A 53,070-nucleotide genomic window follows, 5' to 3' on the forward strand; every position below is an offset into this window, starting at 1 on the left:
TACTTGGCTACCCTCTTTTTCCCCGTTTACTTAGAAATTCAAAAGCACCGTTGGGTTAATGATGATAGTACCATCCACCTATTTAGTGAATTTAATAGTAGTAAAATCATTCTCTTGTAAACTATAAACACTAATGTTAGAAATTTTAAAAATGAATAATTTTATACCGAGTTTGTTTTGCCTTAAAGATTTAATTAATCAATAATTTTATTTAAATATATTATCTATTTTGAATGAAATTTAAAGATAAAAATAGTTAAATTGTAAGTTTTTAATGTTTAATTTATATTTTTAAAAGAATTACCAAAAATTAATAATATTTATCTTTTTTTTAAATTAACATTTATCTTTTAAAGATAAATTAAAGATAATTAAAAGAGGTGTTTGAGTGTCTATAATCAATCATAAATACTACATCTAAAGCTAAGCTAACGGGTTACCTAATCGGCAAGGGAAGTCGTCGGAAATGCTACTTCCCAAAGAGAGACTTGAATCCTTGCGTGATATGAATAAGAATTAAGAATAAGGAAGAAGAGATAGGACCGGACACACGTAGCGGATAGAGAGCCAGGGAATGAATCGGTGAAGTTAGCATGAAATGTACCTTCTCCTTAGATTCTGACACAAGTTCCATGCGCCAGTAGAATGACAGGCACATACAAGTTCAATCGATATTTTAGTACTATAAATAAGATGGATGCACTTACTCGAAGTTGCATTTGAAATGAGAAGGCTTTTCCATCGCTTGCTCGGCCATTGAAATGAGAGATGCTGCTTTATAACAAAGCCTTGAATTGGAGTGAGGCTGAACAAATGGATATAGGATTGAAAGCTTTGAATTAAGTATGTTTAAATAAAATGGAAAGTTGGAGGGATTGTAACGGTCTTTGTTCAACGAAAATTACATATCTAAACCGTTTTCCTACTATCTGTTATTTTTGAATGATACATATTGAAAAGAAAATAAAGAAGATCATGCAAAAATTTTACAAATGAAGACAATAATCATAATATATAACAACATATCAAACCAAGATGACTTCCTGAACTATCACTCTATCAGTCATTTGAAATAACAGTAAACTAATTAAGAAAGCAAGCTTCCAGGATAGTAACGCAGTATAGAACATGATTCAATGAGCCAGTAGAATGACAGGCACAGACAAGTTCAATCGATATTTTAGTACTATAAATAAGATGGATGCACTTACTCGTTTTGATACTGTGCATAATATTTTTTAACTTACAAAGTTGCAATTGAAATGAGAAGGCTTTTCCATCGCTTGCTCGGCCACTGAAATGAGAGATGCTGCTTTGCACTATGAAATCAATAAAAAATGGTTTTTATAACAAGCCTTGAATTGGAGTGAGGCTGAACAAATGGATATATAGGATTGAAAGCTTTGAATTTATGTTTAAATAAAATGGAAAGTTGGAGGGATTGTAACGGTCTTTGTTCAACGAAAATTACATATTTCCTACTCTGTTATTTTTGAATGATACAATATTGAAAAGAAAAGAAAAGAAGATCATGCAAAAGTTTACAAATGAAGATAATAATCATAATATATTAACAACATATCAAACCAAGAGAAGACTTCCTGAACTATCGCTCTATCGGTCATTTGAAATAACAGTAAACTAATTAAGAAGCTTGGATAGTAACGCAGTAGAGAACATGATTCAATGAGCCAGTATAATGATAGGCACAGACAAGTTCAATCTATATTAACTTACAAAGTTGCATTTGAAATGAGAAGGCTTTTCCATCGCTTGCTCGGCCATTGAAATGAGAGATGCTGCTTTGCACTATGAAATCAATACAAATGGTTTTATAACAAAGCCTTGAATTGAAGTGAGGCTGAACAAATGGATATAGGATTGAAAGCTTTGAATTAAAGTATGTTTAAATAAATGGATAGTTGGAGGGATTGTAACGGTCTAATTTTGAGGGCCCCTACTAGCCGTTGAGATTTAAATAAAGTTGAATTTGGAGTTTTTGGTTAGAGATTATTTAGGTACTAAATAAAAAATTATTAATTACTTATTATATTAACTTCTGACACCAAAATGAATGAAAGGTTCCTCAACAGCAACAACAACTGGCCAGCACCCAGAGAACCCCGCATTTGTGGCTGAATATGCGATTGCAAATGCAAAGAAAAAGTTGCCGAATTACTGTATTTTGATTCTAGGATGAACAAGTTACAGTTCCAGGCAAAGATTGAGCAATGGTGAAAGCTTCGCAAGATGTTGAAATAGGTTACGTTTGTTCATCAAGCTTGAAATAAGTAACCATCTTCTCGACTTCATTTCTTTCGGTTTCACTTTTCGACTATCGCAACGAACTTGGAATAAATCGCAACGCGAACTTCGACTATCGCAACGAATTTGGAATAAATCTCAACGCGAACTTCGACTATCGCAACGAACTTTGAATAAATCGTAATCCGAACTACGACTATCGCAACGAATTTGAAAAATCACAACGCGAACTTTGACTATCGCAATGCGAACTTGGACTTTCGCAATGCGAATATGTAAATCGCAATGCGATAGTCGAAGTTCGCGTTGCGAATCTGGAAACTGATTTGCGATACCGGAGATCGCGTTGCGAATTATCGATCGCATTGCGATTTAGTTGGTCATTTTGGCAAATCCAAAAAAAGTTGGTTAAAATCATATATTATAAGACATTTTTGGTCACTAAGGTTATTTTCTCTTAATTTTATCCAGTAATGCACCTAATCTTGAACTCTCAATTACCCTAAACCTTAATATGACTATTTACATTTGAAAGTTTTTGTACAGAGCAAATACAAAAGTGTGAGATTTATCGTTTAATATAGAGTTGAAAAATGTTGATATAGTTTTGGAAATTGTATGATATTAAATTTAGAATTGTCTCCTTTTCAAATAAAAGATCATGATTCACATGGCATTCGCTTAGAACTGTTTGGCTGATTGTTGATCCAGGACTCGTGCCCCTGGAAATGAGACTATGGTGCAAACCTAAAGTAACACAATGATATTACTCTTTGGTATCCATGTACTTTGTTTTCTGTTACTCTGTATAATATATCCGAAAATGATTAAAGAGCTGCAGTTTGTTGTTTTTATTTAATAAGTAACGGACAATACTCACGAATTATAGACTCGTGCTCTTTTCACCATTCTTTTAGTAGGTCAATACTTCATTCCTTGGCCTCTTCATAAAGACTGTAAATTATCAATCTTTTTGAGAACCTAGAATTCCTCCATAGCCTCTAGTAAGTCATGTTCTTGTTTTCTGTTTGTAGATAGTGAACTGTGCAACAGATTTTGCTCTCTCGAATCTCTTCAGATAGAATGTAATGATATCCTCTGTCATTAAAAGTCTGCTTTTCCTGGTTCAGTCGTGTTAGTAGTTCAGCCAGTGATTATAGACACTGTTATTAGTGGTGTTGCAGTGATTATACATAATTTGCTTTAAAATTAGAGACATCCATTCCCTTTCAGGTCATTTGGAGACATTTTGTGAGTAAGATGTGTCGGTGTGATTATGTATTTGATGAAAGTGTATATTATTGTTATCCAATGAATTAAAAAAATAGAAATCAAACCCGAACCTTTGAAAATTGTAACGGCTAGTTCAATGGTGTGCGAGGGCCACTATAAGGCTTACCGTTGGAGAGTAGAAGTGGTGCACAGCAGTGGCACGCTCCTCGAAGCCTTAGACCATTTTTCACGTGCTCACACTATTTTTCATTCGTGTTTCCCATTCAAAGGGTTCTTCTTACCCGTCTGTTTGTTTGATTTTGAAGGGAAAAGCAGTTCAGTTGATATCATGCTGAAAATCTTCAAGAAGAAAGAATCTCCCAAAGGTATTTCAGATCCACCCATTCATTACTTTCTCTGCTAACTCTGAAAGTTCCATTTCTATGTTTACACTTACACCGAATATTTTACCTTTTCTTATAAAAAAATCCAGATGCTTTGCGGTCGAGCAAAAGAGAAATGGAGGTTGCAACTCCTGGTATGTGTTCATTTTCTGTACTTACATTGCCCGAACTCTTCATTTTTCTCTAATGAATGTAGAATCGGCATCTGCGTCTTTGAATTTTGACTGAGCCTCTCTTCAACTGGAGGAAAAGAAATTGGTGGCAGAGATCAAGAAGACCGCCAAAACCGGAAACGAGGCAAGTTTTAATTCTTGATTGGTTTCAAAAAAATTTGCTATTGATGTTTCTAAAGCCGAACAATACCTTTAAGAAATTTAATCCGACCCGACTCAAACTTGAATTTAAAAAAAAATTGATCCAATCGGGTCGAATTCGAACTCAAACCTAAATCCAAACCCCTCTAATTTGGCTCTCGTGCCCGAAATCAAAAGCATAAATGTGATCATCAACTCTAATTATAGACATTTTTTCTTCTTATAAAAATCCTTTTTTTAAGATTTTTTTTATAAGATCTTTTATGCCATTATTATGGATTTGACTTTTCCTAAAAATGACATTAGAACTCGTTGTGTCGGTATATGCACATTTAATATTATCTTTCTATTTCATCTCTCTCTAGATTTTTTTATTATAAAAAAATACTTTTTAAAATAAAAAAAATAATCTTCAAACTTAAAACATAAACAACCTATTTAATATTATTTTTTTATTTCACCACTTTCTAGATTTTTTTAAATCAATAAATAAACTTGAAACAGCTGAAAAACAACGCATAATAGATGATGAATCTTTTATTTATATTTTCAATAAATTTTACCAAATCTCACTTCTCTCTTATTCCTATATTGTTACAATCTTCACCAATCTTTCCCTGAAACAGTTGAAAATTAGTTTCCTATATTACCTTTACCTAAACCCTCTGTTTGAACATTGCACTTGGAACAAATTGCTTTCAATGGTCGGTTTCCTGCCCAGGCAAGTAATATTCCTCATTTAACTTAAAGTTTTATATGTTTAAGAACTAAGACTAAGATACGCAAGTGTTAACCACCTTCATATTTGGTATATGAAATCCATGCTTAGATACTTTCTTCTAGATGTCTATGTGTCATTGAACCGAATCCTAAAAAAAAAGAAATAAAATCAGTTTTGATTTAATATTTAATCAATATATAAATATTTATCACAAACCCAAACAATTAAAACTGATTTGATATTATAAATATTATAGTGAATAAATTTTACGTGGCTTTGAATAAATAATAAACTAATCAAAAACCTAAATCATAGCAAACCCTAGTAAATCTTAGTAACTAGCAAACCTTTACAAACCCTAGCAAATCCTAATAAACCCTAATAAACCCTCGTAAACCATAATAAACCCTTATAAACCCTAAGAAACCCTAGCAAACCCTAGTAAACTCTTGTAAACCCTAACAAACCCTAGTAAACCCTAGAAAACTATAACAAACCCTAATAAACCCTAGTAAACCCTCATAAAAACTAGTAAACCTTAGTAAATCCTTATAAACCCTAGGAAACCCTAGAAAAACTTAACAAACCCTTACAAACCCTAGTAATTCCTAGTAAATCATAGTAAACTCTTATAAACCCTAGAAAACCTTAGCAAACCCTAGGAAACTTATCAAATCCTAGCAAACCCTAATAAACCCCAAAAAACCCTAGCAAACCCTAATAAACCCTTGTAAACCCTTGTAAACCTTTGTAAACCCTCGTAAAACCTAGGAAATCCTAGGAAAACCTAGCAAACCCTTGTAAATCCTAGCAAACCCTAACAAACCCTAGTAAACCCTTATAAACCCTAGCAAACCCAAGTAAACCCTAGTAAACCCTTATAAACCCTAGCAAACCCAAGTAAACCCTAAGAACCTCTAACAAACCCTAGCAAACCCTAAGAAACCCTAACAAACCCTAGTAAACCGTAGAAAACCCTAGTAAACTCTAATAAATCCTAACAACCCCTATTAAACTCCTATAACCCCTAAAAACCCTAATAAACCCTAGCAAACCCTAGTAAACTTTAGGAAAAACTAGCAAATCCTAAGAAACCCTAGCAAGCTCTAGTAAACCCCTTTAAACCCTTATAAACCCTAACAAACCCTAGTAAACCCTTATAAACCTTAGCAAACCCTTGTAAACCCTAATAACCCCTAGCAAACCCTTGTAAACCCTAATAACCCCTAGTAAACCTTTATAAACCCTAAACCCTAATAAATCCTAGTAAACCTTAATAAAACTAGTAAACCCTTGTAAACCTCAGTAAACAAAGTAAATCCTATCAAACCCTAGTAAATACTTATAAACCCCATTAAACCCTAGTAAATCCTAGTAAACCCTTATAAACCCTAACAAACCTTGTAAACCCTAGTAAACCCTAACAAACCCTAGTAACCCCTTATAAACCCTTTTAAACCTAACTAAACCCTTTTAAACCCTTATAAACCTAGCAAATCCTAACAAACCCTAACAAACCCTACCAAACCCTAATAAACCCTTATAAACCTCAAAAAACCCTTATAAACACTAGTAAACCCTGGTAAACCTTATTAAACCCTAGTAAACCCTTATAAACTCTTATAAACCATAATAAACCCTAGCAAACCAAAGTAAACCATAATAAACCCATGTAAACCCTTATAATCCCTAACAAACCCTAATAAATCCTAATAAACCCTATTATCCTAGCAAACCCTAGTAACCCTAGCAAACCCTAGCAAACCCTAGTAAACCCTAGCAAACCCAAGTAAACCCTTGTAAACCCTTATAAACCCTAAGAAACCCTAGCAAACCCTTATAGCCCCTAAAAACCCTAATAAACCCTTAAAAACCCTAGAAAACCCTAACAAACCCTAAGAAACCCTAGAAAACCTTAACAAACCCTAACAAACCCTATGAAACCCTAATAAACCCTAAGAAACCCTAGTAAACCCTTATAAACCCTAGTAAACCATAATAAACCCTAGTAAATTTTAGTAAAAACTAGTAAGCCCTAAAAACCCTAATAAACCCTAGTAAACCCTTATAAACCCTAGAAACCCTAGTAAACCCTTATAAATACTTGTAAACCCTAGTAAACCCTTATAAATCCTTACAAGCCCTAGTAAACCCTAGTAAACCCTAGCAAACCTTAATAAACCCTAGCAAATTCTAGCAAACCCTAATAAACCTTTGTAACCCTTTATAAACCTTAATAAACCCTAGTAAACCCATATAAACCCTAACAAACCCTAGTAAACCCTAACAAACCCTAGTAAATCTTAATAAACCCTAGGAAACCCTAAACCTTAAACCCTAGCAAACCTTAATAAACCCTAGTAAACTCTAATAAACCCTTATAAACCCTAATAAAACTTTCTAAACCTTTATAAACCCTAGCAAACTCTTATAAACCCTTATAAACCATTATAAACCCTAGCAAACCCTAGAAAACCCTTGTAAATCTTAGTAAATTTTAGTAAAAACTAGTAAACCCTTATAAACCTATAAAACCCTACTAAACCTGCTTGTAACCCTAATAAACCCTAGTAAAACCAAGTAAACCCTAGCAAACCCTTATAAATACTTATAAACCCTTATAAACCATAGTAAATCTTAGTTAACATTTATAAACCCTTATAAACCCTTCCTGCGCACGTGGAAGATTCAAAGGCAGCCGCAAGCCCACCCAAACTTGCAGCTACTACAACACGTGGGCCAAAGGCCTACCCCTGCACAAAAGTGCACATGGCTTACAGCCCACACTAAGATCATGGGGGTTGGTATTTAAAAACCATTCCAGTTTTGTTTCCTTAAGGGATGTGGGATTTTGCTCTTCCCAGAAAAAACTAACGCAGGACAAAACTCAACCGTAACTCCCCCTGATTCACTTGTTTCTCAGAATTCATTTCCATCTACTGGGATTTCCATTTCTTCCATTTTCGATGCTTCATTTGCAATTCACTTGTAACTTTTAGTTCATTTCCATATTCTGTTTCGCAGCACCAGAACCACTCTAGTATCCACGATTGCATCTTCTTTTTCCGATTCCGAAGTCGGAATCATTTCAAGCAGGGTAACGCTACTTCATCTGAAATTACTGAAATTGATGATAATGAAACAACCTCAACACCAGGAGACGATAAATTGATTCGGAGAACAACAAGTATTCGGATATCTTTGTATTACTGGAGTAGCAAATATCTCCTTACTCTTCTGTTGATAAGTCTTAGATTTGGCAAAAGCTTCAGCACTACTCTCAGTTCCCTGATTTCAACAACCATCGTTTTTATACTTGCTCGAGCCGAGGTTTGCTTCTACTAGTTTAGTATAATTTTCTTTCCACGTTTATATTTTCGTGTTTCTTGATTAACTGGATTATGGGTATTAATTGGATTTATGCTTCTTCATCAAACCTATCCATTATGATATAGTTTTGCCCATATATTGGAGTCTAATATAAATTGATGTCCTTGCCTTCGGATATATTACAAACACTTGTTTACTTTCATGTGCTAATGGAGACGCTTTTTCATTCCTGAATTTTTTGGCAGGGAAATTCAGGAGAGATTCGACAAGCAGCTGGTCTGCTGCTGAAAAATAATCTCAGAATTGCATATAAGTAACTGGATTATGGGTATTGAATTTTTCAATATAAGTCAGATTGTTGCATCATTAGCTGTTCTAGCAGTTTCCAGGAATGAGAAGCCACAAGCTCCATTGTTCACTTGGATTGTGGGTTACGTCGCAGGGTGTGCTTTTAGTATTCCTATCCTTTTCCAGCATTGTTTTCTCCCGTATCCTACGTAAGAGCTCACCTTTTTTGTTCAACATTTTTCAATGTTAATCTTGATGCCTAATGTTCATAATTTGGTAGTTTGTACTTTAAGATGGTTTCTCAGTGTTATATTCTTCTTGGTGTGGAATCATTTGCTTGAATTATAGGTCTTCATCTACTTTACCTTTTGTCTATTCCATTCTCTCCATACATGTTGGATGATAGCTAGCTTAGAAGAACGGAAATTGAGAGTTTTCAAAATTGTGCCATTGCCTCTAATAGAAGTTACCAAGCCTTGAGATTGTTTAATTTTCTCCTCTTACCGTAAGCTCGTGCATCTTTGTTCTTTAACTTGAAGTTTCTGAATCATGTTGCATGATCTCCTTTACATGTCTCAGTTTCTGGATCATTCGACTTTAACTTGAAGTTTGGTTCTTGTTCTTGGAACCAGTTGGGTTTTCATATTGCAAAATGTGGTACTGAGTATATTTGGTTACAAGGAAAGTTCTTGTTGTTATCTTCTTATAATGACAAATTTTAACCGATAAATTAGGAACTCTGCATCTTGCTTGTGGAGGTTTGTCCTAGTACTAGCTATGTGTTTTGAGTATGCATTTGGGTCTACACTGCTTTGTGTTAGAACTTTGCATTAAGGTTTATATATATATCATTTGGGTCCGATCCACGTGTTGCCTCCTATTTCTAATGATATCACCTCAGAATTTGGCATTTACTGTTAGCAGTTGCACCTATTTCTTATGCATATGTTTATCATTTCACCATGATTGTACCATATCTTACTGACGGTAAGGTAGAGATCCTGACATCGTATCTCTTTAACCATATATTCTTCCTCTTTGCTAAAACAGTATAATAATTCAATCTGTGCGCTATTCTTAACATATTTCATTTTCTAGATGGCAGGTGCTTTTTATGCTGTTATCATCATGAACATATTTTACTGCTTTATTACTAATCCTGGCATTTTCGTAATGTGAGATTTATCTGTTTAAATAGGAGGGTCATGATGATGTTATATATTGATGGAATACCGATCTTGAATCTCGGTGATGAAATGGCTAAAAGAGGGATAAATCCTGGTGGTAAGATGGCAGCAGCATCAAAGAAGTAAGCATCTAGACTTCCCAGAAGACTGTAGCGTTGTCCTATTCCTTATCTCAAGGGATATTACTTTCCTGCTATTTATTCATCTTTTCCGTTTAAGGTTGAAATGAAGTAATAAGTTTCCACTTAACCAATATTGTATTTTCTCCAAAATCTTATATCAGACCAATCCCTTATTCTTTCCTTTATCACCCCTATGGTCTTATGGCTTAATACTTTCCTTTCTCCTTAGTGTTCTATTATGTTCTCCATTAATACTGAATCTTTATCACTTCGGTGTTTCCTAAGCTATGTTTACTTGAACTTAGGTATGAATTTTGGACACGGATATTGTGTCCAACATGGGTATTTTCCCTTTTTTCCAAGATTTTCATATATTGGGATGCTACTTAGACTATCTTTATTTGAATTCCTTGAATTAGGAGGTTGGAAGTTACCTAGGAGATTTAGTCTAACATTTGAATTCTTTTTCACTGATATTTAATTTCTTATTTGCTTTACTTTGTATCTGAATACTATACCCCGACCTACCAGTCACAACTAGCATCAGTTGAGCAGAGACAAGACGCATTACGAATCCATACACTCAATATATCCTCATTGAAGCGAATGCTCAGCACTGCACCACAAACATTATCTCCATAGTCAAGTTGATCACCAACCAGGGCAAGAAACTGCAAATGTAAGAAGATACTTCGCTGTTGGTTCCTGAAGATATTACCAGCATCAAACTTGGTGATATTATCCCTGTCGATGCTCGTTTACTCCAAGGACTGAAAATCGATCAGGTTCCAGGCTTTGCTTTCATTCTTGCCTTTTTAAAGCATAATTAGATGCTCATACAACTTTACATTTTTTTATCGTTGGTTGCAGTCATCTCTTACAGGAGAGTCACTCCCGGTTACTAAAAATCCCCCTGACTGAGTTTACTCGGGTTCAACATGCAAACAAGGTGAAATCGAATCAGTAGTTATCGCAACCGGCGTGCATACTTTCTTTGGGAAAGCAGCACATCTTGTGGAAACACAACACATGTTGGGCACTTTCAAAAGGTTCATCTTGCAGAGCTCTTACTATCCAAATAAAATAGATTCTAGCAGATGTTGAGGAATATCAAATTGTGTTAAATCAAATATTCTTTATTGTTAAGTAAACTGCATGAGAGAGCCGCCGATTATGCGATAACCAGGAACTGACTGATAGTTAATTTCAGGTCTTAACTTCAATCGGTAACTTCTGCATATGCTCCATTGCCATTGGGAAGCTGATTGAAATCATTGTTATATACAGACCTCAACGTATGGCTTATTGAACTGGTATCGATCACTTGCTGGTTATCCTTATCGGTGGTATCCCAATTGCTATGCCGACCGTGTTTTCTGTCACTATGGCGATTGGCTCTCATCGCTTATCACAGAAGGGTTTCATAACAAAGAGAATGACAGCCATTGTGGAAATGGCAGGGACGGATGTGCTCTGCAGTGATAAAACAGGCACATTGACACTTAACAAGCTTACAGTTTACAAATGTTTGATAAAGGTCAGAGATTTGATCACTTTATTTTATTCTTCAAAGAACTGTCTCTTTGAGATCTATCAACTTTCCATCTACAATGTTGAGACTTAAAATGTAACTCTTTTCATCATAGGTTTTTGTCAACAACGTCGATAAGTATATGGTTGTTTTGATGGCAGCAAGAGCTTCGAGATTGGAGAATCAAGATGCTATAGACACTGCAACTGTAACAATGTTGGCTGATCCTAAAGAGGTAAAACATTTTATTTAATGAAAAATACTGTCAACTTCAACTCTTCCTTTTATATGATGGTTATGGGAGTTTTATGATGACACTCTCAGTCTCCTTACAATATCTTATATTCTCCATACGTGTATATGTTGAATTGAATTGAGTTTATTCTGTTGACAATCGAAAGGCATGAGCCGAAATCATAGAGGTTCACTTCCTTCCCTTTAATCCAACCGACAAGAGAACAGCCAGGACTATCTTTTCATGGCTAAAGTGTGAGGAGAGGCTTGGAATTCTAGTGTTTGACTTTATGGACCCAGATGTGAGCATTGTTACTGATGGAGTCTATTTTTCTTGAGTTCCATCTATTGATAGGTGGAAATTATTGCCCCTGAAACTCAAATTTTGTGTTTGTACCACACTTATTGTGGTAACAAACTGCTCAATCAAAACAAAACCCTTTTCTTCACTCATACTTTGTTTGACCTTGTATTGCTTGGTCAAAACAACATTAGATTGTTTTCTTAAGTAAAAAGAAGCAACTATACTTAAGTTTCAGGATTTACCTATTGATTCAGAAGAAGCAGCCTTTTAATGTTGTTGTGGGAAAGAGTATGAGATGATGACTTATGCAAAATTCAGTGCATTTTAATGCAACTTAATTACCAATGTAGTTTTTTTTTTTAAAGTTAGTATCTTTGTGACCAAGATGTAGGAGGGCGGGGATAGAGATGGCAATTCATGTCTAAAAGTATGCCTTTCACAGGAAAGCTTTTCTAAGTTATGCCATGTCAGATGTCTAGGAGCTTGTCTAGCATTTTGCTACAGACATGTTATGCGAGTAGTGCTTTATATCAAGTAACTCCTGTGTTATCCGAACTTGTGAAAATTCAGTTACTTTTAAAACTTGGATACTGGATTGGATACTGGTTCTTCTCTTTTGGTAAGTTTCAATCACCCATTTTTTTAGATCCTTGATATTTTGCTAGTTCATTCCTTTTCTTTACTTTGTTTTTGATTCAATTATTTGTTTAGGATGCAATTATGACATTGAAACTAGCCCATTTTTTACAATTTAGTTGCTTTAGTCCCCCCTGATTTTGTTTATTAACGAAATTTGCAGGAAATTTTTTTCCGGTATAAACCTGAATAACCCTGCAGCTCATGATCTTTTCGGTGTTTTTGCGACGGGAGCAAGCAACGCCGTTTTTACACCTATGTTATTTCCCTGCTTTACTTACCAGGATTTTAAGGTGCATGAATATTCTCTGGTTGTGTTTTAATTTAGTGTATTTTTTTCTGGTTGACAGAATTATATGCTATATATGTCTTCGGAATCCAGTTTTAAGCTAGTACCTAAGTTTTAAGACATTCCAGTATATTAGCTTGCCGTCTACTGATTTTTTGGCAGTCTTATCTATGCATTGAATAGCTTACCTCCTTGTTCTGAGTTGTTCTAACTTCTAAGTTTTTTAAGTCATTAGGTGTTTGAATCTTTCAATATTCTACAGGTGGTAAACCTGATTATGGAATGGATTTGCACCAAAAAAGAACAACTTCATGACAATCCCATGTTAATGATGCAATCTCAGCATTTCTCTTTGAGTCTCTAGAGTGATTTATAGTATCTCTATATTTTATTGTCAATGATACTAGTTGTGTGTTATGTAACGAGACTAATGAATCTAGGGATCATTTATTTTCTGATTGCAGCTTTACTAAATTTCTATGGAGCTCCATTCTTAATCTTTCTCACCTGCGAGTATCCCACATGACATGGGAAGAAACGATTAGTTGGGCATGTGACGAATGGAAAGGTAAATTCCTTCTTACTACAATCTTAAAGCTCGCATGGACTTCGTTTATCTACTTGATATGGGAGGAGAGAAATAGAAGAATCTATCATCGAGGATCTAGAGAAGTCGATCAAATTCTGTCATCCATCAAAGAGCTAGTCCGAATCCAATTTAGAGGCAAAAATATCAATAAAATATATAAAGTTAATTGTACCTTATGCTATTATTGGGGTATAGACTAACCATTTTTTGTTGTAAGTAATTGGTTATTCCTTATGGGACATTTGTTGTAGCAACTTTGCTCTTTGGATAATAAAAAGCTTACTTATCCAAAAAATAATAATTTGTATAATTTATTTTTCTATTTTGTAAAAGAAAATAAATCATAAAATTTAGTTTCATGTTTTGTAAAAGGAAATAAATCGGATTTAGTTTCCTATTTTGTAAACGAAATAAATCGTTTGATTTATTTTTCTGTTTTATAAAAGGAACTAAATCGCAGAATTTAGTTTCCTGTTTTATAAAAAGAAATAAATCATTAAATTTATTTTCCTGTTTTGTAGCAAGAAATAAATTATAGAATTTTTATTTCTCGTTTTATAAAAGGAAATAAATCGTTTGATTTATTTTCTTTTTTTGGAAAAGAAAATAATATGTTCAATTTATTTTCCTATTTATAAAATAAAATCATAAAATTTAATTTCCTGTTTTGTAAAAGGAAATAAATCTTTGGATTTATTTTCCTATTTTGTAAAAAAGAAATAAATCAAAATAAATAGTTGGATTTATTTTTTTATTTTGTGAAAGAAAATAATTTGTAAAATTCATTTTCTTATTTTGTAAAAAGAAATAAATCATAGTATTTAGTTTCCTATTTTATATCAGGAAATAAATCATTATATTTGTTTACCTATTTTGGAAAAAGAATAATCCATAGAATTTAATTTTATGTTTTATAAAAGGAAATAAATCGTTAAATTTATTTTTCTATTTTGTTAAAAAATCATTGAATTTAGTTTTTTATTTTATAAAAGGAAATAAATCGAAACAAATTGTTTGATATATTTTCCTATTTTTGTAAAAGAAAACAAATCGTATAATTTAATTTCTAGTTTTGTAAAAAAAAAATAGTTAAATTTATTACACTACATCATTCGAGTTCAGATATTTGTAAATAGTACACTCGCTCTCCGTGGATTCAGTTTCTATGAACTCGGATAAAATTTGAAGCCAGATACACAAGTGCAGCGAAAATTAACCCTCAAATATCCATTATTTCTTGCTAGATGTGGGTAGTTCTTTAATTCAGACTTCATCTAATTCAGATTTTACAGAAATCGTCTCCGTTTAATTGTTTGCTTGTTTGAAGCCAATAGTAGTACCCCGTCAAGAACTTGTTTCGATCATTGAGGGGCAAGGCCAGATATAAGTCTAAACAAATTTCTTAACACAAAACAAGTTTGTGCAAAGGAACGCAGCAGAGGAAGTAACAAAAAAAGACTCTTGGACCTAGCACATCATGACCTGATTGCTCGACTCTAGCGCTTGAGTGGCAAAAAACCTCACATCAACGTCAGGATCCTCAGTCAATTCAACCAAGCATGGACGGATTGTCTTCTCCACCACCTGTATCATCATTATTTGCTCATCAATCCAAAAAAATTCAGTTACAATCAACACAAGGTTTATCTGCCTATTTTTCCCCTTTTCATTTGCATACAACATTTCTCTCACCATTTTTTTAGGTAAGCATTTGTTTAAATACATGAGAATCCGGCCTAATATCACGGCCGCCAAACATATACCAAATTTTAGAACCAGGAGAAATTACACTTCGCATTCAACTTGTTTAAGGAAGGGAAACTGATATAACAAATCTACCACGTGACAATTATCAGAGTAAGATAAAATTACTCACAGATTGATCAACAATCGGAATTACTGACTGCAGCACCTTCGCCACGTTAAACTTGATGTTGGGTACCCTGCGTCATGCAATTTTTTATCAAACAAATAAGCTTTCAAATCATACTCCATGTGCAGCGACATTACCTATCTTTTGAAGCATTAATAACCACAGGGAGAAGTTTTGAACAAGTGATGTCTGAGCCCATAACAGGGGCAAGTAGAGAAATTGCATGTAGAATGGTCATCCGATACAGATAATGAGGATTATTAATCATGTCCAAAACCTGTCGATAGAATTACAAAAGATATCCCAATAAGAGACCATCATACTGAGAACCAAAATCTTTTAGATGTCTACTTTTTTCTTCGTTTATTATTTTTTTTTATAGAAGATAGGCCTCATTAAAAAAACCCCTTCATAACCTACATGTTGCATTAGTAACATGAAGGACATAGGAAGGAGGAAAAGAGTGCCTCTGAATTTTATTAATCTGAAACATAACATACAACCAATCCCTAACCACTAACTGCTTACAACATAACACTTAAAACATAACAGTAAAAGCAGAATACCCTTCAGTAATACAAACAAAACACAACACCTTAAGAACCAGAAACATAACCTATAAATCAACCTATACCAGCTTTGGCTAACTCATCCGCTTCCTAATTAGCAGCTCTCAGAATATGTCTTGAAATAATCCCCTTTCCTTCCACAAAAGTAGCTAAATCTCTCACCAAGGACTGAAACAAAGGGTACATAAATCCGGACTTTTAATCCACTTCAAAGCAGTAGTAGAATCCGATTCTAGGATAATCCTCTGACTTTGAAAAGATCCTACTTCTTCAATGAGAATCAACCCTCTTTTGATCGCCAATAGTTCTGCAAGTATAGGAGGACCTCCCCCAATTTTATCTGAAAACGAACCAAGCAGTATACCCCTGGCATCCCTAATCAATCCTCCTATTCCTCCTTTTTCCCCTCCCCTAACCATTGCCCCATCTACATTAAGTTTTAGAAAACCTTCAGGAGGAGGTACCCACCTAGATGAAGAACCCCCTTTTTCTGTCTTCCTGCCAAATCTGCTAGTTTTAAATCCCCCACTAAAGAGTCGAAAGGAATTTTAACATCCTTAAATCTAGCCCCAAACCAAGAAGCAATTCTAAATCGAGCAAGAAAGAACAGCAGCGCAGTATCCACCTTCCCTTTCAGGAAAATTATCTCATTCCTACATTTCCAACCATTTCCTAACCATATCCAGCAATCTTCCTCTAATAATGACACAGTGGTACTATTCAACAAGGAAATAAGCTGCAACCATTGCTCAACCTCCCAATCCACCAAGTTCCTTCTCACTTGAATATCCCACACCCATCCCGAAGCATTGTTCAGCCTAAATTCTGCAACCTTACCCCCTTTGTTATTTGATAGAGCAAAAAGCTTCGGAAACCGATCTTTCAAAGGAACCAGACCCAGCCATACATCATGCCAAAACTCCACTGATTCGCCATTTCTTCGTTTATAATTACAAAAGCACAAAGTAACGTTAAGCAAACAAACCTGTGGAACTATATGCTGCATTGCCCAATCCGGTCCGAATTCTTCAGCCAGGCGTTTCACATTATTAGCAGCAGCATCACGAATGGAATAAACCTACAATATCAACAAAGTCTGCATTATTTTGTACTATCGCAACATTACCTCCTAGTATCACCTCTTAAAGATAGACTGGAAGTCTGTAAACAAAACCCTAAAACAAAGAAAAATGGTTTTAATTTTTCTCCTATTCCACTAGAAAACAATGATTTTAATATAAAATTGGTAAGACCGTCATCCAACTGTCAAATCTTAGATCTGCATGAAGCAATTAAAGATTGACATTGACAGATTTAATTATGATAAAATTAAACTATGATAGAATCATAACGAAAGACGCATGATCCCATTGATTTTTGTTCCCAGACAAAGTTCTTTGCACCTTATCTTTCAACCATTGCATGCAGAGGGCACCAAGTTTGTCATCAAAAAAGGCAACCCCCAACTGACTTGCTAATAAGGGGATGTATTCTATTATCGCAAGCCGAACCCTCCAGTGCCTATCCTCTGCAAGCTCCACAATTGCTGGTAATAGGGACTGGGACAGCAGATCAATTCCAATCACCTGTAACGGCAGCTATATATTAAGCTAAGCTGCATATGAATATAAGAGAGAGAGATACACTAAGATGAGCTTAGCGAAAGTGGTAGGGCACGGTGAGGTTTCAGGAGAGATCCTAGGTCTCGCAACCTCAGTGCTCTTGTTTGAACCAAAAAGTTTATTTGTAACACACCATTAAAGCCAAATCCCGGAGATTCATGTTAGCCAGGAAGAATTTAAACCAAGCATGGAAAAATTTAAACCACTCATTTGTGATTGACAAATTGGCACATAAGCAACCAAAAAGATAAAACATGATTCAATGGCCCTACTTGGTCACTCAATCTAAAAGACTAGTTTACTCGACATTTTAAACCATTAGATGTGACTGAAATTTCTACAATCTGAATCCCTAGCAATAAAAAGGTAAAGCCTACAGCTTTCAGAAGCCTTATGGTTTGGCAAGTAACTTCATGGTTATTTTGGCTAGATCAAAGGGTCACTATTTTATCAATTCTCCCTTGAATAATCCCAGATTGCCGATTTTAGTGAGAGAAGCTTCAGCTTCTCTCTAACTTGGGCGTTTTCAATTTTTAAATTTTTAGTATGGCGAGTAGGGTGAAAAGTTCTGTTCGGAGTAATTGTGTTACGGTGATCATCTTCAATATTCCCGAGTCTTTTCATCATCAAGGTCTTAGGCTTTTTTTCGATAGATATGGTGAGGTCGTTGATTCTTTCATCCCTAATAAAAGGAGCAAGGGAGGAAGTAGGTTTGATTTTGTTCGTTTCTCCAGATTGAAAGACGCGATGACGACTATCAACTGTGCTGATAGATCTAGGATTCAAGGTTTTATGATTAGAGTTTTTATGGCGAGATTTCAACCTCGTGATACTTTCTAGAGAAAGCTTTCTGGTCCAAAACTAGCTGAGGCCAAGGGTAAAGTGGAGGGTGATAGTCATTCAGAGGCTCCCATTGTCGGTGTTGTAGCCGAGGATAAGCTCTCAACTCTCAGAAATTGGTCGGTAGGTTGGTGCAGGAAATTTTTAAAAATGAAAGAGTTGGTTGTTATTATGCACAAGGAAGGCATATTACGTCCGAAGATTATGCGGTTAGGCGGTTTAGTAATTTTAATCATTTTTTAAGATGAAGAGAGTAGGGATTATACCCTAAATAATCAGATTAGGGCGTTGAATAACTGCTTTGACAAAGTGGAAGTGTGGTCGGAAAAGCTTCAGTGCAGCAGCCGTCGGGCTTGGCTTTCATGAAAAGGGGTCCCTCCGTCTGTGTGGAGTCATCTAACCTTCAAAAACATTGCAGACAAATGGGGAGAGCTTATCTCCATCGAGGAAGGGATTTTAAATCCCGGGTCGTTTGATAGGGCTTTGATTCAGATTATTACGAACCGCCAAGCTCGAGTGGAAGAATCCATAGTTTTGAAAGTTGGGGATTGGATCTATTCAGTATATGTTTCTAAGTTTGAACCTTGCTTCAGCCATAATCTGTCTGGGTAGATTCGTACTTGATGGATAAGGAATTTGCCTACCCGGTTTCCACGGAGGGGGATCTAGCTGGTGACTCGCCAGTAAAGCCTCCCGAGAAGGTGGTTTGTGCTGAGGAATCAGGCAGGTGCGTGAGCTCTTTGGAGGAGATGATTTCCGAGCGATGCTCGGAGGATGAAGTCAGACTATTAAGGTGTATGGGGAAAAGAATTAGAGGCAGCAACTTGTCAGGTGAGGATGAGGAGGAAAGGAACATAGGGGAGGATATTATTATGGGTCTAAGGAATATTGTTGCGGAATATTGTTGCTGGTCAGGGGATGGGGCAATAGAAAACCGAGGAAATGGTGGTACACGATGAAGTGCTTGCTGGTCAGGGGATGGGGCTATCGAAATCCGAGAAAGTGGTGGTACATGAGGAAGTGTTAGTTCACGAAAAGAGGGGCAAAAAATGACAGCAGGAAAAGTTGTGAGCATGCACGTGTTTTTGAGGGAAAGAAGGATTATCCTATTCATTTCCCCATGTTGGATGGACGTATAGATTCAAAGGTGGTGGAGGATGAGTTTAATGTGGGCCTTACAAATAAGTGTGCATTCAAAAGATCTAAGGATTATTTAATTGACTTCCCCATTTTGGAAGGGTGTTAGAAACTTAGAGCTTTGGAGGAGAGAAATGCTATTTTTAGTTCTCTTCGAAGTTTTCAAGAAATATTTTCGGCTCACCAAAGGAAGCCTCGTTAAAGTCGAAGCAAGAGTACTCAGAGGAAGGTGCATCGAGGGGAGTTTTTTCTGATCTTGAAGGCTTTAAAGTGGTTTTGATATCGAAACATTATGGCTGTGGAACTTTTGGATCTTTCAGTTGATTCTTTTCTGTTTACTGATTTGGAGTTCGGGGTTTCGGATGGTCTCTGTCGACAAGTCGAGCAAGAAGAGGCAGAAAGGCGGAAGCTGCTTTTTGTTTTTGAATTTGGCTTTTATGGATTGAGTCGGCTGTGATATTCAGCTTCTGTTTTAGTTGTTTTGTTTTTGTGTTGGTTTCTGGGCTATGTTTAGATGTTAAGACTGGTCAGTCTTATTAGTGACGGTTGTTGTAGCTAATATGGTTTTCGATGTGTTAGTGTTGTTGTGTAGGGTCGTTTTCGGTTGTTTGTGGTTGTTTGTTTATGTAGGGGGTGGCGATATGGTTGTATCTTATGGTTAATGAAATGTTAAGGCACTCTTTTCCTCCTTCAGCTGATTAAGGAGCTTTTCTACAAGCTCCTTTAATCAAGAAGGAGGTTTTTAACGAGGCTTTCAATTCCTATAAAAAAAAAAGGGTCACTATTTTCACTTTTACTTTGTTGGAAAATTATTTAGCAAGTCCAATTACAGGCATAAAGCTTCCTTCCTCCTCCCAGACAAACATAGAAAAATACAAGTCTACAATCAGTTTCCGAGATTATGTTTGATAATATATATATATATAAACTATTGAGCATTATCACCAAAAGATGGGGAAAACTGTAAATAGAAGATAGTAAAGAAAATGTTGATATTGTTCTTGATAAAAGATAAATTACATCTTAAAAAATAATCACCTGGTTGACTTGATCAAGCTTGCTAATAATATTCAATCGAACATCTGGAAATTCGTCTTTCAGAAGAGAAAGAAAAATCGGAAGCAATTGCTCAATGGTCGGATCCTACAACCATCAAAGGAGATTATGATATACTCCAAAAAAACAAGGTTTACAACATGCATAGAATGAATGCAATAGAACAGTAAAAAACGATCTTTTCAGGAATCAACATAAAATCCAACCATACAGAATGACTACCTTCCCTAAAACAGGTGCCATTCCCATTATAACTGAGGCCAAAGCAGATCGAACATGCTGGGATGAATCTGTTGATAGTTCCTACAATAGGAAACATTAAATAATTTATTAAATAGCTAGAATGTGTAAAACTAGATGACAGCTACAAACAAAGAAAAAAACTTGGATTACGAAGGCAGAGTATTCTAAGAGCATTTTTACCTTGACACAAGGAAGAATGTGCTGAATAGCTAATTCTGGATTCAGAATTCGGCAAAACTTGGTTACTTTACCAGCAGCAGCTATCCGTACTTCAGCTTCATTATCACGAAGTAAGCGAACATATGCAGGTACTAGGTCAGACCTAAACATGTAAACCTCACAACATCATTTGATGATAAATAATAAACCCATCATCAATAGGCATGTACAAGTGGGATCCATATTATAACCTCAGTAATAAAGTTTCAAGATGTGTGTTAAGGGATTTTTTTAGTCCGTATGGTCAGATTTTGCGGATTTTCATTCCTCGTTTGGTTGAGAATTCTAGTTACAAGTCATCTACGATCGCTTTTGTCCAATTTGCTGATGAGGAAAGTAGGAAGAAAGCAATCCAGTTTGTGAATGGGAAGTGGTTAGATGGGAGGAGAATCTCTGTTGGGGTTCCTAAATATCAGAAGCCAAAAAGGAGGGAGGTCGTTGATGGGAACAAGTAGTTGGTGATCAAGTCAGGAAAGCAGGTTGCCTCTTATTATGGGAGGAATGCTCAGTCGATGAATTTCTTCAGGGACGGCAGATTGTTTAAGGAGGTGCTGAAGTCTGATTTCAACCAGAGAAGAGTACAAGTGTCAGGGTTAAATGTGGAAGGAATCAAACAGAAAGCAAGTGGAGTGAGAAATGTCTGGATTCAGAAAGACAATTTGGAATGGGTTAAACGTTCATTATCTGGGATTATGAAGCCTTCTTGTGAGTACGAGCTGATTATGGAAGTGTTGCAGAGTGAGGGAAGGGGAGTTCAGGTGTCGAGATGGGGCTATGCTTGGAAGGCTTGCATTATCACATTTGACTCGGTTGATGACTTCTCATTTGTTTGGGAGAATAAGAAGGATGAACTGTCCTGATGTTTTGACTGGTTGGCTCCAGTTCTGAATGAAAATGGAGTTCCTTTGGCTTTGTGTCAGATAGAATTGCATGGTTTGCCTTTACTGTGCTGGAATGAGGCTTTCTTGGAGAAACTTGCTGGGGTCTGGGGAAGGTTTATCTATTTTAAGGAAGAATCAATGAACAGATCTGACCTCTCGCTGGCAGAAGTTCTGCTCAGGGTGGAGAGTCCTTTTGATGTTCCTGAATCGGTTATTGTAGGTTCTTATGGTAGATCATTTAAAGTCAAGATTCAACTCCTCTGGTTGAACCAACACAGAACCCAAAGAAATCTTGGTTGAACGTTGGTCAGCATTGTGGTGGGAATGGTGTTAGTGGGGGACAGGCTTCATCGAGCAAGTCAAAAGCAGGAACATCCCTGTATGGCCTGTCAGGTTCTCTGGAAAATTGGGGGTCTGGGACTGAGGGAATTTTTTTTCTCGGATGTAAAGGCTCATCCTGATGACAATGTGGACTCTCTCTCTCCTTCTAAGATTTTATGTCCTTCTGGGCCTGCTTATAACTTAAATTGGATTGGGGATCAACCCAATTTTAGTTCTGCCAAGCCTATGCATGTTGTAGATGATGGCATTTATAGCCTGGTGAGGTCTACTTTGAGGGGGGAGGAAGTTTTGGTACCTGGTGATCAGGGGTTCGATTCGGGTTCTGAGCAGTCTGTTGGGCAGAGAAGTTTTCAAGGGGATCAGGACTTAGGTCCTCTAATGCACTTGGGTGTACAGAGGGATTGTGCTTCTGCCGACCAACCGATCGGATCAAAGAAGATGAAGAAGATAATGGAGGCCGAATTGTGTTCCCTTAAGGAGGGTAGTTTCTCTAATTCGAGTGTAAGGGAACGAATTATGGTACTAGGTGATGGATCCAGTTCTGGAACAAATAGGAAGGGTATCAAGGTAGCAAAGGAGAACAAGCTGGCTTCTTCAGTGTATCCAGTTCAGGTCCGCTCCATGTCAAAATTCTTTTCTAATCGGAGAAGGTTAAAAATTGCATCATGTCATTCAGGAAGTGAGTGTTCGGAGGATGAAGTGGATATAAGTTTTTTTGATAGAGTTTATAGTAGGGTGATTAAGAGCTTGGTCAGGGAATCTTTGGATCATGACAGGGTGGCCTCTTAGATGTCGCAAGAGTCTGTTCAAGCTAGGATCGAAGCTGCCGCTACGAGGGAGGTTTGTGACATGCTGGGAATTTCTTTCAAAGGGGGGCAACAGGCCTTAGAAGAAGAGATTTTCAGGTTACAGATGAAGGGGTCTGGAGACGGTTTTTGACTATTCTCCTTGGTTGGACTGTGGTGTTTTATAGTACCTTTTTTAAATGACTAATTTTAAAATTATATCATGGAATGTTAAGGGGCTTGGGAAAAGAGAGAAAATCAGAGCAGTGGCTAGACTTGTGAATAGAGAGAAGCCAATCATCCTGTTTCTGCAGGAAACTAAACTGAATGTTTGCCGAAGCGGATTAAGCAGGAAGCTCGGGGGCAATTTGTTGAGAGGTGGTAGTTTCTCTCCAGCTGAAGGTTCTGCAGGTGGCTTGATGTGTTTATGGAATGAGGATTTGTTTGAGGAGAGTACAGAACTTATTCACAAAAGATTTATGGCATTATCTGGGAAGTTCAAGATGAGTAATTTTGAATGTGTTATGATTAATGTGTATGGTCCTTCTGTAGAGGCTGACAGAGGAGTTTTTCAGGGATTTGATGTGTTTTGTGCAAAGTATGAATTTACCTGTCTGTTTAGGGGGGATTTCAATGCTTATTTGGGGTTACTGAGGAGAAGTATGGTTTTACCCAAAATTGGCACTCCATGGAGCTGTTTAGGTCTTTTATACAGCTCCTTAATCTGATGGATTTTTCGTTAGTAGGGGGGAGATTCACATGGCGTAATTTTAGAGAATCCCCCACTTGGGTAAGGCTGGACAGATTTTTTATAAGTAGTTCCTTTTTAAACAAATTCCCTAAGGTGATTCAAAATATGCTACCCAAATCCCTCTCGGATCACAATCCAGTGACGTTGATAGAAGAATGCAAGAATTGGGGTCCAAAGCCGTTTCGCTTTTTTAACTACTTGCTAGAGGAAGATGGGTTTGCGGGGGTGGTTGAAAATTCTTTGTTAAATGTTAGGAACGATAATAGTTGTACGGGTTTGTTTTCTATTCTTAAAGGAACTAAGAAGGCCATTCGGTCCTGGCCTAGGAGCAACCAGAGGGGGTTTTCTGAAGTTATTGCAGATCTAGAAGCCAAAATTAATGGCCTGGAGTTGAAGCTACAAGATGGGGGCATCTCTAGTCAAGAAAGGGACCTACTAATTCTGTCCAGGAAGGAACTGTGGAACCTGCATAGGAAGGAGGAGAGTGTTTGGTTTCAGAAGTCAAGAGCGAAGTGGATTAATGATGGGGATAGGAACACTAAGTTTTTTCACTTTTGTGCGCTTAATAGAAATAGAATTAACTCCATTTCAGCATTGAAGTTGGCTGATGATGTTACAGACCCGGAGCAGTTGAAATGCTTTATTTTTTAATATTTCAAGGTCAACTATAACTCTAAAGCTACTCTTGAGGTGGAGGAATTAAATCTCAATTTTGCTAAATTGACAAATGACCAAATGAAGTTTCTTGAAGGGAAATTTGTAGAACAGGAAGTGTGGGAGGCTGTTTTTCATTCGGATAGCGCCAAAGCACCGGGTCCAGATGGCTACACGATAGGTTTTTTAAAAAGTTCTGGCCAAGTTTGAAGGATTATATTATGAAATTTGCTGATGATTTTCATAATGGAAGGAATTGGGAACATGGGGTCAATCATGCGTTCATAACCTTGATCCCTAAGGTCCTTAATCCGGAAGTTATTGAAGATTACAGACCTATTAGCCTAGTAGGCAGTCTGTATACAATAATTTCTAGAGTGCTTTCTAGAAGGATAAGTTCAGTTATTAAAGATATTGTAAGTCCTTCACAGTTTACCTTTGTTCCTGGAAGGCAGTTAATTGACTGTGCTTTTATAGCTAATGAGGCCATTGATTTTTGGAGAAAAATGAAGAGGAAAGGTGTTGTTTTCAAGGTTGACTTTCGGAGAGCATATGACTCGGTGGAATGGCCGATTCTATTGAGATTATTGAAAATGATGGGTTTTGGAGAGAGGTGGATTTCATGGATTAATTTGTGCATCTCTTCTGCCTCTATCTTCGTTCTTGTGAATGGTTCTCCTACAGCAGAATTTAAGATGGGCAAAGGACTAAGACAAGGATGCAGTTTGTCTCCTCTGTTGTTTAATTTGGTAGGGGAATTATTGAATTTAATGCTTATTAAGGTTGTGGAATGTGGTCTGTTTGAAGGGTTCAGTGTCGGTAGGGAGGACAATCCTTTCCGTTTGACTCATTTGCAGTTTGCAGATGATTTAATTTTATTCTGCAGGGATTCTCCTACTCAGATCCTTAATATTATGAGAGTTTTGCGGATTTTCAGTTTAATGTTAGGGCTGCATCTTAATTTATCCAAGAGCAAACTGTTTGGTGTCAATTTGGATGAGGATATTCTTAAGGATTGGGCCTATGCTGTAGGCTGTGGGGTGGGGGTTTTCCCTATGAAATACCTTGGTTTACCGATAGGAACTAACAAAAATTCAGAGCTGCTGTGGGAACCAGTAATCCAGAAATTTAACACCAAACTAGCTGGCTAGAAAGCTTCTACTTTATCGATGGCAGGAAGGTTGGTGTTAGTGAAGGCAGTTCTGTCATCATTGTCGATTTCTTACCTCTCTATGTTCAAAATTCCGCTTAAGATAAGTAACAAGCTGAATTCTTTGATGGCTAAATTCCTCTGGGGAGATAGTTTCAACAAGAGACGGATTCATTGGGTTAATTGGAAAACGTTGTGTCAACCTTATGAGAAGGGTGGATTGGGAGTCTTGAATTTGTCTATGGTGAATAGAGTGTTACTTGGGAAGTGGGTTTGGAAGTTTGCAAATGAAAAAGACTCACAGTGGAAGAAGATGATTTGTTGTAAACACAATACCTCTAACTAATCTTTATAGATTAATAAGGTTGTTAATTCACAAGATTCTTGGATTTGGAGAAGAATTGTGAACAATTACGAGAAAAATGATGATATAGGAGTGTGTTTGAGGTCTAATTCGAAGATTCAAGTGGGGAATGGAAGATCAATTGATTTCTAGAATGATGTATGGGTTAATAATTCTAACTTAAAAGAACAATTCCCTAGGATCTTTGCCTTATCGACCAATAAATGGGGCAAAGCTGTGGAGTTTGGTTGTTATGGAAATGGTCGTTGGGTTTGGAATATTCAACTTAGGAGGAATTTGTGCGACTGGGAATTGGATCAATGGATTTCCTTAATGTCGCTGATTGATAATATTGATCTGAAGGATTCTGTTGATGATTTTATGTCTTGGTCAGGGAAGGGTGATGGCATTTTCTCGGTTAAGTCATGTAGAGTAGGGATGGTAACGGGCCGGGTTCGGGCCGGGTATTGGTCCCCCCGTCCCCGTCCCCGTTTAAAAAATTTGTACCCGTCCCTGCTTAAAAAACCGCGAGGATTTAACCGGGGATCCCCATCGGGTAATCGGGGAAAACCGCGGGGAAACGGGTATCCCCGTTTTGCATAAACGGTTATTTAAACGAGTATCGGGCCGGGTATCGGGACGGGTATATATATTTAAATTAAATATATAAATATTATATATTTTTTTTAATTTAATTTAAATTTATTAATATTATATATATATATATATATAAAATAATTATTTTTAATATTTATCGGGTCGGGTATCGGGCCGGGTAATCGGGTAATCGGGGCGGGGATTACTAAACCCGTCCCAGTCCCCGTTTAACATAAACGGTTTTTCCCCATCTCTGTCCCCGTTTAGCATAAACGGTTTTTCCCCGTCCCTGTTTAATTCGACTTTCGATTTTCCCCGTTAGGTTCGGGTTTTTTTGCCATCCCTAATGTAGAGCAGCTCTCTCGTGTAGTTCAGGGGGACTTTTCAGTGGAACAAGTGGGTTTGGCCTAGACTGGCACCTCCAAAAGTCGAAACATTCCTATGGCAGTTGTCTCACCTAAAATTAGCTGTTAGAGTGGATTTAAAGAAAAGAGGCATTCCTTTGGATGTACTACTATGCCCTCTTTGTCATAAAGAGGATGAAACAATGCAACATCTCTTTTTACTATGTACTGTTGCTTGGGATTTGTGGAATAGGTTCGTTAGGTTATGGGAGCTTTCTATAGTTTTGCCCAATGATCCCCGGTCTTTATTAGCCTCTTGGTCTTTTCTAAGGTCATCATCTACTATATGGAGTTTTATCCCGGGAGTGGTGTTGTGGTCGTTATGGAAGGCGAGGAACTCAGTGGTGTTTGAAAACTGGATTTTTGACAGTTCTATAATGTTCTTCATTTGCAGGTTCAGGCTGGCCAAATGGTTTCTAGCTAAATTTCCTAAGGTAAATATTCAGGTTGATCTTTTAATAGGGGATCCTTTGTTGGCAGACAGGATCTCAGTTAAGCCTCTATATAAGAAGAAGGATCAGCGATGGTTTGCAGGGTCTAATTGGTGGATTGTTGAAAGATTCGAATGGCTCTACTTTAATTTCCTTTTCTAATGCTACGGGACCAGGCCCTCCTGTGTTTGCTGAATTGAAAGCTATCAAGCAAGGCATTGATTTCTTTCTTTCTTCTGAATGGGTGTTGAAGGGCAGACTAATTTTAGAGACTGATTGCAAAAAAACAGTGGATTGGATTTTGAAGACTGTTGCTGCCCCATCGTTTTTTAGTTCTTTGGTTGGGGAGATTGGGGCTTTAGTTTCTGCTAGAGATATTTTGGTTAGGCAGATTCCTAGGTCTTGTAATTGGGAGGCTGACAAGTTAGCCAAGGAGGGGATTGGTTGATTGCTTTTTGTAGTTTACTGGGTTTGTTATGTTTATTCTGGTGGTGTTTTATAATCTGTAATCTTATGTAAGTTTGGGTTATTAATAAAATGGGGTACTCTTTTCCTCCTTCGATAGCTGCCTCTTTACAAGAGGCAACTATGAGGGTGGTTTTTAATGAGGCCTCCTATTCCTATCAAAAAAAATAAACCCATCACTAAGATTACGTTCATTCAAAGAAAATGCTAATAAAAATAACTTCCGAATGACCAAAGCATGATAATTGATAGATAACCTAAGACAATAGCATCAAATTCCAATTAAATAGAAAGGACACAAGCAAATTCATCAGTAGAGATCAAGGGAACACGAAGAATGAAAAATGGATTTCTGAAACAGGGATAACTACATCAGTCAGAAAGCACAAAATATAATGATTATTGCCACATGATTTTAGAGATTACCGGGTAGGCTCAGGTCCAACAGCTTCACACAGCTCATATAATTGATTGGCAACCATGTAACGGACACGCCAAGACTTGTCCTAGAACTCCAAGTAATACCGTTTCAAAAGATACTCATATACAAATTACCAAACTGAAGAATGGTAGAAGGGAAAGAAAAAAAAAAAGAAAGAAAGGTAAAAATGAATTAAGTGAACAATAATTTCCATTTAATTTCACTTCAAATTTGTGAGAATTGAGAAGAACCAGATATAATGACTTAAATTAACTAGAAACTATGCAAAATATTTGCACCAAACATAAAACAAGGATACATTCTACAAACTGAACAAATGATAGTTAAGTAAAAAAACATTGAACAAATGATATGAGACATTCCACTAGAGCAGTGAAACACAGATTGAAGGCCCTCATGACAAAATGGTAACCATGTTACTTGTGATGGAATCATAGAGAGTGATAATACGTTTCATTCAAAGATATCTGGAACTTTTTTACAGATGCAATATTGGTTATGCCAGCAAGATGAACAATGACACTAGTGCTTTTTAAAACAGCTGAGATACAAGAATATCGTGCGTTCAGAATAACAGTGGCTAAGTTTCATTTTCAACTTTAGAGGAATGGGTGAAAAGTTCCAACTTCCAACCTCCTCAATACCTACATTGTGATAGAGGGGAGACATGCCTTTCATAAGTTTTCTAGAGATGCAATGAACTTATACAACAGGATCTACCTGTGAGAAATTGACAATGACAGGGAGAATATGTGCGACACAATCTTGGGGCTCTAACAACTTTCCAAGAGCAGCACAACCCTCAACAGCCAATAGGCGAACAGAATCTTGATCTGCAGGGATGAAAAAGGAGAAAATAAGTTTTCCAAACCCTGCAAGTATGAACTTCAGAACAAGACCGGAAAACTGAACATGCACACTAGAATACATGAGCATGTAAAAACAGTGATAAGTTACAGAGATTCAGGGTGGTTACTTAAGCATTCAAAATAGATAAATTTCATCATTATTTGACAAGTGTTTCAAATGAAGCAGAAAAAAAGGTTATTGAGGCCTGTGTTGGTAAAACTGCTCAAATGTACTACTCCCTCTGTCCCATTAAATCTGTCCCTTACTGACTTTTTTTTGTCAATTTTTTTTAACTATGACTCATTTTTATTTAAATTTTATTATTGATAAAAATATGAAAAAATATATTTTAAAAACCTTCAATCAAGTAGTTTTTAAATATATATTTTATAAAATTTAATTTTTAAAAATATATTTAAAATAATCATGGTCAAAGGTTAAAAATTTTGACTTTTAAAAAGTCAATGAGGGATAAATTTAATGGAATGGAGGGAGTATGATATAATTCTTTGGGTGACAGCCCACAGCCATTGCTCATAGACAACAAACCTTGAAGTTATCAAAATACAAAGAAAGTAACCAAATCGCAAATGGCCTGTTTTCTTCTTTTTTTAATACAAGAAAAGGAACATTCCTTAGAAGTAAACTGATAACTATCCCTTCCCCATTTCCCTTCCAACAAGTTTAAACCTAAAACCATCCTCTCTGAAGGAAGAAAAGCATCATAAAGGCCAATAAGTTCACCCCTCATGATTCTAACAAGTATTGTTTAACTCAAATCACACATCTTGCACTTTTATCCATATAATGTATTTTAAAGCATATATTCAACAATGGTTAGATTAGGTAATCTACATACCATCCTGTGTCAAGTCATCAAACATAGACATGATATCGACCTTCAAGTGAGGTGCTTCTACAGTAGCAGCAAATTTTCCAAGATTGGTCGCAGCAGATCTCCTAACCATGGGCATGTCATCTTGGCATAGCTGACTGTATATCGCTCTTAATTCAGTTTTCAGTGCCTCAGGAGCACTAGGGTATGCAATCTGAAACAATCCACATGAGGAAACTCGCGCTGTAAACCATTCACCAGCAGCCAATCTCTGAAAGTTTGACAACCACATTCAAATGAACTGTGATCCTATTTTTAATTCTAAATAACATATTACTTAGGATTACAGCTAAAAGCTAATGTAAACATATATTAAGAATAACATGTCTTAGTCAATAGTTTACAGCAGACCAGCACGATATTTTGAAGAACATGACCTAGTCATTGATCAAATACATGTAGTTCCTTGTTGCAATATCTTACCTCATCTTCCTTAAGAAATAGAAAAGAAGGTAGGAAAACTATATCATGCATCCAGATTGCAACACATCCACAGTTTAACTTCCTGACTTCAATCTCAATAAGCATGTAAAACAATTGAATATATAATACATTATGCATAAGAAAAATGGTAACACAAATCAGAAACCAACCTTCACTAATGGAATAAAATACTCAACTAAGTCCTGCTCCCTCATCTGTGCACCAATTCTACACAATGATTCCACAGCCTTGTCCCTCACACAAGTTTCCTCAACAGTGCAAAGAGTCTCCAATGGTGGTAACAATACATTAGCATGTTCCACACCTCCAACATAAGGAATGAAAACTCCCAATTCCTCTGCCATGGCAAGGAGAACTTCATCATCATCATCATTGTTCTCGCCGAGAAAAGGAATCAATTCCTTCCGTGTCCTCTCTTCTCCAAGTGCCCGTGCAATAGTAGAGAGCCTACGGATCGAGTTCAAACGAAGCTGGATATCTTCATTCTTGAGCTCATCAATCAACACCGCAATGGGATACAAAGGCTCATCAATCATTGCCATGTTACCTTGGAAGATTTTACACCTAAAAAAGTGTCAATAAACTCAAAATGATTAATAACAGTTAAGAAAGGAACAACAACGTTACCTAAGTCAATTTTACACCTTTTCCTTCTTTTTCTAAGCAGTAAAGCAGAGGGTTAGAGAGTGAGAGTGAGAGGAGAGATATAAACCAAGCACTAATTGCAAAAAAATTGGATCAGAAGAAACCCTAATAAATGCTAAAATATAGTGAACCAATCTATAAAAAAACTCGAAAACGAGACATGAAAAATCTTGAAAGAAGAATTCGGCTAAAGCTGAAAACGATCGAGAAGAAGATCTATAAAGCCGATAACAAAAGTTTCTTACAGTGAAAAGAACAAGGAGAAACTAGAGTACCTTTCAAGGGTTTCGAGTTAACAGCGAGACTGTTTGAGGACCGATCTGATCTTTTAGCGGATAAACTAAGAGACAGAGATTGATCTGTAAAATATGGTAGATTTGTTCAATTCAGAGTTTTTTCTTTGTTTTCTTTTCTTGTCAATTAATTTGCGGTAAACTAGTCGACACCACAACTTTTTCGCTTTTCTTTGTTCTTAAGTATCCAAACCGGTTGCTTCAACGTTTTTACATTAATCACGATTTAAACAACCTTTACAAATACTTATAAATTTAAGGGTCAAGTATAAAAATAGTACTCAAATTTTTAGGGTGCTTACATTTTAACTACCAACTTTTGAAAATTATAATATTATTATCAAACTTTTAGTTTGTTTCCATAAGGTTCATGCCATTTCCTCTTTTAGTTTTTTGCTGACATAGTAGTTACCCTCCTGTTAACCGCTTCTTCTTATGCTGCTGCTGGCATGCTGATTCCTCTGATTTGCTTCTACCATGTCGCTTCCTCTAATCTGTTTCCAAGAAAGTGTTCGTAAACGATATTACACCAATGTATTTTCTCTGATTGATTCTTTTTCAATGCTTTGATTTTTGTTTTTTTAATCACGCTAGGGAAAAAAAAGAAAAAGCTAAAAAAAAATTCTACTTTCAAGTGTCCTAAACGTTTGGGGACTATTTATATACTTTACCCTAAATTTAATTGATAATTAAACTTTTAATAAAATAAAAATTAGATGACCCTTATTCCCATATGTAATGGGGTAAGGGGGGTATGATAGTAGGCTGCCCTCAATGTCATGTTGAGTGCAGCTTCCGTGGAAGACCTCTGAATTATAAATTATCTACCGTAGGACTTGATCTCACGACCACAACGTTAAGAGCCTTGTGCTCTACCAACTGAGCTAGACAGACAACTCTATTTTTAATAAAATATTACAATTATATTATTAAAAAGTCAACCGTAAACTTATTTAATACTGTAATTTTTAGGGGAAAATATTAAATCATGTTGTATCATTAGAAGAAGATACACATTGAAAATTTGACAATATAATCGAGATATAAGTACTCGCATTATCATCTATCAAGTTAAAAAAGACAATACAAAAAAAGTTTATAAGAAAAAGTTAGGTGAAAATGAAAAAGAACATGATACCATATATCTTACAAGCCATTAAATAAACTACGAGCAATCCATTTTATCTGCAATTACAGCTTTGATTGTTTCATCAAAAATATTTTTCAGAAAATATTTTTATTATATTTTAGTATTTAGTTGGAAGAAAACTGGTTGATCAACATAAAATATTTTTCCTGATCAACAAAATTTACTTTGTGTTTTTTGAAAAATGACTTACGGTCTAATTTTTCGTAAGTCATTTTCCGAACTTTTCACTTCAAAGAATAAATAGTCAAAATAATTTTATTTTATGAATTTAATATTACTAAAATATTTTAATATCATTTTTATCAAAATATCCGTTATTAAAATATTCAAAATATATTTATTAATATTTCTAATAATATAATATTATATTTTTAATATTATAATAAAATACTTAATTATATTATAATAATATAAGATATTATATTTTAACTTCGTTTATACTTGGGATTTCCCATAAAATGCTCGCGGTTGTGTGTAAATCCCTTCATTAAGCAGGTTCTCTTGAGCAGTATGGGCATAATGGCGAAGTTGATTATAAGTTCGGTCTTCATACAGAGCATAAGCTACAGCTCTTGGTAAATCTTTAAGTGGCAGATTTTTTATTGTTTGCCTCGAGGATATACGGTACTGCATGCATGATACTTATTGGTTTGGAAACATGAACGGATATCATTACAACTATTCTTAAATATAATGAAGAACAATTCTTCAAGAACTGAATACAACTATTTTAGTAATGTGTGTGTTAAATCAGTTTTAACTTTGGTAACATTTTAGGTGTTACCTAATATGTTGATAATACTGATAACAAATTAAGTAATTATCATATTTTGTTATCATCAGATTTTTAAGGCCCTATCAACTTTAAAAAAGATCTACATATTACGTTACATAAGCGTTACCTAATATGTTATTATGATTGTTAATGTTTTCAATAATTAACTGGTTATGTTATCGTCGGATTTCTAAGGCTCCATCAGCTTAAACTTTGGTAACATTTTAGGCATTACCTAATATGTTGTTAATACTGATAACAAATTAAGTAATTAACATATTTTGTTATCATCGGATTTCTTATCCCATCAACTTTAAAAAAACGCTACCTATTACATTACATAAGTACTACCTAATATGTTGATAAAGCTTGACAACAAATCAAGTAATTAAACAGTTATGTTTCGGATTTTTAAGGTTCCATATACTTAAACTTTGGTAACATTTTAGGTGTTACCTTATATGTTGATAATAATGATAACAAATTAAGTAATTAACATATTTTGTTATCGTCGATTTTCTAAGGCTCCATCAACTTTAAAAAGGCGCTACCTATTACGTTACATAAGCGCTACTTAATATGTTATTATGCTTGATAATGTTTCCAGTAATTAACCGATTATGTTATCGTCAATATATTTTGGCACATTTTACATACGACGATAATATTCCCGGTTATTACCATTATTATTGCCAACACAAATAATATTTCCAGTGAAATCATATAACATTTATGGTATCAATTTTAACCATTCACTTATTTAACCAGTTACACCATTTTTTAGCCGTATTTTAACCGCCTCACAACAGAATCTATGATCTATACACGCTTGTCTTTAAATATTTTTTTCTTTCAAATTTCAAATCTAAGTTTTCTTTTAAAAAATGTTTAAAAATAAAAAAAAATGTAAAATTAAAATTTGCCAACTACTATATATTCCCTGTTCTTTATCCCTTCCCCCACTCACCCCATACCCGTATAGGGATGGTAATGGGTCGGGTTTTTGGAGCACCCGACCCGAAAAAAGGGTATTTCACCCGTAACTCGACCCGACCTGACCCGAGTTGATAAACAATTAAAAAATCTGACTCGATCCGATTTAATTTTTTTTATTAAAACCCATAAATTTTTTATTTTAAAATATGAAAAATACCTAAAATAATTGTTGGAACTCACACCCTAATATCACGCTTGTCCCGCATTTTGCATAGTTTGGTTTCTTCACCGGCCCTCGAAGCTCAAACTATGTCAGATCTTTTAGTCGCAAGCACCAGTGCACCACTGACCAACAAGGTCCTAAAGAGACCAGATGATCCCACATTTTGATTAAAACAAAAAAAGGGAAAAAGCGTGAAAAAATAATTAAAAGGAATTAAAAAAATAGTTAAAATAATTGTTGGAAGCAACGCCTAATATCATACTTGCCAATTGTATTCAACTACCTTGGAAACCATGAAATTTGCCATGTAGAGTAGGAATATGAAAGTAAAAAAAGTAAAAAAAATAATAATTATTATGCATTAACTATTCGGGTTGGGTAGGATTATTTTAACTCTAAATTTGATTCTGACCCGACTTCAAATATTTTAATATAAAACTTGACCCAACTCGATTCGAATCAAACCCGAATTTTTAAAAAAAAAATCTGACCCAATCTGGTCGGATCGAAACCCGTCGGGTTCGGGTTATATGCCCATCCCTATACCGGCATTCTCTCTCTCAACAACCCCTTAATAAAATCATCTCCTCTCTATCCTTATACCAGAAACCTACTGAATTGAAAATTAATATGTTTTTTTATACATTCATATTTATTTTTTAATATATCTTGGTAATGGAGTATGCAATAAGAAGAGAATCCGGGAAGAGGCTGAGTATACTAAGTCAGAGGCTAACTCGGTCCCCCATTTAAAACTCGTACGAGTTGATACGGACAATGGAAGTGTTCAGTTGTCGGAGACAACATATCCCGGAGGACTTGCTGAACATCTTAGATGATTCCGATCTGATATCCGGACCAATTCATGCGATTCAGGGACTTACTCAGTCATCAAAAGTTTTGTAGGCACGTACTTACTCTGAAATCCGAATTTTCTTATGTTAATTATCTATTTAATTGATTGTACCCACCCCATATAAAAATTTAATGTCATTAATACATGTGTGCCCGCTCTCAAAAATTTTCTAAATCCACCACTGCCTCAACTTATTTTACAGCCAATGTGATCCTTAAACCAAGAGAAAAATTATTTTGATCGTTTGACAAATCAAACATACATACATACATCTAATTATATTTTTGATAATTCAAAGGGTTATTCACAAGTCCTAGCACATCGTATAATAAGTTAGCAGATAAAATGTACTTATCTTATTTTAAGTTTCCGAATTTGTATTTTTATAGTCTTATAGACTTGTGTTCAAGGAATATCCAAAAAAGAAAAACATACAAAAATATATTACGTTTAAAATTTAAATAATTTTTTAATTTTAATTTTAATTTTCTTAAAAATTAAATAAACTCTTGAACTTTTTTAAAAAATCAATTAAACTTATCTTCCACATCATTATTCGCTATGGACTGTCACGTTAGCTTTATGGACTGTCATATCATCGGTATAAACCGTTGTATTAGTATTGTAAGGATCAATATTATTTTTATTAGTAAAAGAGTTAAATTGATTTTCTCTTGGCTTAAGAGTCACATTGTATGTAAAATTTTATAAATCAAAATGATTTTTCCCTCAAATATTTGAGAACCTCGCAAAATGAAATAATCTTAAGGACATATACTTACATAACTATATATATGCACAAAACAAAATGAAGCACACGTATTAAAGATGCCATCGTTTTTAGTGCAATGTATTTCTTTTATACGTAGTGCGCTTTATTTTTGTCCTTTACCGCGCAAAATTTGATCTCAAGCGTATTTGATCTTAATTATGTCAGCTTTGGGAGCCGATTATCCAAAGATTATACAAAAAATTAGTCGGGTGGAAAGCAACATCTTTATCTTTAACTGTGAGAGTGTTTTAATTAAGCCAGTGCTCAGTTCCTTACCCATATATTTTCCGTCCATTTTCAGACTACCAGCCCATGCTTTGAAGAAACTTAATTCTATTATGGCTAATTTTCTTTGGGGAGGTTCAGAAGATAAAAAGAAGATCCACTAGGTGAATTGGTCAACTGTGTGCCAACCTAAACATTTGGGAGGTCTAAGCATTTTAGATTTAAATCTTTTGAATCAAGAACTCCTTAAGAAATGATATTGGAAATTGGCAACAAAAAAGACACTTGGTGGAAAAAATTGGTGTGCAATAAGTATAATGTGGATCCGAGAGCTATACAGATTGAATTTACTGCATCTCATTGAGCATCCTAGATTTGAAAAGGAATACTGAACAATAGTGAGAAGAATGATGAATTTGGACAGTGTTTCCAAAATCACATAAAGTTTCAGGTTGGCAATGGTGAATCTCTAAGGTTCTGGCATGATAATTGGCTCGGTGTTTGTAACACCCTAACCCATACCCGACCCGGGTACGAATCTGAGATGTCACATTGACTTTTTAAAACACTTTTCTTGCAAAATAACAAAACATTTGAATTTATATTAAGGAAATACGATCATATACTATTTAATTATGTTCGTTATAACCAAATTAAGAAAATATATATTTTATGAACAGTAAAATACGGTATGAACAGTATCGTGAACAGTAATATGCATTTACATTTACATAAATACGTTTAAAACATTACAAAACTCGATCATAGCATAAATATTTAATTTATCGACTTTATTTACATGTCACCTATTTTCACATATTAAGACATGCTATTTAATCTACTTCTGATCTGACCTTCAAGTGGAGTTATATTGTTCTGCTGACCTTATAATGGATCTCTCTCTACTTTTCGGTACCTACGTGTAAAACACTTACACGCTAAGTCATCGACTTAGTGAGGCATAATAATAATAACAATGAAATATGCTAAGAATGCCATAATAAGATGAAATGTAATGAATTCATCTAAGCAATCTATGTAATCTGCATAGCAATGTATTTTACCAATAATCTCATCAAATTAACCATCATGAATTCATATAATAAGTTCATTAGGTTCAATAGCCCAAGATACAATACTGAGAACCTGAGGTATGTGAGTACTATCAGGTTGTGCACTATACTGTCACCACAGCTCGTATAAATTTGCACCGAAGTACCACATAGAATTTGTCCCGAATGACTGCATATAAATGCACCGAAGTGCCACATAGAATTGCACCGTAGTGCCATATAATATGTCCCTAAGGACCACATAGAAATTCCTTAAGAATCATATACATATACCAAGGATCAAGTAGGTGTCTCAAAAGACCTCATACATGTTCCAAAGAATACATATATGTCCCGAAGAACCACGTAGAATTTATCCCGAAGGACCGCGTAGACCATCTACTCTTGGCATGCCAACTATACCTATAGTTCTCATCTACATAACATGGGCTTTTATAATTCACATAGTTTATATTGCGTAGACATATCATTTACATACCTTTATCACATAGACATATCAATTTCCATACTTTTATCACATAGCTCATATAACTTTTCCTGTATATTCATGTCACATAATGCATATAATATGAATTCATGTCATGTATCATAATATGGAATGTGATCATGTATTAAAATATTGAATCTAGACTTATCACAAGTCTAGAACTGAATATACTACTATATTCATGCTATGCATATGCACTCACCTATATCTCTTTGCCTTTTCATCGATCGATTTTACTTGTCACTTGTTCCGGAACTTGTTTTGGCTCGATATCTACATAACTAAAATTTTCGAGACAATTATAAGAAGCCTAACCCTTATAATTCAATACTAATAACTTAAGCTAATTTAATGAACCCAAAAATTATGTTTTCCTTTAGAGGTGTATCGATGCACTATGGATGCATCGGTACCCAAATTAGGTTTGAAATTACCATGCATCGATGCACCCCTTAATGTATCGATGCACCTTCAAATTTGGTCTTAGTGCATTGGTTTCCATTCATAGTGCATCGATGCACATATCAATAATAAGTTGGTTTCACCAAAAAATTCCACAAATTTTCATTAAATTTTCTCATATAAAACTCCTTTCATACCACTAAACTCAACTACAACCATTTTAACTAACTTTTATCATTCCAACACTTTAAAATTTCCTATATCTCATTCAAATTCTTAAAACTAAGAATCATACCAAAATTTCCATGTAATCCAAACTTATTTCTAACACTTATAACTTATTATTCACACCCATGACAAGTCAAATTTAACTTCTAAATCCATTTATACATCCTTATTCCAAATTTCACTTATCTACTTTCTATCTTTAATCCTTCATAAATTACAAATCTTTGAGTTTTTATGACCTTTTTCATTTCCATCATCTTTCCTAAAGCTTCACGAATCAAACCCATGCTTGAATTTGAAGGATTAACCAAAAGAAATCAAACTTACCTTGAGCTTGGGTGCTTCACGTTTGGGAGAAGAATATGAGAATTGTCTGGAAACTTTGTTTCCAAACATGCTCCACATGGTTTATTATAATACCCACAAATTCTTATTTAATTATTTTCTTGTCCAAATACCCATTTGCCCTTTAATTCATTTGATAATTACTAATAACTTTTAGGAAATATTTCCAATAAATCATTGAACTATTCTACTTTTATCACCAAATTTTGAATTTTTATAATTTAGTCACTAACCCGTTATTTGGGATGTTACAAATCTCCCCCTTAAGAAAATCCGTCCTTGAATTTTCATTACACGAACAAATGGGGGTATTGATGCTGCATATCCTCTTTACGTTCCCACGTTGCTTCCTCTACCTTGTGATTTCTCCACAGAACTTTGACAAAACAAATAGTCTTATTCCTTAGTTGTTTCACTTCGTGAGCTAATATTTGAACAAGTTTTTCCTCATAAGTTAAGTCAGGTTAAACCTCAATCTCTTCTGGTGTCACGATATGAGAAGGATCGGATCTATATATTTGAAGCATTGAAATGTAAAAGACATCATGAATCTTTTCCATCTCAGGTGGTAAAGCTAGTTGATATGCCACATGTCATATTCTCTTTACAATCTCATAAGGTCCAATAAACCGATGACTAAGCTTTCCTTTCGTCCAAATCGTAATATTTTCTTCCAATGAGATACTTTATGGAAAAATTTATCTCCAACTTCAAATTCAATATCTTTTCTTTTAAGGCTAGAATAAGACTTTTGTTTATCAAATGCCACTTTAAGATTATGTTGAATTTCCCAAACTTTCTCTTCCACATCTTGAATCAAATCCGGACCAAGAACACTTTGATCTTTGAGTTCATATCAGTTTAATAGCGTACGGCATTTTCTTCTATATAAAGCCTCATAGGGTGCCATCTTAATACTGGACTCTCGAAGTAAATCGAGGGTCTCGGTCAGAAACTATAGAAATAGGCACTCCATGCAATCTAATAATTTCTCTAATATACAACTTTGCGTACTTTTCCATAGAGAAATTTGTTCTAACCGGAAAAAATGCGCTGACTTAGTCAATCGATCAACAATCACCATATTGAATCTCTTTTGTTCGGAGTTAAGGGTAACCCCGAAACAAAATCCATCGTCACATTTTCCCACTTCCAATGTGGAATAGAAAGCAGTTGCAATAATCCCGACGGAACTTGATGCTCAGCTTTAACTTGTTGACATACCAAACACTTAGACACAAATTCAGTGATATTTCTTTTCATTTCTGACCACCAATACCGATTCTTTAAATCCATATACATCTTGGTTCCACCCGGATGCATCGTCAATGGACTGTAATGAGCCTCTGTCAATATATCTTTCTTCAATTCCTCATCGTCTGGTATCACGATTCTTCCTTTATAATACAAATTCCCATCCGATTTAACCTTAAAATCTATAATCTCTTTATTCTTTACTTGCTCTATTCTTTTCAAACACATTTCATCTTTACTTTGTAATTTTCCAATTTGATCTAACCACGTTGGTTTAAGCCTTAATTCTGCACATAGACCATCGTCTCTAGTTAAAGATAATCTTGCGTCTATAGCTCGTAAAGCTACAAACGTTTTCCTGCTCAAAGCATTTGTTACCACGTTAGCCTTTCCAGGATGGTAGTCAATTATTACGTCATAATCTTTTAAAAACTCAACCCATCTCCTTTGACTCAAATTAAGATCTTTTTGAGTCATCAAATACTTTAAACTCTTATGATCCGTATACAAGTAACAACGTTCTCCGTATAAGTAGTGACGCCAAATCTTGAGAGCAAACACTACAACAGCCATTTCCAAGTCATGAGTTGGATAATTCTTTTCATGGGTTTTCAATTGTTTGGATGCATATACCACCACTTTCTCTTCTTGCATTAATACACATCCCAATCCATTATGGGACGCGTCACTGTACACCACAAAATTCTTACTGGATTTAGGTTGAACTAATACAGGAGCTTCTGTCAAAATTCTCTTTAAAGTTTCAAAACTTTCTTGGCACTCTAAATTCCAAACAAATGATACGTTCTTTCTCATCAACTTTGTTAAAGGTAACACTATCATCGAAAAATTCTTAACAAACCTTCGATAATAACCGGCAAGTCCAAGAAAACTCCGAACTTCAGACACATTCTTTGGATCTTCCCAGTCCATTATAGCTTTAATCTTTTAAGGGTCCACCCTAATCCCATCTACAGAGATCATATGCCCCAAGAAAATTACTTCATTTAACCAAAATTCACATTTAGACAGTTTAACATAAAGCTTCTTATCTCTGAGAATTTGCAAAACTATTCTCAGATGTGTGCTATGCTCTTTATGGGATTTCGAGTACACCAGTATGTCATCAATAAATACAACAACAAACTGGTCCAAATAGGGCTGAAAAATCCTATTCATGAGGTCCATGAAAGCAGTAGGTGCATTTATTACTATAAATGGCATCACGATGAATTCATAATGTTCATATCTCGTTCGAAAAGTTGTCTTCATAATATCTTTATATTGAATCTTCAATTGATGATAACCAGAACATAAATCAATCTTCGAAAATATCAAAGCTTCTTTTAACTGATCGAACAAGTCATCAATTTGAGGAATAGGATACTTGTTTTGATTGTCACCTTATTGAGTTGTCGATAGTCAATACAGAGACGCATTGAATCATCCTTCTTCTTAACAAATAATACTGGAGCTCCCCAAGGAGACACACTTAGTTGAATAAATCCCTTCTCTAGCAACTCTTGTAATTTCTTCTTCAATTCCTGTAATTCTTTTGGAGCCATACGATAAGGTGTCATGGCAATAGGAGTTGTTTCCGGCATTACTTCAATTTGAAATTCTACCTCTCTATCTGGAGGTAATCCCAACAACTCAGTAGGGAACACATTAGGAAATTCTCTGACTATCGTAATCTCATCTATCCCTTTCGCTTTAACTCTTGTATCTACTACATTTACAAGAAAACCCTGACATCCTTGTAGCATCAACTTCTTTGCAGACATTGCCGATATTACATTTGCTAAATGATTCATTCTTTCACTGATTACATTTACTTGTATCCCTTCTGGACTCTTTAAGGTTACCTTTTACAATCTACAATCCACATTCCCATAATAACAAAACAACCAATCCATTCCCAAAATCACTTTGAATTCATCAAAAGGTAGCTCCATCAGATTAGCAGGAAATTCAATTCCCTGAATCCTTATGGGACATCCCTTACAAACTTTATTTACCTGTACATTTTGCCCTAAAATGTTAGTTACTATCACCTCATTACTCGTAGCTTCTAATGGCATTCTCAATTCTTTTACTAATTTACTATTAATATAAGAATAATTGGAAACTGGATTAATCAGCACCAATACTAATTTATCATACAGTTAGAAAGTACCTGCTATAATATCGGGATCATCACGATCATCACTTGTCTTTAAATTATATACCCGTGTGGTGGAGAGAATTTCAGGTTGTGCAGAGGATTCAGATTGATTCCTCCCTCTACCTCTTCCTCGTTGTGAGATAGAAATATTTCTTTCAGATGATGCAGACTCACCTACCATTAATGGGCAATCCTGAATAAAGTGTCTGGCATCTCCGCATCGAAAACAGACTCCAGAAGCCATTCGACAGGTTCCAAAATGATTTTTCCCATAATGCTAACATTGTTTCGCTTGACCTTGAGTGGCTCTCCCAGTACCAGATCCAACTGATTGCGTTTGTCGAGCTCTCATATGACTTGCTCCTCTAGTAGAGGATGCAATTGATTCTGATCTAGCTTGAGGTCGAAATCTTGAATATTTTCCTCTTTTTGGTGGTGTTGTGCTTGAAGAAGAACCAGTCATCTTGGACGTCTGAACTTTTGAGTCCCCAAATCTCTCATTATGAGCTCTCTAAAAAACTTTAGCACGATTAATCACCTCCTGGAACGAGGACAAATTCAGTACTATCAGCATCTCTTTCAATCTATGGCGCAAGCCCTCCACAAACCATTCACAAGCATCTTTCTCCGCAGTAACAAGCTCAGCTGCAAATCGACTCAGTTTATTAAACCCACATTCATATTCGTATACGGAGTGATTCATCTATTTCAAATTCATAAACTATTGCTTTATTTGCCTGATGAATTGATCTCCAATATAATTGTGCTTAAACTCTTCCAAAAATATAGACCAAGTTACTTGATCACTTGACATTCTCATGGTGACATTCGTCCACCATATTCTAGCTTGTCCTCTAAGTAAAGATACAGCTCCATCCAACTTCTCCACATCAGAACAGTGGAGACCATCTAACATGATTTTCAAATCATTGAACCAAAGATCCGCTGTAACCGGACCTTCCTCTGTTTCTCCCTTAAATTTGGGAGCTCCTAATCCACTCAACTCCTTTGCTACATTTACTATAGGTGTTGATGGAGCAGAAGGTTGGAAACGTGTCAATATTGCATCTAACGTTCTAAAGAACACATCTTGATCAGCTACAGACACTCCAGAAGGTACATGTTCTTCACCTTGCCTGGCCAGGGCAGGTGAATTACTGCTTTCAGCGGGCCAATCATCTCCCGCTTCACTTCTAGAACTATCATGTCCGGACATCTATTAAGAGTAAACATATCATTCTATTAGCAAAACAACATACTTCCTACTACACTAGAACAGAAGTTTTCACTATTTTGTTGGCATGTATATATTATAAAACACTCTAGACTTCGATTTATACCGAGAATCGACTAAACCTTAGCTCTGATACCATTAAATGTAACACCCCAACCCGTACCTGACCCGGATACGAATCCGAGATGTCACATTGACTTTTTAAAACACTTTTCTTGCAAAATAACAAAACATTTGAATTCATATTAAGGAAATACGATAATATATTATTTAATTATGTTCTTTATAACCAATTTAAGAAAATATATATTTTATGAATAATAAAATACGGTATGAACAGTATCGTGAAAAGTACTATGCATTTACATTTACATAAATACATTTAAAACATTACAAAACTCGATCATAACATAAATAATTAATTTATCGACTTTATTTATATGCCAACCTATTTTCACATAATAAGACATGATATTTAATCTACTTCTGATCTGATATGGAAGCGGTGGCGGATTGATGAACGTTGTTCTTATTGAAGAATCAAACCTAGAAAGCTCTAGACTCGATGAAGAACAAAGGGGATGAATATGGGAAGGTGGTGGCAGCAACTATGGTCTTTTTAGAGTTTCTTTTAAGTGCTGGAAAGAAGGTAAGAAACAAGATTAGAACAAGATAAACAAAAGATAAAGAAATTAAAAATAAAATAAGATAATAAAGAAATCAAAAGATCTCCCTTATGAAGGTGAACGGTAAAGATGATGATGGTGAGGATGGATTTGTGGAAAATAGATGGATAAGTGTCCTATCGAGCCCTCCTAGTCGCAATGAAAAGGCAAACACGATAATATGGCTCTAACCAACCCTCCTAGTCATGATGAAAAGGCAAATTGAAGTGTGAAGATTAATCTCCCTCACAAGAACTTGAAAGAACTCAAGGAGAAGAAGCTTCGAAGGCACAAGACAATCAACACTTGCAAAAACGAACTCTCGTTGTATTATTAATCAAAGAAATCTTGAATTACAAAGTTTAATGAAGCCTCCTTTATATAGGGGCAGAGTTCTAAAGGTCCTAAATAACTAATGAATAAAATAATAATAAAAACTAAACATATCTTAACTCTAATTCCTAATAAAATAATAATAACTAAAGATAATATTTTTAACCCAACCTTAATTCCTAATAAAATAATAAATCTAATCCTAAAAGATAATGCATCATCCTATATTAAGTTATATTACAAATAATCAATAAAAATATTGAAAATTCGTAATATTTACAAAATCCCGTATTAATCCCGTATAGGATTTTCTACATGCACCGTCTTCAGTAAAATAGCCATATCTTGAGTTCCTGATATCGGATTGATGTGATTCAAGAACCATTGGAAAGATAAGAGACAGACGGTCGTATATTCAGAAGACATATTGACTAAATAAGATCAGTATCCCATTCAAAAAGTCGTCGTAAGTCTGCTTCTGTTCTGATCTTCTTTTCCAATGCTTGGACGAGTGGATGATTTGGAAGAGTTATTACTTCTTCCTTTGATGTGAGCCTTGTGATGCGTGTATCATCCTCCCTTTCTTTAAAAAGATTCGACCTCGAATCTGAAACACTTTTCCAATCGTTTAATGATTCATTCACATTATACTTACCGAATAGATATGCTTTGAATCTTCGAGACTTTGTTCTTCTAATAGGTTCGAGTAGAAACATTAGTCCAAAGAAGCATGTATTATGGACTCTGGTGCATGTATCATTCCCCCACTCCTCAAAAGGATTCGTCCACGAATCTAAAAATCCAAGAGAAAGAGACTTAGATGTGTTGAAAGGAAAACTTGTGAAACATTTACCAGGATCAATGTGATGTGTCTTTATGCGTTTTAGTCGAGGTTTCTTCTTTGTAGGAACTGATTTCTTGTAGTCTTGAAATCCTCTTTTGCATACAAGTCTTGTAATCTAATGTTTAGGTTGAAATTCAACATGGTGTCGACCACTGTTTGCTTTCTGTATGATTGCTTCAGATAATTTCTCTATGGTTTTATTCGTCTGTGGTGAGAATGAGTGTTTAAAAACCATGTCAACTGGTTTGTTAAAGTAATCCCTTAAGTCTCCTAAGTGTGGTTCATGAATTAATAATTCTCGACAGGAGATTTGTGGATTGTAAAACTTGTTTAGTTTGCAAGGAAACTCATATAAAAGATAAAACTCATTAAAAGCACTTTTAAAAGTATGGGTAGAAATATCAGAAATATCCGAGTTATCGTGATATACATCTTTTATATGTTCAGTTATTGGAATAGTAGCATGCTTAAGAGTATACCTTCGTGGTTGTGCATCGTCTAATGTGTTTTGCTTACCTCGGTAAGCTACGCACTTAAAGGAGTTGTGTTTAGTATGGATGATAACTTCACGAGCCTTACCTTGTAAGAAGGAGAAGAAGTATGTTACAATGTCATTAAAATGAGTAATAAAATACTTACATTTGGACTCCCGTAAATCGTGAATCTTCATTGATATGGCATAGTGATTAGGGCTTTCAGGTGGTAACCCGTCAGGAGGGTCACCTAATATTATTCGACAACTCTTGGCTATGGAAGATGGTGTGGGCCAGTCTCTTGTTGCTTTTACTATTTCATCATTTACATGGATTTCCTGTGCATGAACTATAAAGCCTGTTGAGTTGTTCAAATCATGTTTCATCATTAAGATGACGTCACGACTAAGGCTTTCCTAAATGTAGCATTTTTGTAACAAATCCAACTCTTTGGTTTCTTCGAGATTGTATGTTTGACGAGGTATGATGGAACCTTGAATTAGATTGGTTTGGCGTTGTTTTCCTCTTTTCAGTGGTAGTTCATTAGGTAGATCACCTAACACTTCTCGAAAATCCTGTAAAAGAGATGAAAACACTCTAGGCAAATCCTTGTTAATGTTAGAAATTGAAATAATTGATTCCCTAAAGTGAACAAGGATGCAAGGCTATTTGTAAAGAAGGTTCTCTCTCAATTATTTTGTGCTCACACATAGATTTTGAGTCACCCTTTTCTTCTCACATTTAGGTTCACTCACCTCCCATAGGTCATTATTCTTTTGGCTTTTATAACTAGTGACCTCTTTTTCTTTTAGGTTCACTGTTGAATGGTGAGTCCTCAAACAATATGTTTTTCTTGATCACTTTGTTCGAAGTTGTTCTTGATCTCCAAAAATTTTGATTTTATGTGTGAATGATCTTCAATATATGAAGTTTCAATATGGAAATTTTCACCACAAAATTCCTCATGTAGAATTTTCAATAAATTCGACAATATTCTAGATCGAATTTGCCTGATAAAACTTGAATGATGTATTTGAAGGCTCTAATGAACTCTGATTGAAGTGAATTTTGGACTGGAGATTAAACGTAAGATTAATATTATATCTGGAGAAAAGCATCCCTAAATACCTTCGTTTGCAATTTTTTTTGAAATTTTGTTTTTTTTTTGTATTTTTTGTATTTTTTTGCCTTTTTTTGTATTTTTTGAAAAAAAATAGCAAACTAACAAGAAGGATTTGAATCTAAATTAAAATTAAATAAAAATAATCTGAAACTATAAATCTTCTCTGAACTAGCTCCATTGGGGTACCTTAACGGTGTTGTGTGTAAGAACAAACAAGATTGCTTGCTTCTTTCCAAGAATCGGCCCAACTCTTATACCAATTGATAGGGAAGCGGTGGCGGATTGATGAACGTTGCTCTTATTGAAAAATCAAACCTAGAAAGCTCTACACTCGATGAAGAACAAAGGGGAAGAATATGGGAAGGTGGTGGCAGCAACTAGGGTCTTTTAGAGTTTCTTTTAAGTGATGGAAAGAAGGTAAGAAACAAGATTAGAACAAGATAAACAAAAGATAAAGAAATTAAAAATAAAATAAGATAATAAAGAAATCAAAAGATCTCCCTTATGAAGGTGAACGGTAAAGATGATGATGGTGAGGATGGATTTGTGGAAAACAGATGGATAAGTGTCCTATCGAGCCCTCCTAATCGTAATGAAAAGAACAACACGATAATATGGCTCTAACCAACCCTCCTAGTCGCGATGAAAAGGCAAATTGGAGTGTGAAGATTAATTTCCCTCACAAGAACTTGAAAGAACTCTAGGAGAAGAAGCTTCGAAGGCACAAGACAATCAGCAATTGCAAAAATGAACTCTCGTTGTATTATTAACTAAAGAAATCTTGAATTACAAAGTTTAATGAAGCCTCCTTTATATAGGGGCTGAGTTCTAAAGGTCCTAAATAACTAATGAATAAAATAATAATAAACTAAACATATCTTAACTCTAATTCCTAATAAAATAATAATAACTAAAGATAATATTTTTAACCCAACATTAATTCCTAATAAAATAATAAATCTAATCCTAAAAGATAATGCATCCTCCTATATTAAGTTATATTACAAATAATCAATAAAAATATTGAAAATTCGTAATATTTACAAATCCCGTATTAATCCCGTATAGGATTTTCTGCATGCACTGTCTTCAGTAAAATATACATATCTTGAGTTCCCGATATCGGATTGATGCGATTCAAGAACCATTGGAAAGATAAGAGAAAGACGATCGTGAAGACATATTGACTAAATAAGGTCAGGATACCATTCAAAAAGTCATCGTAAGTCTGCTTCTGTTCTGATCTTCTTTTCCAATGCTTGGACGAGTGGATCATTTGGAAGAGTTATTACTTCTTCCTTTGATGTGAGCCTTGTGATGCATGTATCATGATATGACCTTCAAGTGGAGTTATATTGTTCTGCTGAGCTTATAATGGATCTCTCTCTACTTTTCGGTACCTACGTGTAAAACACTTATACGCTAAGTCATCGACTTAGTGAGGCATAATAATAATAATAACAATGAAATATAATAAGGATGCCATAATAAGATGAAATGTAATGAATTCATCTAAGCAATCTATGTAATATGCATAACAGTGTATCTTACCAATAATCTCATCAAATTAACCATCATGAATTCATATAATAAGTTCAATAGGTTCAATAGCCCATGATACAATACTGAGAACCTGAGGTATGTGAGTACTGTGAGATTGTGCACTATGCTGTCACCACAACTCGTATAAATTTGCACTGAAGTGCCACGTAGAATTTGTCCTGAAGGACCGCATATAAATTCACCGAAGTGCCACGTAGAGTTGCACCGTAGTACCATATAATATGTCCCTAAGGACCATATAGAAATTCCTTAAGAATCATATACATATACCAAGGATCAAGTAGGTGTCTCAAAAGACCTCATACATGGTCCAAAGAATACATATATGTCCCGAAGGACCACGTAGAATTTGTCTCGAATGACCGCGTAGACCCTCTACTCTTGGCATGCCAACTATACCTATAGTTCTCATCTACATAACATGGGCTTTTATAATTTACATAGTTTATATAACGTAGACATATCATTTCCATACCATTATCACATAGACATATCATTTTTCATACCTTTATCACATAGCTCATATAACTTTTCCTGCATATTCATGTCACATAATGCATATAATATGAATTCATGTCATGTATCATAATATGGAATGTGATCATGTATCAAAATATTGAATCTAGACTTATCCCAAGTATAGAACTGAATATACTACTATATTCATGCTATGCATATGCACTCACATATATCTCTTTGCCTTTTCATCGATCGATTTTACTTGTCACTTGTTCCGGAACTTGTTTTGGCTTGATATCTACATAATTATAATTTTCAAGACAATTATAAGATGCCTAAACCTTATAATTCAATACTAATAACTTGAGCTAATTTAATGAACCCAAAAATTCTATTTTCCTTTAGGGGTGTACCGATGCACTATGGATGCATCGGTACCCAAATTAGGTTTGAAATTACCATGCATCGATGCACCCCTTAATGCATCAATGCACCTTCAGATTTGGTCTTAGTGCATCGATGCCCATTCATAGTGCATCGATGCACATGTCAATAATAAATTGGTTTCACCCGAAAATTCCACAATTTTTCATTAAATTTCCTCATATAAAACTCCTTTCATAACACTAAACTCAACTACAACCATTTTAACTAACTTTTATCATTCCAACACTTTAGAATTTCCCATATCTCATTCAAATTCTTAAAAATAAGAATCATACCAAAATTTCCATGTAATCCAAACTTATTTCTAACACTTATAACTTATTATTCACACCCATGACAAGTCAAATTCAACTTCTAAATCCATTTATACATCCTTATTCCAAATTTCACTGATCCACTTCCTATCTTTAATCCTTCATAACTTACGAATCTTTGAGTTTTTATGACATTTTTCATCTCCATCATCTTTCCTAAAGCTTCATGAATCAAACCCATGCTTGAATTTGAAGGATTAACCAAAATAAATCAAACTTACCCTGAGCTTGGGTGCTTCACGTTTAGGAGAAGAAGATAAAGAAGATGAGAATTGTCTGGAAACTTTGTTTCCAAACATGCTCAACATGGGTTATTATAATACCCATAAATTCTTATTTAATTATTTTCTTGTCCAAAGACCCATTAGCCCTTTAATTCCTTTGATAATTACTAATAACTTTTAGGAAATATTTTCAATAAATCATTGAATTATTCAACTTTTATCACCAAATTCTAAATTTTTACAATTTAGTCACTAACCCGTTATTTGAGATGTTACAATGTTTATCATTTAAAGGTACAATAACATATTAAGTAGCTCTTATATAATGTAATAGGTTGCACTTATATAATAAAATAGACATTTAACCAGAAATATTATCAAGTACAATAACATATTAGGTAGCTCTTATATAATGTAATAGGTAGCGCTTATATTGACATATTTTCGAAGTAAACCGGTATATTTATACCGGTAACATTACAAATTTACCTATTACATTATTATTATCGGTTACGATGTTTTTTAGATCGATAAAATTTTAAATGTATCGACACTTTATGCTTGCACCTGGTTGGGCATTTATATTTCATTCTGGAAAAAAGTATCGACATAAACTAACAACGTGTCGATACATTATTTAGACATATTCTCTCATAAAACCGGTATATTTATACCGGTTACATTGAAAATTTACCTATTACTTTATACTTATGGGTTTCGATGTTTCCGGGATCGATACTTTTTATAAATGTATCGACACTTTATGGTTGCACCCTTTTTGGTATTCATTCTGGACCAAAAGTATCGACACAAATTTAGCAGTGTCGATACTTTATGCTGACCTATTTTATCATAAAACCGATATATTTATATCGGTTACATTATAAATTTACTTAATACATTATAATTATCGGTTTCGATGTTTTTGAGATCGATACTTTTAATAAATGTATCAACACTTTATGTGTACACCTCGTTTGTGCATTAATCCTGGACAATAAGTATCGACACAAATTACACAAGTGTCGATACATTATGTTGACATGTTTTCTAATTAACCGGTATATTTATACCAGTTACATTGTTAATTTACATATTACATTATAATTATTGGTTTTGATGTTTTTTGGGTCGATACTTGTATAAAATGTATCGACACATATTTAGGTAGTTATTGTACATACCTAAATATGTACTGCGAATTTAATGTTGTACCCACCCTTTAACTACCACTACCAATACCACATCCTATTGAAAGCAGCACGACTGAAACATGTTCAATGAACCTTTGCTTACATCTCCATCAACTCCGAGACCACTGAACTTGCACAACAAAATTTTTGCTATGGATCATACTAATGCAGACAATGTTAAGCCAACCGAGGAATGCCATGAAGTACATAATGTTGATGAATCTGACATATTGGTTGGTCAGCTCTTCTGTTTACGTGATCAAGCTTGGTACTTTTACAAGGGATTCGCACAGGAACATGGGTTTAGTACACGTAAGTGAACAACACGGCTTGACGTGGAAGGGAATGTGAAGACACAAGAATTTTTTTGTTCCAAAGAAGGGTTTCGAGCATCAAAAGTCAATATTGTTAATCGTCAACGTGCTCATACGCCAGTCACAAGAACAGGATGTAAGGCTAGAGTCGTAGTTACAACAATAAATACAAACGATCAGTGGGTTATAAGCAAGTCTTATCAGGAACATAATCATGCATTGTGCACACTTGCTATGACACCATTTATGCGTTCTAATAGAGTTGTAAGTAAGGCTGATATAGATGAGGCAATAATATTGAAAGAGGTCGGTTTGGTACGTCACAAGTAATGAATTATTTAACGCAGCAGGCATGGGGCTATCATAATGTTGGATTTACGCATAAAGACCTCTACAATGCACTTCAAAGAAGTAAAGCAAAGGAAATTGTCGATGGGGATGTGAATGTGCTTATTGCCTACTTTGATTATAAGAAAGATGATGATCTCGAGTTTTTTATGACATACTCGGTAGATGAATCAGGGGCATTGTATAATCTTATTTGGTCGAATTCTATATCGAGATCGGATTACGCATGCTTCGGTGATATAATTGCTTTCGACACAACGTACAAAAATAATTTGTATGGTTGACCAATTATGCCTATTGTCGGTGTCAATCATTACCATAACACGATTGTGTTTGCCACTGCCATAATCGCTGACGAGACGTCTCAATCTTTCGAGTGGGTGCTACAAAATTTTTTAGAAACCATGATGAATAAATCACCTATTTCAGTTGTCACCAATGGGGATAGGGCAATGCAGAGGGCTATCAAATCTGTTATCCCTTATGCTAAGCACAAATTATGTTCTTGGCATCTTTCTCTCAATGCACAAGCTAACATTGGTGACCCAAAATTTACAGCAACATTCTCAAAATGCATGGCTTCCTGGTGGACAACCGAGGAATTTGATATTCAATGGCGTTCGGTTGTTTTAGAATTCAACGTCGAAAAGCATCCATGGGTGATTGAGAAGGGAAATACACGTCACTTATGGGCACAAACATATCTAACCGGTCATTTCTTTGCCAATATTCGCTCAACACAAAGGTACGAGTCTATGAATGCTTCACTAGCCATTACACTGAAACACAAGAAGACATATTTAGATGTTGTTTATGCAATTGAAGATGGAATTAGTAGAATGCGTATAAACGAGTTGAAAGCGGATTACTTAAGTTCCCATACGAAGCCCTTCCAGATCACAAAACTGGTCGACCTTGAAAGCCATGCTGCTACGATTTTTACCCGCGAATCTTTTCGTGCGTTCCAAGATGAACTTCTACATGAGATATTGTACCAGATTGAGGTAGAGATTCAGTCCTTATCGGATGAATGTCAACATTATATTTTGTCAAAGTAAAAAGAAAAAAATAGGAAATTTGAAATTAGTTTTGATTCTCGTACGAAAACCCTAATTTGCTCCTACAAAAAATTTAAGACCGTTGGACTTCCGTGTCGCCATCAACTTCATATTTTGAAGCACTTGGATTACACATATTTTCCCGAGACTTTGATTCAAAGTAGGTGGACTAATGATGCGAAGGCTTATGCACCCAGTTATGTTGACTTGAATGTGTCTCCAGAAGTGATGC

The 53,070-nt window shown here is 35.2% G+C and overlaps 1 protein-coding gene and 1 long non-coding RNA gene across 4 annotated transcripts; one reads left to right on the forward strand and one right to left on the reverse strand.

Moving 5' to 3' along the window:
• The first annotated feature begins 7,803 nt into the window (after window positions 1-7,803).
• LOC120203120 lies at window positions 7,804-10,874 on the forward strand. The gene is made up of 5 exons (XR_005523786.1): window positions 7,804-8,246; window positions 8,492-8,743; window positions 9,733-9,843; window positions 10,375-10,628; window positions 10,714-10,874. It is a non-coding gene; the product is annotated as an uncharacterized LOC120203120 (long non-coding RNA).
• A 3,753-nt stretch (window positions 10,875-14,627) lies between these two features.
• Window positions 14,628-31,516, reverse strand: LOC120203125 (serine/threonine-protein phosphatase 2A 65 kDa regulatory subunit A beta isoform). 3 transcript variants are annotated; one of them, XM_039203476.1, is made up of 13 exons: window positions 31,339-31,516; window positions 30,568-31,001; window positions 29,939-30,185; window positions 28,951-29,063; window positions 28,215-28,294; window positions 20,947-21,088; window positions 20,746-20,826; window positions 20,506-20,610; window positions 17,272-17,454; window positions 16,854-16,946; window positions 15,437-15,576; window positions 15,303-15,369; window positions 14,628-15,010 (listed from the first exon to the last, which is right to left on the reverse strand). In XM_039203476.1, exons 2-13 carry the CDS (start codon window positions 30,958-30,960, stop codon window positions 14,894-14,896), a joined length of 1,761 nt encoding a protein of 586 aa, XP_039059407.1. In that variant the 5' UTR covers window positions 30,961-31,001; window positions 31,339-31,516; the 3' UTR covers window positions 14,628-14,893. The 3 variants fall into 3 exon arrangements, with proteins under 3 accessions (XP_039059407.1, XP_039059406.1, XP_039059408.1); XM_039203475.1 differs by having other exon boundaries at window positions 30,568-30,982; window positions 31,339-31,515; XM_039203477.1 differs by lacking the exons at window positions 30,568-31,001; window positions 31,339-31,516 and adding an exon at window positions 30,398-30,412.
• Between the last annotated feature and the right edge of the window lie 21,554 nt (window positions 31,517-53,070).

The sequence above is a fragment of the Hibiscus syriacus genome, unplaced genomic scaffold (assembly GCF_006381635.1).
Source record: "Hibiscus syriacus cultivar Baekdansim isolate YM2019G1 unplaced genomic scaffold, ASM638163v2 tig00009024_pilon, whole genome shotgun sequence".
Classification (NCBI taxonomy): Eukaryota; Viridiplantae; Streptophyta; class Magnoliopsida; order Malvales; family Malvaceae; genus Hibiscus; species Hibiscus syriacus.

What these genes read in the sequence shown, in the direction of transcription:
- LOC120203125 (XM_039203476.1), bottom strand. Translation starts at nt 30,960, where the DNA reads ATGGCAATGATTGATGAGCCTTTGTATCCCATTGCGGTGTTGATTGAT. An exon ending in ATTTTATTCCATTAGTGAAG is followed by an intron (nt 30,186 to 30,567) that starts GTTGGTTTCTGA and finishes TCAAACTTTCAG; the next exon opens with AGATTGGCTGCTGGTGAATG. An exon ending in TGCAGCATATAGTTCCACAG is followed by an intron (nt 15,577 to 16,853) that starts GTTTGTTTGCTT and finishes TTCTATCGACAG; the next exon opens with GTTTTGGACATGATTAATAA.